Source organism: Telmatherina bonti (genome assembly GCF_933228915.1).
Source record: "Telmatherina bonti genome assembly, chromosome: 10".
Taxonomy (NCBI): Eukaryota; Metazoa; Chordata; class Actinopteri; order Atheriniformes; family Telmatherinidae; genus Telmatherina; species Telmatherina bonti.
This window is the reverse complement of record NC_136628.1, coordinates 24212513-24284601: the sequence shown is the minus strand read 5'-3', so window position 1 is coordinate 24284601 and position 72089 is coordinate 24212513. Positions and strand designations below refer to the sequence as shown.

The 72089-nt window shown below is 37.8% G+C and overlaps 4 protein-coding genes across 7 annotated transcripts in view; 2 read left to right on the top strand and 2 right to left on the bottom strand.

Moving 5' to 3' along the window:
• klhl13 (kelch-like family member 13) overlaps window positions 1-9671 on the bottom strand; it is a gene marked incomplete at its 5' end in the record, with an annotated part of 33925 nt that extends 24254 nt beyond the window's left edge. For 2 of the 4 annotated variants that reach the window (XM_079248003.1, XM_079248005.1), the window contains 2 exons: window positions 8223-8294; window positions 9600-9671. In XM_079248003.1, coding sequence (XP_079104129.1) covers window positions 8223-8275 — 53 coding nt within the window. Of the gene's footprint in view, window positions 1-3584; window positions 3683-8222; window positions 8295-9599 lie in introns of those variants that run through there. The other 2 variants (XM_079248006.1, XM_079248004.1) reach the window with 1 other exon arrangement.
• Window positions 9672-12715: 3044 nt separating this feature from the next.
• On the top strand, window positions 12716-20866 carry wdr44 (WD repeat domain 44). The gene is made up of 20 exons (XM_079247852.1): window positions 12716-13242; window positions 13842-13875; window positions 14309-14386; window positions 14893-15514; window positions 16244-16392; window positions 16524-16619; window positions 16730-16866; window positions 17078-17161; window positions 17260-17366; window positions 17569-17720; window positions 17804-17942; window positions 18045-18109; window positions 18309-18425; window positions 18505-18627; window positions 18771-18962; window positions 19048-19149; window positions 19232-19347; window positions 19553-19680; window positions 19786-19920; window positions 20005-20866. Exons 1-20 carry the CDS (start codon window positions 13166-13168, stop codon window positions 20091-20093), a joined length of 2742 nt encoding a protein of 913 aa, XP_079103978.1. The 5' UTR covers window positions 12716-13165; the 3' UTR covers window positions 20094-20866.
• A 159-nt stretch (window positions 20867-21025) lies between these two features.
• Window positions 21026-32002, bottom strand: LOC306761651 (U2 snRNP-associated SURP motif-containing protein). The gene is made up of 24 exons (XM_079247913.1): window positions 31876-32002; window positions 30692-30776; window positions 30368-30479; window positions 29839-29942; window positions 29684-29751; window positions 29464-29561; window positions 29321-29385; window positions 29080-29245; window positions 28763-28962; window positions 28140-28183; window positions 26883-26987; window positions 26555-26621; window positions 26229-26398; window positions 25978-26140; window positions 25801-25880; window positions 25629-25716; window positions 25402-25530; window positions 25073-25259; window positions 24791-24868; window positions 24654-24714; window positions 24398-24548; window positions 22205-22315; window positions 21471-21634; window positions 21026-21386 (listed from the first exon to the last, which is right to left on the bottom strand). Exons 2-24 carry the CDS (start codon window positions 30767-30769, stop codon window positions 21263-21265), a joined length of 2613 nt encoding a protein of 870 aa, XP_079104039.1. The 5' UTR covers window positions 30770-30776; window positions 31876-32002; the 3' UTR covers window positions 21026-21262.
• Window positions 32003-33927: 1925 nt separating this feature from the next.
• lrch2 (leucine-rich repeats and calponin homology (CH) domain containing 2) lies at window positions 33928-67797 on the top strand (the record flags this gene model as incomplete). Its single annotated transcript, XM_079247417.1, has 21 exons — window positions 33928-34189; window positions 49431-49575; window positions 49823-49949; window positions 50030-50135; window positions 52370-52506; window positions 52710-52840; window positions 53072-53159; window positions 54134-54230; window positions 54354-54451; window positions 54565-54632; window positions 58146-58250; window positions 58450-58518; window positions 58801-58863; window positions 61629-61677; window positions 61759-61899; window positions 63150-63200; window positions 63314-63377; window positions 64220-64332; window positions 66255-66392; window positions 67229-67306; window positions 67678-67797. Exons 1-21 carry the CDS (start codon window positions 33943-33945, stop codon window positions 67795-67797), a joined length of 2235 nt encoding a protein of 744 aa, XP_079103543.1. The 5' UTR covers window positions 33928-33942.
• Between the last annotated feature and the right edge of the window lie 4292 nt (window positions 67798-72089).

Here is a 72089-nt window from a genome sequence, read left to right as displayed (position 1 = left end):
TACATATATAATATATAGATAGATAGATATCTATATATATAATCTCTCTCTCTCTCTCTCTCTCTCTTATACATACATACATACATACATATACATACATATATATATATATACATATATATATATACATATACATATATACATATACATATATACATATATATACACACACTATTACAATTATTTTTCAAATTGCTGCTGAAATGTCACCCTTGACTGATGACAATTAACACGTGATATATCTTGTGTTGCCTTCGAGAAAAACTCCTTTGTTTTATGTATTTTTAACCATGAAAAATATCTTGTCAATTCCAGATGATGTTCAAAGTCAAAGCAAATCAAAAGCCTTCAGTCAGAGAGCCGGCTACTTTAATTTGATGTCAGCTGCCAAATCAAATAGGCTGTGATTATTCTCAAAAGGATGACTTATTTAACTTATTGAACAAATGATTCTAGGTTGTTAATAAAAGACTTTCCAAAGAAATGTATAAATATAATGAGCCATTTACCACAGAGAGTACAAAACCGATACCGCTGCAGTTGCATAGGAGAGTTCAGCAGCAGCAGGAGGATTTTACTTTCACATGAGACGTGAAGCATCTCCATCCACACCAGTCTGTTAAACAGAATTTCAAAGCCTTCTATTTACCTGCGTCTATACTGTCTCCCTAAAGAATTTAACCTAGTAACAGAGCCTTTAACTACACAGTTTCAACACTCGCTACAATAATAAAGAATATTTCTGTAGTATGTATTTCTGAGTAACCTAAACCTTGTCTTTAAATTGACATTTTCTTCACAGCCTGCTTATGGCAAAGCCTGTAATGCTAAAAAGAAAAGGTGCATACTTAACCCACAAAATTTAAGAAAAAAAAACAGCCAAAATTATTCAAAACCAAAGAACCACATCCTAGCCTTTCCTTTTCCTTGGTTTTAATTGAGATGTAGAGATTTAATAAAACGGGTACAAAAAGCAAAAACAAGGAAGAAAACAGTTTGAATGTCTTAGATAGACCTGAATTTTTTCCATTTTGCCTTCATTAAATTGTTGGCAAAGAATGTCAAAAACAAGGGGAGGGAAAAAGGGATATGACATGTGCTAAAGGTCCCTGACAGGAATCAACGAAGCATTGCTGCAGCTAAGACTACTGGCTCACCATGAAGCCACTGAGAAGTGATCGCAAAAGACAGCAGTCACATACATTAGCTGTTTGGTACTGAACTACTGCAGGATGAGAAATGAAGTTCATTTCAATTACTTTTTGTAGATAAAGGGAAAAGAAAAGGAAAAAAGGTCATTTTCATAAAGATTGTGAAGACTCCTTACATCATCCTGGCAGTGAACGCTAACTTCTCTTATCAGGTGAAAAGTCTCCACTGTAGGAAGTTTTTTTTATAAATAGATTTGGGTGATTAAAACTATATAAGGCACCTTAAGCATACAAACTTGTTATACATCATGTATGTCAATTATCCTAAAAACTCTCTCTCCTGTTTCCTGCTACTGGGAATAAATGACATTACCTTACCACCATAGCAAGTTAAAAATGTCTTAAGCCAAATGGACAGCAGGCCTATAAAGAGTGACTTCTCCCTGACCACAGACTAACCTATAATTGGGGACCCAATATCAGCCTGCTAAAAAACACAGCTTACTATTTCGGTTTTAAAATAGTAAGTGGTCTGGTGGGACAGAGAAACACTTAGATGAAAGGAGGAGTCTTGATGTATGAGAACACTTCACTTGCAAAAGTGTATTCATGATCTACTACGAAAGCACGTAACCACACTCCACAGCCTATTTAAGTACACCTGATGTACTCTCAGCCCAGCAAAATACAGGGTTGAGTTTCATTGTCCTCCAAAAGATGTACTGGCAGGTTGTTGTAAAGATTCTTTCCTTGCATTTACACAATGTCAAGTGATGAAAATAATATGAATCCTGCATATACAAGATCCTTACAGTCCCTGACAAAGTCTTCATTAATACTGTGACATTAAAAGATACCAGCACTCACAGATACTATCAACTCATGGCTGCCAAAGACATCTTTTAACGTCTTTCTGAATCCGAACGTTTGGTGCCTAAGACACCAATAGGGAGGGCCATTTGGCCAGGTGTGCGCGTCAAAACGTTCCCACGCACCATGCACCCGGCCAAATCGACCCTCCACATCTGCAGTCCCAAAACTCAACATTCAGCAATCCTGGAAGATGAGCCAAAATGTTCCAAAACAGCAAAAGCACAGAGCTCTCTGCTACAGCAATGGCTGGAAGCCAATGAGTTAAGTTAAATCATTCTAATATACTTATTCAGCATGCTTATTATTAGTTTTAAATGTATAAAAAGTGGCTCACACAAAACCTCCACCAAATCCAAACAGATAGTAGTAAAAGATTAGTAAACCACTTAGATGTCCTTAGACAAGGCCCTGAACACCAGTGAAGATTGACAATTAAGACAGTTAAGTTAGATGGCCATTGAGCCTCCCAGAGTGAATGTAAATAACTTGTCAATGTGAGACAGGATGTTTGGGCTTAACTACTTCAGGAAATAAAGTTAAAATCTATTAATTAATGACCGAACAGAGTCAACAATGATATATTCATTGTATGTTAAGCTGAAAGAATGAAAACATTTAGTCAATATATCAGTACAAGTCAAGATTCTGGTATTTTTTCTTAAATTTGTGTAAAAATATTTTCATTTTGCAGTAAAAACTGCTATATTTAGCAATAACTTGCTTTGTAAGGGTTTACATTACTCTAAATGCAACAAAATATTAGTGAAACATTTGTGTAAAATCATAAAAAAAATATATTTCAGCTTCAACTAAATAATAAATAGTAATAATAATCATAATAATAAAAAAAAATAAAAAAACAAACAAAAAAAAAAAAACAACAAAAGACAAGGTAACTGGAGAATGCACGAATCTAGTTATTAAATATCCATCCAGGTAAGTTGCTGCTAGCCTGTGAATTTGTCTGCAAGGTTAGTTAGCCGTTAGCTTCGGTTTCACTTAAAAGTGTTTTTCTTTTCCCTTTGGGTTCTCACTCACTAGTAAGCCGCTGCCTTGTTCAAAAGTCAAACAGAGCCCTACGGAAGAGGCGTACAGAGAGGATGGCGAAAGGCTGCGTGAAGCACACCCTTTCTACCCTTCCCCCTTCCTGAACAGTAGCAGATGACAATAGCTTCTAAACCAGGACACGCCAGACATCCTGACAAAGGCAGGCTCCTCCCAAGCTTTTGAATCCCTGCTCCCAAATAAACATAGTCACAGGGAAAGGGCAAGATTCGGGATGAGGTTCTTGCCACGTCCGGACTTGCTGCAAACGAGTCCTTTTGCCTTAAAAAAGGTACACTGCTATGGAGCCGCAAAATTTATGCTGAACAAGGAAAATCTCTTGACACACTACAAGGTTCAATCACATCCTGCCCAATTAGAGCTACAACAAAATATGGCAATTTTACCAGAAAAAAAAAAATAAGTGAAAAATTCTGAAACTAAAAAGCTGTCAAATCCATCTCCAAACACACTGCTATAGCTGTATAATGTGAATGCCATTTAGCTCTTACTCACATGTAGGCAGGCGAAAGGGGTGAGGACCTGGATGTCTTAAGAACTGGCACTGGGAATTTCCAGCTGACAGGAGAACCGCTTTTCCATTTCAACGGCATGTTGTTGTCACCAGAATGGTGTTACAGCAACACCAACAGCAAAAACCATTTCCATTAAGAGGTCCCCAATGCAGTCTTCCATCCCACTCTGCCCACACCATTTAAGGGGGAGGGAGAGCAGCAGTGGCACCAGCAGCTACAGAAACACACTGGTACAAGGAGCGCAAGCTACAGTCTGGGTTGTGACTTTAGCGGCAGCTCTGAGAAACCAATAGATTGCATCCACCACAACTACTTGCCGTGCTGCATTCACAGTTGTCTGGTGGTAGGAGGGGGGGAAAAAGCCCTGCCTTCTCATCACTCTTTCAGGATCTGTGAACAGTTCAGGAGCTACGCAACAGCGCCCCCTTGTAAAATAAGAGAGGATTTCAGCTCTGGGATTTCTGAGGAAAAATGTAATAAAGAAAACAACTATAACAAAATGGACAGAGTTACGTTTAAAGACTAATCTCTACAAAGCATTTAGTTTGAAAAAGAACATTCAAAAGAAAGCCATCTTGCCCCCACCCACCAAAAAAAAAGTGTTTGCAATGTAATAAGCAACTCTGCTGCTATGTAAAGGTCAATACAAAATGTTTGCAGAAACAACACATATTTAATTCATTTTCTCACTTATTATTAAAAATATATTTTCTTTGGTCTGGTGGGGGTTCTTGTTAGCCTGACAGCTAAACAGGCCTGTAACAAGAGTAAGAAAAAGAAAGCACTTTCTTTCTACCAGTAGGAATATTTTTCATGAGATTTGCAATTGACTTCTGGTGCTCCAAACTCTATTAGAGACATTTCTACAACTTCATTTGACTACACAAATGAAAATCATTAAGCAGAATAAAAAGAAGATAAAAATAAGTTTTCACGAATGATTTTGCACGTCAGAGTAAGAATCAAGGCATTAGACTGAGAACGTTGTTTGTACACTTGTGAAACAGCTGTGATGAGGATGCAAGAAAACTTCTGCGTCAAAAGAATTATCATTTCCTTTGACAGAATAATAAAACTGTTTTTTTGTTTTTGTTTTTTCCACCCACTTAATTTAATGAATAAGTCTGACTGCCAAGACAAACTGAATAATAGGAGGGTGGAGATCTTTGATCGGTTACCAACAAACCAATGGTCACTTAATGAGATGTGGAGTTCTTTTAGTGGACAGGTGAGAACTGTGCAGAAAGACAGCCATCAGTGCAGCACTCCACTAAGCTGGCCTTTATGGTCGAGTGATTAGACTAAAGGCACGTGGCAGCCCTCTGGAGGCTTGCCAAACACCACATACACTGCTCTTAGACTATGAGTAGCCAAATCCTTTGAGCTGGTATAATAAAAGCCGATTTTAAAAATGAACATCAGAGAATGTGTAAACTTTCTCTGTAGTTGCCTGTATACACATTTTCCCAGAAGGACCTTTTACACATAAAATGCAAGTGGCACCTGAGTCAAGTGCACAGGAGGCAGGACATGACAGACAATACCATAGTTCTCTGCTGATGGCTGAGGGGCATTACAGGGTGAACTATCATAATGTCCCCACCAGATAACAGGCACAGCCTGACACACAGACAGCAAGCAACAGTGACATGCTAAGGAAAACATTACACGGTCCAGCAGAAAAGAGCATGAAGCAGCAGCTGTCATCAGCGAGCTTTCTCAAGAGGATCATTTGCTATATTTATTGGTGTGTTCCTAGACATGAAGAAGGGCAGTCACCAATTACTCCAACTAGAGACATGAGTACAGCTGATCTGATCCCTTTCTTTCTCTCTTATAGCTAAGCTGCATTGTTTGATAATGTACATCAGGTCAATTTAATAAACCAATTAATACCAGTTATTATGCCAGTTATTTTAAATCATCTCAAAGACTCCCTGTGAGATTTTATATGCCAGTATATGGCAAAAACACTACTATACACACACTGATCAATGTACGAAAGAATTCAAAACAAACAGCTGAATTACTTAATTTTAGAAGTCCTCTTTTGTTATTTGGCACATCCTCAAGTTTAATTTTCCGAAAAGCTGTTGCAACTGGAAGTGAGCATAATGATACAGATGACATAAATCTAAATGTCTGCTGTCTGTAGTTCATTTATGCTTTAGTCTGACTTCCCACTATATTTTTCTTATATCCATGAGAAGCATACTGTCTTCTTCAAACCAAACCCATGCATTCGAAATCATGGCAATATCTGTAGAGCTAATGATTTATAAACACCTACCTTTTCCAAAAAATATATTTTTAAAAAAATTAGTTTTAAAATAAGTTTTGTACTAGTTGATGGCTTCATTTGGGTAAATAAATTTAAGACTGTCCAATACATGTGTAAATATGAAAAAAGAACAATTTTAGTAACCACAGTTTCTGACAAAGTTGAACATCCGTATGATCTTTTTCATATGCTTCCTTTAGTGTTATGTACAGTATTTTAGCATCACAATATCACCCTCCCATTTTAAATTGTGGCCTAAAAAGAACTTCTGCGCACTGTAGAGATACTCCTTTCGGTTACTTCAGTCAAAGCCTGGAGATTATTCTAGGATCTGTTGTTGATTCAGTAGTTGATGCTGTAGAGAGACAGTCTGCACACTAACCCAACACCTACATTCAACACTCAAAATAGTGTTCCCTAACTGCCAATCCAGCTGGAGTACTATCTCAACTTCCTCCACATTTTTTTTTTTGCTAAGCTAGTCCACAACTATTTTGTAAAATTTGCCATCATAAAATGATGTTATTAGAGATCAACTTCAATAAAACTGCTCATGAAAGTGTGAAAACTTGGTATAGCTAAATAAATAAATAATAGAGATGGCTACATAAATAAATATCAATATAAAATTTTCTAATGTACACTTTGGTTTCATAAATCATACTAGAACCTAATCTTTAAATATTCTTGAGTTCTTTACAACTGGGTGGGAAACTGGTCCTCGAATGCTGCAGACCTGCAAATATTGGGAGTTTCCCTGCTGCGACACACCTGACTCAAATCTGAGTAATCAGCAGACTTGTGTAGCGTTTGATGTAAAAGGCTGTGTTCCAATGTCCACACTAGTCCCTATATAGTCCCCTACATAGTGGTCACAGCATTTACTCAGGGTGTCTGAATCTCCAGAGAGAAAAAAGTAGTGCACTCAAAATGACCCACAATGCACAATGTGACAGCTGGGGGTCCTGCACTGCTGCTGGTATATGGGCCCTGGCCTGTCCTGCTTGGGGTGGGCTGAATCCTGGTCCTGATTTGCTCCCAAGACATTGTTTTATCACAGACGTTTCAAGTCAGATGTTTATTGTTTTTTGAATTTATAATAAGAGACAGAAACTAGGAATTAGGGAGAGTTTGTGTTTGTGTAGAATGGGGGGCTGCTCTGTATGTGGATGCATGTGTGACTGCCTGTGAGAGAGATGAGTGTTTTTTTTAGTTACGTTGTTTATTTTGGTGAGTGGACATTGTTTTATTTTGATAAGCTTGATTTTTAATTTTTTTAATTTTAATCATGTAACATACTTTGTGTTGCATTTGGAAAGAAAATCACTTTATTAATAAGTTTGATTTGATAATTCACAAAACTGGTACTTTTAACACACATCTTTTTAAGATTATGAGGCATTGTGTTGCCTTCACAAAAGCACCATACAAAACTAAGAAAGACAACCAGTTATGACTAAATATTTTAATCCTGTAGCAAATGCATATGTGAAGGACCAGTTTTATTTCTCCATATATTTATGCAATTCAACGACAGTGTTTGCTAAAATCGTGTCAGAACTCTTCAGCAAAATGGACAGCTGAGCCCAGTTATACATCAAGGCAAAACTATTAGGTCATAATACATCAAGTTCAGCCATTTATCTCCACCTGATAGGAATCCTTCTCCAAATAAAGATTTGTTTGTTTTACATCATCAACAGTGTGTCCAGCTGAATAATGCTTTCCAGTCTTTGTGTACAAATGTTTGTGGCAATAAGTCAACTGTTATGACAACATTGTTCAAACAAAAGTGTCACTCCTGGCAAATGGTGACAAATTAGCCCACATGATGTAGAGACCTTTCAAGAATGGAAGTTTCTTACTGGTGAATTACTGTAGCACAAACACTTTATTCTTTCTAAGTCACTAGGAAACACTCTAGTAAGACTCTTTGCAGAAGCTCTCAATCCCAGTCTGTATGTGGCATAACATTACTTCTGTTCTCTCACAGTGTAATCAGGGATTACCTGATTCAACACATGCAATTTCATGTGAAAGGCATGTCATTTCTGGGACTTGCAACAAGCCTGGTATACATTGCAGAATAGTTTAAGAATAGTTCACCATCAGCCCTGTTAGCACACATTAAGAAAAAAGGGAAAAAAAAGAAACCATTAAATTCTGCCTTATTTCATTTGTTAATATAATGAAGCATTGCAGAATTTTTCAATGACAGATACTGTCTGGTAAAAGTTTCTCATTTATTGACAAGTTTTATGTGACAAAGCCCAAAATGTGTTCAATTTAAGTAAATCAATACAATTATTAATAATTTACAAATAATGATATTATCACCTGTCATGTAATCCGATGGGCATCGCCTCCCCTCTGTGTGCAGGGTGCTCCATACCCTCTCCTAAACCACACCTAAAAAAATAATTCAGTATTTGAGTTAGGACTATCTTCATTCATGGATGGATAAACCTTAATCTTCACTTTTTATAGTAAAGACTAAGTTCAGCATTTGGAAGTCAGCTTTAGTTTTTAACCTTTAGTCAGAACACTTTCTGCTGTTTCCCAATGAGGTGTTATACATGACCACATCTTAATCTGTCATTTCATCATATTATGATGAATGGAAAATATATTGCTTTTTCTACAACAGATAAGCTAAACTTGTTGCAATTTTTTCATTATTCATTTTCAAAGCATTCAAACGTTTTCCGGACTGCAAAATTATTATCATTATTTTAAATAATTTGGTAAAATGTGACTATTCATTCTCAACTATGTATATAAAACTACCCCCAGACGTTGACAGAGACAAAAACAAGTGAACTGGCCCCATCCCTTGCGGATGCTTCAATTGCATCATACTTGAACTTGTTGCTTTGCAGAGAACTAGGCTAATTGGAGCTAAAAATAACGGCACTGTACGTAACTACATAGAAACAGCTTTAGTGTGTTGGAATTTCAATAAGCATTTTAAGATGAATACTGGGCAATTAGCTTTAAATGTTATTATACTTTCTGTAGTTTTCTTTATAATTTAAGTTACTTTTCTGTTTTTTAAAATCAATCTAAACTGTATTTGAGTTAAAAATAAAATCAGTAAAGGTGACCGTCTGCCTCCATTCAGGGATGTACGATGTGCTCTCGCAAATAGGAATTGGAGCTATTCAAAAACTTCTGTGTCACGTCGTTTAGTACAGGAAAAAACTGTTGGCAGCGACGACTGATTTACTTGTCTTTTGCTTTAGTTTAAAGACAGAAAAATAATGAATCTTATGACTACTGTGTTAAAAGAGGCAAGGTTGTCAACCCGCAGCCTTGCTGACTTTTTCTGCCCATGTTGACTCCACATTGTCCTTCCATTCTCCAGGGGGCTCTGGCTCTTGCTAACTAGCTAAGCTAACCTTAACGTTAACATTGGCTAGCTTAAAATAACGTTAAATAACTCGACTACATGGTTGTCACGGTGGTTACTCTTAACCACAGTCCGTCAGCTACGTTCGCGTAACCTGCAATAACATAAGCATGCGAGGTCTAACTATGAGTAAGTTGGTTTAGTTATTAGTTGGTCTGGTTGGTCGCTTTATATGCCACCACCAACAGATGCCTGTGACCAATTATCCAGGAATTTGTTTTGTCTAATACATCTGATGCAGAAATCCTGTCGTATCTACATGCCTTAAATATACTCTGTAAACTTTTTAAAAACAGATTACATACCTTTTAAAACCAAATAACGTTAACAAGCGCCCTTGTTTTCCTCCCAAGACCTCAAATCCACTTACATTACTGAAGCCGCCTTCCCTAAAATCTTGTATCCAATGAAGTCGTCGCTTATTAGGACATTGGGAGCATACAAACTTTCCATTGGCGGAAGAGTATGGCAATCTTCTATCATTGGCTCAAAACTTCCGTTACTAAATAAAGTGGTTTTTAGGAAGGGTCCGTTCAAAGCACTTGGAGACTGAACAGCATGTACTCCTTTGTTTTTATTAACTATCGCGTACGGCGATACAAACAATAATCAAATTCTAAAGCTTAATCAAAAGATAGATAGAAAAAGTACAAAATAAAACCTGTACAAAATTTAGAAACACCCAAACTAAAGCAATAAAAAAAAGAAATTGTTTTCCCACAAAAGTATAAGATAACAGTAGAGAGTAAATTAATTTAAATACTTATACGTATCTGACAACTGACTTAAGTTTTCATAGCATAAATTACAATTGCATAAAGTATGACAGGCAAAAATAGGCACTTCACAGTTATTATTGACTTGTTCCTCATATGAATATGCACTTACAGTAGTAGGGTGACTTGTAAAATTACTTACGTAAACCTCTAATACTGTGCATGTGGTTCACAAAAGCAGAAGTCTACATTTTGCAGAAAATACTGGGTGACTGAAATAGAAAGCGTGGGAGATACAGTGTGGTTTTGGTTGACTCAAATTCAGTCCATACAGCAATTATGAAAGAAAAAAGGAGATATAGAAGAAAAATTGTTTTTTCATCTTTGTATAATTTAAATTCAGATTTCAGTGTTTATAATTGGCTGGACAGAACCCAAATAATCACTTAAACAGGCACTTGGACTTTATGATCCTCTCCACCTCAATGACACATACACAAATGCATGACTCTCTTTTTGTTTGTGGAAAATTTTTGACTGGTTATTAAGACATATTGCCATCCTAAAACAACATTTTAGAAATTCTAATCCTTATCTTTACATGTTCCTCTTGCCCTTTTTAGTGCTACCAGAATGAAGACAAACAATTAAATCCAGCAAATGTAGTATTCAGTCATAAAATGGTTATGGACTTTAAAAAAAAAAACAAACAAACAAAAAAAAACATAACATAAAAATACCATAACACAAAAACCATTTCTTAAACATTTATGAAATGGTTAGTGTGCAAACTTGTCATTGCACAAACTTATATGGTAACAGAAAAAATGTCATGCAAAATGCTGCAAAAAGCTAAAGAATGTTAATGCATTTTATACTTGGGTACCTGACTTTCTTTGTCAAGTTGTCTTTTCAGCAAAGGATGAATATATTTTGTTATAAACTGTGACATATAAAATTACTCTGGCATATATAGCTTACTATATTCGTCAAATAACTACATAATTATGCATTTTGAGTGACATTGTCCTTATTTCTTGGAGCTTTCATAGATGTGTAAGGTGCCCACACCATAGACACTAATGTGACCCCATACAATTAGAGATTCAGTCTTTTAAACTGCCCAAAATAACAAGTCCATATCTTCTGTAGTCTGCAGGACACAGCATCCATGGTTTTAAAAGACAATTTCAAAGTTTGATTAACTTGAGCACATTAATTTAACTTATCATACAATTTTCCATTTCACCAGAATACTCCAAACATGCTTTGACACTCACAAGACAGCAGTGTTTCTGGATCATGTTCTTTTATGGCTTCTGCTTTTTATGGTAGAGCTTTAACTTGTCTTTGTGGATTATATGTCAAGCTGTGATCACAGTCTGTTCTGGAAGAAACTCATGCCAAATTTTAATACAGTACCGACTAAGGGCCTGAAGATCACAGGCATCAAGTTTGCCCTTCAGCCTTGTCCTGTTCCTACACACAGCTCCCAACTCTGAGGAACATTAAAGAACAGTTTTCTAAAAAAATGTTCCACAGTTTTTACAGTTTGTCATTGATAAGTGAACAACTGCAGCTTAACACCTGAGGCAAGGCAAAGTGACTTTATTTGTACAGCATATTTAACTTATAAGACAGTTCAAAGCGCTTTAAATAAAAATATTAAAAGCATTACAACGGAGTGTAGGAATCATTCAAAACAAACTTTAAAAAAGATTTTAGAAAAGAACAAAAATGAAGTATGAATAAAAGTTACAGTGTAGGGAATCTGAGAGGTCCTGCTTCCCTAAAATTCTTTTTTTATTTTCATTTCAAGTTACTGACCTGTTGCAGTTTAACCTAATTAGTTGTCAAATTCTCCTTCAGTTGTTTATTATCATTATTATTATTATATGTGCCAGTTACTTTCCAGCATTGGTTAGCCCCTGTTTTAAATTAAAAAAAAAACAAAAAAAAAAAAAACTTTCTGCTCCCATTAAATTCCAAACAATGCAATATTTTCTATAAATTGATAAAATGTCTGAGATTTAACATCTGATATATCATTCAACTGACAACAAAGTTTTGGTAAATTAAATTTCCAAATCAGAAGGTGAAGGTAAAAGTGTGTGTGTGTATGGAAAATTTGGGTAAAGAAACATTTTTTTAGTCAGGACTTCGCTGTATTCTATCACCTGCTAGAGGAATGCAATTGAAAGTGCTGGTAGTTCTGATGAGTTGGGTCAAAAGCCCTACCACCTCACCTAGTGGGCTGTCTTAATGAGCATTTGGAAGAAAGGATTTTGGAAGAAATTATTGCATTTCCCTTTGGGGATTAATAAAGTATTTTTCATTTAATTTCATTTCATTTACAGAGCTTTTAGTACCTCTTGGTGCAAATTAAAAAAACGCTCTGGTGTTAGTACTGGGTTACCAGCTTACTCCGGAAAATGTCATGTTGAGAACATGGGGTGTCAGATTGTTTTGGCAAGTCATAGCTGTTGGAAATCAATATAACAGTGCTTGTAAATGAGTATGTATACAGTAAAACATTAATAATGTTATTTAATATAAACTTTTTAATATTTCAATCGAAGATTCTCCAACTTCACCAGGATTTAATTTTGCAATACTTGCATGTTGTTCTCTAATAAGTCCAGCAGTGGACAGTATAGTATCCAAATCACATCCAGCCGTCATAACAATAAAGTAGAAGAAGAAGAAGAACAGTTGTGCCCCGCCCTTTGACTCACCCATAGCTAAAATGTGTATTTTCTGTTTCTTTTCTGCTCATAGCGCGGTTATTTGACTCCGCTAACTTTACAGCTGTACGAGAGCGTGCTATTGACAAAACGTACTTTTTGGGGTCTTATTTCTTGGTCCGAAGTTTCCTGTAAACGAGACAGATTTCAAAGAGCTAGGAGGCTAGTTAGCATTGGATGATTCCTCAGACGTACGATCCTCCGTTAGCTCTGTGGTCGGCTAGCATATCATAACGTTATGGCGTGATTAATACGAGAAAGTGATTGTTTCACGACGTTGTAATTTCCGATAAGTCAGCACGTAGCAACGCGATGGCACATATATAATACTAAAAAATCTGGAGGTTTAGCTTTTACACAGCTGTCTGGCGACTTAGTTGGACTAGCTGTTGAGCTAAAATTGACGTTAGCATGGCGTCAGATACGAGTGACACCGAAGAGTTTTATGATGCTGCAGAAGACGTGAATTTTTCTCCATCTCCAAAAGTGTAAGGAAACGTTTAAATAGCACTATACACATTGTTCTTCTTTGCCTTTTTTTTTTATTTTTTTTTATTATGTCCCACATTTCTACTCAATGGTAGCTAAAGTTAAATTAATAAAATACCTCTTTTCTATGATGCAACATCAGCTATTTCTCATACACAATACTTTATTAATAATGCTCACAATGCAATTTACTTAGAATCCATACACGGTTTTGTCATTTCCCCCACAATACTTAATGCCAAGAACTTTTTGTTGTAAGAACAGGAAGAGCCTACTTCCAACACCAGTCACATGATGTTTTTACTGACATTTAGGGCGAATATAATAAGGTGTGGGAACAGGTGTTTCTAAGCAGATCTCCAGTTGCTGGTCAAAATTGAGTTTGTTAAAATGGCATTTTAGAAAAAGAAAGAACTACCTACTGGGTTGTCATTGTGGGTGCTTGAGGTCTAAATCCGTTAGAAGAGCCCAGGAACTTACCATGAGAAGATAAAATGACATAAAAATCTAAAGAAGCAATAACATTTAGTTGTTTTTAAGATGTTGGGCTTTGTGAATGGGTTAATTTCATTTCAAACATTTCTCCGTTTCTTTTCAGGTCACCTGCAAAGTTTATCATTCCTTCACCTCAGGTGTGTTTGTTTAAACCCAAGCACTGTTGCATTGCTGCCGTAATGATTGTTCCAATTTCCGCTTGAAAGCAGAGGTCACTAAAACCAAGCATTTTAGAGGACTCCTTTAAATAATCATGTTTTATGTTTATGAAGTTTTCCCAGATATACTGATTTTAGTTGAAAAATTAAAAAAAAATCTAATTAGTGAATAAATACTAGTCATAAAAGTAGTCATCAGGATTACACCTGTGAAATCAGGGTGCTTCAAATATGAAAAGGTTAGGTTAAAATTTGGTGGACTGATGAAACTTAAATTAAATATACTTACAGACTGTTGAATGTTTTGTTAGGTGCAGATATTTTTCTTAAAGTAGCTGGTCTACATTGTTTAATGCCTGTGTATATTCATATGTACATTTATATTTAATAATTTTTGTTTAATATTTAACAGATAACAAGCAGTTCAGTAAATGATATGCAAGATGTGCCCTGTGCTGCTTCTGAGACTCAGCAAGATGATTCCCTACAGGTATAGTTCTTGTTATGTAATTTCATATCATCACAACAACTGTACATGACTCTCAATACTGACTCATTATTTTTTTAAATTTTATTTTAAATCCTTATTTTGGGGGATGGGGTGCTGCAGTCTACTGCAACAGTCTAATTTTCTTGTAAATATGAAGTTTATAATTTATGCTTGTACAATTTCCCATTGGAGTTTTGTGAAAGAATGAAAACAGTAAATTTGTAAATATTTTGCGTCATCATATTTTCACATTTTTTTGTTTGATTTTTGTAAAAGAAGAACAAAAGTATGAGTTTTAAACAGGCCAGGGGTCAAACTAAAACCTGTTTTGTGCTCTGGTTTTATTGTTTGAGTGCTTCTAGTTTTCATGTTCTCTATGAAAGACAGGAAAAATTAAAAGACCAAATGTGCCTCTTTAGGGTAAAGCTAAACACGACAATTTGCAGAGTAGTTGCTATATAGTCTATGTTGCTGTTGCATTGATTCTTATTTTCTCTTGTTCTTAGATCATCGATAGCATCATCGAAGAAAGTCAAAAGGAGATTGTTGGGGAGGTGGCTCAGTTGTTAGATCAACTACATGTAGACGACAGACCAGAGCCAGAGCCTCAACCTAAGGAAGAGAACAGTGATAAGGAAATTCCTGTGGAAAAAACAGCACCGGTTGTTGGACCTGAACTTGTTAAGAGGTCAGAGGAACAAGAGAGGAGTGTAGCAACAAATGGAGAATGCGCTTTACTTGCTCCTGAACCCTCGGGTCCCCCAGGACCATCAGTTGTGTCTGAAGAACACGCATCTGGACAACCTCCGGACATAACCAGCACCATAGGACAGAGCCAGCCCGACAGGGCGAGTGTGGTAGCAGGAGTCAAACAGGAACAGAAACCTGCAGATATCTTAGACCAGGTTCCTTTAACAGATAGGCCTGCTGTCTCGGACTCCCCTGGGCCTATGAAACCCCCACGGCAATTTACAGTAGAGCCAGATATTGTAGCCAGCACGAAGAAGCCTCCTCCCTCACGCCCGCCTCCTCCCAGTGGGGGTCCTCCACCAAGACCTCCTCCTCCGTCTTTACATACCTTACCATCCAAGAAATCACAGGAGTGTCTGAGGCCAAGTGGACTGGAAGGTAGAAAATTCACTATGTAATAAAAAGAAATCAAAATGTTTTATTTGAGATTGATTTGAGAAAAAAAAATGCAACAATCTTTAACACATTACAGAAACACATTGTTTTCACGTGTTTGACATCTCACAGAAGGAAACAGTCATTGGAGCAGTTGCAGTTTTCTGAGCAGTTGCAGTTTTGCTCTTGGTTTGATCATACAAGGGAAAGCATGAATAACTTACTTGCATGTAGTCACCCTACTAGTAATGTTTTAAATTGATGATGGTTTAAGTGATTGAAATGAACTAAGTGGGTGTGAAAATATTTTGTCACACCAACATTTATGGTTCACTGCTGTGGTTGAACATTACGCATCTTCTGTTTTAAATTAAAAGCTGTTCAAACAGGTAGATGTAGCAAATATTTTTACAAAAACAAAAAAAATCATTTTAGCAGGACACTCCTTATTTTGGATTTTACAAGCATATTGCATTAACAAATTATCTAATGCTTTTTTTTCCTCTTTATTTCACAACACAAGAGGCTGTGCACCTAGAGTGAATTAAAGGAATAACCTTAACTCTTCTCTCCAGTCATGATGGACTCATGGTTATAATGTATAGTAAAGCTGTTAGTAGTTGTTGTTTTGGGACCACTCAGTGGAAGGTGTCATGTTTTTTTTCTTTTTTTTTTTTGAGAAATTAGAGAAAGCTGACCAGTTTTTCAGATCAAGTTGTGTGTCATGTCCAGTGTCTGCAGTTGGTGCAGTCAGCTGTGATTCTCTGGAGCCTTCTGGCCTGGTGTCTCCTTGCAGCACAGTTAGGAACCTCACTAAAGAGCTCCAGCATTCCCTGGATCTGGCTAGTGCCACAAGTGGGGACAAAGTAGTGACAGCACAGGTAGGTGAGGCTGAGGGCTTCACTTTTTTTTTTTTATGCGATTAGCCAAAGATGTTAAGATATTATTAGTTGTCTAGCAGTTTCCTTAATAGTCGCATTCTTTTTTTTTTATTTTACTTTTCTTTCTTTAGGAAAATGAAGATGAACAGAACTCATCTGAGAGTGGAGGACAAACTCCAGGTCCTCAGCGTCCACGATCCAACTCTGGTAGAGAGTTAACAGATGAAGTGAGAATCCTGCTTTTATTTGGCTTGAATTGTAGCCAAGAATGAACTCTTTCCACATTTGTTTGACCACTCTGCTTTGTAACAAAAACATGTGTATAATCTTCACACAGGAAATCTTGGCTAGTGTGATGATTAAAAATTTGGACACCGGGGAAGAGATTCCTCTCATTCAGGCAGAGGAGAAACTTCCTGCTGGAATCAACCCCCTCACTCTGCACATCATGAGAAGGACCAAGGAGTACATTACGTAAGCAGAAAACAATCTCTCTTTAAAGTCAAATAATGTGCTGAACAACACCCTCATAAGTGTCCAATTCACCTGAGTATCAAGTTTTTGGAAAAAAGGTTTTGGTGTGGATTGAACTGACACGAATAAAATATCTGTTCGTGTCTTGTTTTGTAAAAACAAATGATTCATTGTATAGAGGAAACTGATGTGTTTAATTTTACCCTTCTAGGAACGATGCTGCCCAGTCAGATGACGATGACAAGTCTCAGGCTCCACTGACAGACACAGATGGAGGAAAACTGAAGCAGAAAACGTAACATTTCTGGAATTGTTTTTTTTTATATTCTTTCTGTTTTTGTCACTTGATTGAATTTAAAACGAGGATTTGTTTTTATATATATTTCTACTCAGAACTCGACTAAAAAAATTCTTGGACAAGTCTGTAAAGAAGGCCAAGCATTTTGCGGAGGAGTATGGTGAGAAGGCAGTCAATAAAGTGAAAAGTGTGCGTGATGAAGGTAAAAAAAACCCAAAACAAACAATGGTTATTTCATATTGAAGCAACTATAATTCCATGTATATAATTTCTTCTTAATGACAGAAAGACATTGAACTAGACTTCTTTGAATTTTGGCACATAGTGATGAAACTGTAATCCGCCTGCTGCTAAAGCAGAGTTCAGATAATCTTGTTTATGCTTTTTGTTTGGATTGCGCTCAGTGTTCCACACAGATCAGGATGATCCTTCATCAAGTGATGATGAGGGCATGCCATACACCAGGCCTGCCAAGTTCAAGGCAGCTCATAGCTTCAAAGGTCCCTTTGATTTTGATCAGATTAAGGTTGTACAAGACCTCAGTGGAGAGCACATGGTAAAATCATTTTAATCCATTATGACTCATTTAGATGATTATTCAGAATGGTTGTATTACAGCATCTTTGTCTTGTTCCTCAGGGTGCCGTCTGGACAATGAAGTTCTCTCACTGCGGGAGGCTGCTGGCTACTGCAGGCCAAGATAATATTGTTCGCATCTGGGTCCTAAAGACTGCCTTTGACTACTTTAATAATATGAGGTTAAAGTACAACACTGAGGGTATTATCATTAGTAACTCAGATTTTTATGCTATATCATGACATGAGAAACACTCACTATGCAACAACACGCTATTGTGTAATAATATTTTGGCTCTTCTAGGTCGAGTTTCACCTTCACCGTCTCAGGAAAGTTTATGTTCTTCTAAATCTGACACTGACGCTGGGGTAAGAGGACAAATTATATTTCATATTAATCACATTTCATTTGCGATTTCCATGGTCGTACCATGAAAAAGAGAGCTTAAAGATATAAGAATTGCATGGTTTTAATTGGATATTTTAGCTCTTAATAATGGGAATATTGGAACGTTGTATAACACAGTAGCTTGACTCTTTTATTAAATCATTGTACTGGTATTTTTAGACAAGCTGTATTCCTGAGGACCCAGATACCGAAGACAGAAATGCCCCTTTCCGTCAAGTCCCCTTCTGCAAATACAAGGGCCACACAGCAGATCTGTTAGACCTGTCCTGGTCCAAGGTGATTGTCTCACTACTCTCTCTCCATACACTCCAGACTTATTACAACCCACGCCTGCCTTTTTTTTGTGCCTGCCTAGAACTTCTTCCTGCTTTCATCGTCCATGGATAAAACGGTTCGATTATGGCACATATCCAGGAGAGAGTGCCTCTGCTGCTTTCAGCACATTGATTTTGTCACAGCCATTGCTTTCCACCCCAGAGTAAGTTGAGTCAACTTGCATGACTTTTCTAAGCACAAATCACTCATCTATTCATTCTGGCTCCTGTCTGTGGGCTTGTTATTCTTTTGGTTTGTTGTTGTTAAATAAAAACTGTATATAAATCTCTCCTTGTTGTTGGGTAGGATGACAGATACTTTTTAAGTGGCTCTCTGGATGGAAAACTTCGTCTTTGGAACATTCCAGACAAGAAGGTGGCGCTGTGGAATGAGGTGGACGGTCAAACTCGACTCATCACTGCTGCCAACTTCTGCCAAAATGGGAAGTATGCGGTCATTGGCACCTACGATGGCCGTTGCATCTTCTATGACACAGAGGTATCTTCGCTCTACTTTATCCTGCTGAGACTCCGCTTTATCACAAGAATTGAAAACTGACCGTTGCTTTTGTGTCGTTCATCAGCGCCTGAAATACCACACTCAAATTCATGTGAGGTCTACCAGAGGAAGGAACAAAGTTGGGCGCAAAATCACTGGTATTGAGCCTCTGCCGGGGGAGAATAAGGTAACTACTTAACTCTACTAATATTTCTACAGATTATTTGATGTTTTTGCAATAAACTGTCAAATCTAACCTGCCTCTACAGATCTTGGTGACCTCAAATGATTCCCGCATTCGTCTTTATGACCTGAGGGACTTGTCTTTGTCCATGAAATACAAGGGTTACGTCAACAGCAGCAGCCAGATTAAGGCCAGCTTCAGGTGAGAATGGTTTCTTATCAAATTTAGCATTTCAAGCTAAGTATAAATTATTTTTCTCTGGCAGGGAAAAGTAAATGTATGAGATGCAATGTCATAAATTGAAGAAGTAAACTTTTATGGTTACAGTTGTCCAGTAAACACTCGTTTTTTTCAGTGTTGCCCAGTGTTTTCTCCATTTTACTGATTCATTTGCTACTTCCCGCAGCCATGATTACTCCTTCATAGTTAGTGGCTCAGAAGATAAGTATGTGTACATCTGGAGCACTTACCATGACCTGAGCAAATTCACATCTGTCCGGCGGGACCGCAATGACTTCTGGGAAGGGATTAAAGGTAACAGTGCTGTGTTCAGTGATAAGCAGCATTCAATGCAGTAACCGGTTTGCTCCATTTGCTTCCTCAGATTGCATGATTACTAAAGCATTATTTCTTCTGCAGCACACAACGCAGTGGTGACCTCGGCCGTATTTGCACCCCATCCGGCCCTCATCGTTCCACAAGAACCTGGAGCAGAAAAACCAGAAGCTGACCGTAAGAGCCTGGACTCCACGGAGTCGGAGACGATACCATCAGGTATGTGCATGTGCTGCCAGTCAGATTTTGTGGTATGGTGACCCTTTTCAGAGGTGCAAAGTTGCATTGTTTGTTTCTTTGCAGGAGCCCTGAAAACAGACCACACTGAAGTTCTTCTTTCTGCTGACTTTACTGGAGCCATCAAAGTTTTCATCAATGTCAAAAAGTACTGATCGACTCAGACGTCCTCAACTCTTCACAAGCCTGTCAGATATTAGTCCTGATGATGGCCGACAACCGTCAGGAGTATTTTTAGATTATCCCCAAATACCTAATGGTTATTTCTTTGAGGCAAAACTGCAGATTAGGGAACAGATGTGAGAGACTACAAAATGGACAAGATGTGATTCCTTGTCCCATTTCTATTTTTTAAACTTTCATACCAGGTAACTGAATGGTTTGGCATTTACTAAATCCAGAAATGCCAAATAAGTGGTGTGAGCAGTTATTCTGTTCAGATGTGTGTAATTTTATATCTGTATGGTCAAGACTGAGTATTCAGTAGCTAAAAGGATGTTTGCACCAGTATGGGCACCTTAACTTGTTTCTTTGGCTCTTGTATTTCAGAAAATCAGTTCTCATTAGAAACAAGACATTCTATTGTCTAAAGTTTTTGTTTTAAGACTCATCACAATTTGTTTCTGTCTGGGTGGATTGAAATCTCATTTACAAATGACTTTTGCCTCAAATCTTTCTTTCTTATCCATCTGTAGCCTTTCTCTAAATAATACCACACATTTCAGCAAACAACAGCTAAACCACAATACAGATCAGTGTACAGTCTAATTATGGCTGGGTGTCTTAATTTCCCAGAAATACTGGCTTAAAAGTACTTTTGATACATTTTTGTTCAACTAAAGCACATTTCACCACAATAGTACTGTAAATTAACTGTAATGTTGCACACTTACTGCTTTTGTAAACTAAAAACTATGCTTTATTCCTTTCCTCAATAAAAGTGTTCTTAAACTACAAATGTTCACGCTGTTCAACCCTGGAAATTTATACTATTGCCAACACTTCAACAGAACAAATACCTGTCCTATTAATTTACTCATATTATAAACACAAAGATTTACCACCAACAGGTGATTTATTTAGTGTCAGAAACTTGCAGCAACATTTCTGGAAATCAATTTAAAAACATGAAAACAAAAATATATATAATTAGTTACAGCGTTCAAACTTCATAATAGAAAAGGATGTTAAATCTTGCATGGATAGTTCACGTTGGGACCAAGAGAACAGCCGTTTATCTGCTTTTAAGGAGCGCTGCAGGTCATAAATTGGACACCAGCAGGCCAACGCAGCACAATAATGGATGACAATGTTCAGAGTTCAGTTAGTGTTTGCTCTTCTTTGATTTCTTGTGTGAGCGATGAGGTGACCGTGACCTGGATTTGCTGGTCTTCCGATTTGGGGATGGTGATCGGGAACGCTTGGACCGCTTTGGAGACCTTGTCCTCCTAAACAGACAGGAAATAGAATGACTACAAGAATATTAAGCACAATGAATAATTTCCTTCAACCAAAGCATTTGTTGCACTTGCTTTGAAGGGGAGATGCTCCTTGATTTTCGTGACTGGTCATCGGGATTACTGCTCCGTCTTCTGTCCCCCTCATTTCTTTTGCTTCTTTCTTTATTTTTCTTGTCATCCTTTGGCCTGTCTTTGGACTTGGATCTCTCACTCTTTTCTTCATCTTTTTGAAACTCCTATAAAAAAAATCTGGTAAATACACTTCATTTCTTTGTTTTTTTTTTTTGGACTGCCTTGTATAAAAAAAGAAAGAAAAAAAACCAAAACTGTATGTAAACAGCACTTGTTTGTAGTTTCTTTGCAAGAGGTTCTACTTGGTTAACATCACACCAAGTAAAGACATCCTGAAGTTATTCATAACCTCCCGGAACCGTGAATATACATAATTCCAGTTAATTTACCGTAGTAAAAACTTCGTATTTTGCTCTAAACTCCACTGAAAACTGAGGGGGAAAAAAAACAACTAATGATAAATATGTTTGAGAAGGCACAAATTATATTGGGGGATAAAAAAAAACAAACAAAAAAACTGTAGTTAAACTTTTCTTCCCTATAGATTGCACACATTCAAATAAATCTAATCTCACACTGGCCTGCGGCCCCCTCAGCTTTATTAAATATATCTGACGTAATTGACAAACATTAACCGGAGCATTTCTGAAACTTTACCTGTGTTTGTAAAACAAAGCTTTAAATGATTGCACAAATAAAAAAGCTTCACTCACAGAAATGGTCCATCAACCCACCTTCTGCAGCAGTTTGTTTCTGTAATGCTCCACTTGTTCTTGTATGCTCATTCCCGACTTCCTCTGCCTTTTGCCAGACTCCAGCTCATCTTGGATCTTCATAACCTTTACCTGTGTCATGCACATCACATCAGTTCTAAACATTCACTGATATACTCACATTTATTTTGATAATTTAACAATGATAATTGAGACCCTCTAAGTTTTTAAAAGTCAAATTTCTACATGCCCTTTATGCATGAAATACAGAATATTACCTCTGCTAATAAATAAATTAGTTAAGAAAAAACTGGAATCACCACTACTGGATTTAGTTTTTCCATTTTATATACATGTACATTCACATGTAAACATACCCTCTCTCTCTCCATCCATGATAAAAAGCTACTTGAACAAGTCTAAATATGTAAATTAGTCTAAACAAAAAAAAACCGAAAAAAAAACCAAAACATGTTTACACCTTAATGAGCTGTTGTACCTGAACGATTGACAGGAATATGGCCACACTAAGAGGGCTGATAGTTGAAAAAGAATTGCATGTCAAAGTGTCAGGACAGAAAACTGAAACCAGTATGTCTTGGGGGGGGGGGGGGGGGGGGGGGGGGAGAAACAAAGCCCAATATCAGTAACGGGAGAAAATGAGGAGAAACAGAAGCCAATCTTTGTGACTGATGTGTGATGAATCAGCAGAAGGAAATGGAATGGAATATTTGGTAGGGCTGCTCAATTATGGCAAAAATTATAATCACGATTATTTTGACTGAAATTAAGATCTTGATTATTTAACACGATAATCCTTTTATCTTTAACAACATGAATTTTTTTTAACATTAAACTGTGACTTTTAAAAAAAGGTCTTTGGATTCCATATATTTTAGAAGACAAACAATTAGCATGAAGCTTTGTCTTGACAAAGTGCAAATACTGATGTAAACTGAATAGATAAATATAAGTAAAGATTAAATAACGCTGTGCGTCGTGATTTCGACTCGGCGTCGGGCATTATTACCGTCTAACACACGGTTACGAGTTTAATCCGCTTACACCATGGTCCCACACAGTAAATATTTCATAGCAAATTTGTATTTTTTCCTACAACATTTGCTGAAGTATAGGAACTATTTCATGTTGGCCTGGATGTACGTTTTATGCCAAACAACCGCTGTCAAGCTACCGCGCGTTTCTCTGATTAACCTGTTAAAAGACAGCTGATCTGAACCAGCTGATTAACACGTTGCTATGGTGACGCCACATAACGGAGGGATATTACAGTGATTTAACTCGCCGAACTACATGTGCATTTATACAAAAAAGATGCAGCCAGTTCTCACTGACAATGGTATAAACTATGTTTAGGTGAACTTCCACAACCTACTGCAGTTATTCTACATTGACCTGCAGCCGGAGCCGACTGAGACTGGCCGCCTGGGAGGGCTTTAGGACGGGATGGACTCCCGCTGCTCGTTCCTTACAGTAACTGCAGAACAATATGTGCCTTCAAATCAGTCACCAAAACACCAGAAAAGTCTCGAATAACTCCAGTAAAAGTTGCTAGCTTTGTCACTAGTCACTTTTAACAAAAAAAAGTCGCCAAGTTGGCAACAGTGGCTGAATGAAACCAAAGCGGCTGTGGGAGGAGTTTACAGCACAGCGCTGCAATGCCAGAGACGCTCAATTAACAACTGAAGACAGCAAGAGAGGAAACTGCTAAGAGAAAAATAATCGCACCCTTTTATTTTTATGATCGTTGAAAAGTCAGATCGTAACTGAGATAAAAATCCGATTAATCGCCAAGCCCTAATATTTGGTGACCATTAAAGTCACATTTCAGGATGTTAATGCTTTCTACTACTGAGTAAAGGGCCAAATAACATATTTTAAGAAAAGTCACCAACTCATGAGCAGGAAACTGTTTTAATCACAACTTGTGAAAACTGGTGGTTAATAAATTTTTTTCCCCCCTGAATTGAACCCTTTTCTAACATTTAAAAACATTTGCTGTCATTTATGTTAAAAACAACAACAAATGCAGCCTAATGAACATAGGGCGAGGAACGAGTTAAATTATTTCTCCTGTTGTACTCTGTAATCTGGGCTTAATATTTATTTGGATATTGAAGTTTGACTTTAAAAGAGAGGATGAACTGGCCAGCAGGAAAGGCGTCGTGTTTCTGTCAAAACAAAAACCCTTACCTCCAGCTCCCTCAACCTCTTCCTTTTACTCTCGGACATTTGAAAACTTCTGAGCGAACTTTGGAAAACTGCACTGTCGTAGTTTGGCGAGCTGCAAGAACCAGCGCTACTGTCACTCTCTGAGCCCTCATCTTCATCCTGCGAGTTGCAGCTGTTGTTAAGAGAAAAAGATGTCAGGATTCATACGGTTTCATTAAATACTTCCTTTTTTGTTCATTGTTAAAAATGCATAAAAATGCAACTACTTGGGCCTTACCTAACGTTAACTTCTTCGCCGTCTTGCTTCCCTGCATTGGCCCTCTTGGACTCGGTTTTTGCTGGAGAGACAGGAAAATAATCAGCAGGATCTTCTGGGGTCATGCTGATGATTAACTGCATCTTTACATGTCTTACCTTGAGAAAATGTCTCAGTAGCACTGGTCATCTCCCATTTAGACAAAGGCATTCTGGGTAGAGGTGCACTGCTCTCAACTGATGTGACACAAATACACTTTGTTAGGACAAAAACACATCACTTAAATCAATCTAGAGTTACATAAAGATTGCTGTATGACTCCATTATTCTCTGCATGAAGAGATAGGATTTGCAGTTTTCTTATGATCCACTGAGAGGAAATTAAACTATGGACTCAGGTCAGAAAGAGAACTTTGATACTGTATGTGATGTAGACCTACAGGGCATCCCATCTATGTCATCTGCAGCAACACCTAGGGGCACTCCATCTATGTCATCGACAGGGACTCCATCCAGGGGGTCCCAACCCATTGGGCAGCCATCTATGTCATCCACAGTTTTGTCCAAAGGTAAACCATATAACAATCGGCTGTCCAGTGGCGCACCATCAAGCTCACAGGATGTTTCCTACAAAGAGGAAGACAAATCCACGTCCATTAAGGGATATCTAGTTCCATTATCCAGTTGTATTTTCAGTCACAGGCTGTTAATATTGTTCAAATGGCATTACGAAAAGACAGCACTGCCTGTAATGAGGAGATAAGCTCACCTCTGCGGTTTCTGTTACCTCCTCCCCTACTTTGGCAAAGCCCAGAAAGATATTTTGAAGGTGGATTAGATAAGGCTCAGGATATATGGCCCAGTCTTCCCATGCTCTAAAACAATTCATGACCTTTTGCTGCAGAGATAGGAGGCAACAACAACAAAAAAGTTATTTTTCTTTGTTCAGTTTTGTGCGAGTGTCCTTGTGTGGAGCCCAATAATTTATACGATTACCTTAAACTGTTCCGCCTGCAGCCTTGCTTGTATGTTTTTATGTGCTGCATTAAGGTCACCGAATATCTGTGGTAACTTTGTTTCAAAACTGAAAAGACAGAAATATTCAAAGACTGAAGGAGAAGAAATAAAGACGTTAGTGCAGAAGATGCTTCCACAGGAAGTTTCTTACTATTTACGATAATAGGATGCACCAGCTACTTTGGCAGATGAGTTGTGTAAGATATCTGACACAAGATACAATCTGGAAATCTGCCAAAGAGAAGACAAAGAAAACCAGCTATGATGTCAGCATGCGTTAAATAAAATTAAACTATTTCATAGCGAGATATAAATAAAGCAAACTAGCCTTCATCTGAAGAGGTGTTTGAAGCAAGGAAAAAGAGTCGCCGATGTGTCCCACGACTTCCTCTGCTGCATCTGCTCGGTCGAGACAGAACAGCATGGCATTGGCTATGTCATCTCTGCTTGGAGTGAGCTCTTTCAGAAGCGTCTCCAGCTTCTGTTTGTGCCTGAGTGGTGTTTAAAAAGGAAGAAATTTAGATCAAATAATGGAACAAGGAAAAAAAAAAAGGCTCAGTATCAGCTGGACAGACTTACTCAGTTCTCAGTTGTCCCTTTTTCACCTCCTCCTCAATGACAATGTCTTCCTCTACCATGATGCTTTCTTCACTTCGCTCAGGGAAGCTGCTTAAAATGGGTGGTCGCCATAATGAGCCTCCGCGGAACATTCGAAAATCTGTCGTTCTCCACTTTGTTGGAGTCTCTCCCTGTGGGAAATATAAAGATGGGCATATTAAAGGATTTCAGACTGGACAACCTATTTATTATTAACCCGATGAGATCAACGAGTCAAAGATTTGTATCAAAGAATTTCATGTCCCAGCTTTTAGAAAAAAAAAAAAAACTTTGCTGCAAAAACATACCTGGAGGATAGTGAAGAGTTTCCAGCGATAGTACACGTGATCTTGACTTTTGTTGTCAAAAAGGAACCTAAAAAAAAAGAGGAAGAATATGTAACCTATGTGCCTCTTTCCTCAGTTTATTGGCCAACCTATGACCATGTAAATCGGGGTGACTTGATTTGGTCCTATGATGGCTTCAGTCCTCTACTAACACTCAAATAACAAATCATGCAGAAATTCTTAGACTGTTGGATCTATTTAATTTAAGTCAGATGTGTTGAAGCCAGTACACATTAACAACCTGCAGGGCTGCAGCCTACATAGATACCCTGATATAAATAATACTCACCTAAAATCTGGATTGCTTTTCTCTTTGTTCATTATGATGGCTTCAAACATTGGACCTTCACGCACCACAAACTCTACCATTCTGTGAATACGGAATAATAGATTCCTGTAAAGAAAAACAGGCGGATCAGACTGGACTTCATGCCTTAACCCTCTGTGCACTCATCTACTGTCAGTAATAATATGAGATCTCTAGTGCCTCTTCAGGATGAACTAGTGGCCCATGAAAACTGTTGGCTGACTGTCAGATTGTATTTAGCCGACCATAACAAAATCATTCCACGTCAAAACATACAGTTGAAAAACTCCAAATTCAATTAGATGACAGTACCTGAAACATTGCTGTGTGAAACACTGAAGTTAATGCTTTCTACATGCTACAATCTGCTGACATATTTCAATATTCCTTACACCCTCACCATATATGGGGTGAAATAAAAACCCCAATATCTATTCATGCCTCAATCCGAAGTATATGATTAAACTATTTGACTTTCAATTTTGAAGAAATTCAAGATGCCAAACTATAGATGATGCAAAAATTTCCAATAAGAATGATGAAGTCCATCTACACTATTCAGATACGCCTCCTGACAAAACCACGATACTTCCTGCAGTTATAGTGAAAGAGACTAAAAATCCTTAGTTTTGGACAAAAATTAGAAAACAATTTTGCCACTCATAAGTCACCTTCATGACATTTCAGTAAGAGAATACCCAGAGTATTTTCTGTGGATTAGATCTTTGGAGCCTGAAATCAGACTGAACTCAAACATCTACGTGCTGTAAGCTTGTGCAACACTGCGTCAGATGTACATCTAAAGTTGTTCAAAAATTTCACAAAACTCGCAACTCTGACCTGAGACTTTGAAATCATTCCCGACGTCTCCCGATTGCGGTTATTATTAAATCTATCTGCCTTCTAGCTGTATCTGTCTGCAGTGTCTCAGGCAACCCACGAGAAGCCCAGAGTTCAAAGAAGTCTGAGCCATATGTTAATGGCTCCGACAGTCTTTCACAAAACCTAATAATTTCTAATCATAGCATTGCGTGAAACATGATCAATACTGAGAAACATTTCTAAACGTTCACTAACTTTGAAATACAATGTGTATGTGTGTGTGTTTCAAGTGCATTAACAGCTCTTAAACCTGCCTCAAAGAATATGCTTGGATACAAGATGAGTGCACCTCAGCCTCTGTCCTATAACACTTGTGTTATGACAGCTGGTCAGTCATAGTAAGAAGAGAGTGTGTACCTTTCGCTTGGGATAACCACTTTGACTACGGCTTCGGACAGAGTCTGTTTGTGAAGTCAAACCAAATAGTGAAAATATTAAAAAGTGAGAACTCGTACAAATGAAACACTGCAGGATACATACAGCATAGAAATGACGTAGTTAGTGAACTGGGGAGGGTAACACAGCTTACATTTGCCCCCCCACCAAAAAAAAAACAAAAAACAAAAAGTCTTTACACAGCTAAAGTAATAAATAAGGAGAAAAATCGTCAAGAACTAAAAGATTTCTAGAAAATATTTCTATAAAATAACAACACAACAACAACCCATATGGCAGTGCGAGGGCAGATGATCAAACAGGCATCGTCAAACTGATTCCCAGTTTGGTATAATCAGGGTTTAATGACACGTCTGCATTAATGAATTTTGAATCAGTTTCATGCTTAAGTTTTAGATAAATCCTGCACATTAGCAAAATTATGCAAATTAAGCTTGTGTATTTCTCTAAGGTGGCATTAGCTCTTGTAAGAGCAAAATTTCAAAGTGCTTAAAAGCTCATATCAGTTTATTTTCACATTCTTGCTCACAAGCGTCTCTCTATAAATACAGTTTAACACCCATTACTTGGACATGTGACTTCACCTTGTCAAGTTCGGTTTTGGACATGCCCAGTGGCTTGGTGAAGTCGTTGCGAAATCGATCCCTCGGCTGGGCATTGAAAGGAAGACCAGATGGAGGTGGCGGTGTGGCTCTCACCCCAACCGGTGTGTAGAGAGGCTGAGGTGGAATGCGGGCTGGTTTGCCCCATCCCAGCTTCATTTCAAAGCCCATAACCACTTTCCCTACAATACAAAACATGTTTCTGCGCTCAGATTAACTTTGGGATATGAACCTCCAGTTAAAGCACTGCCATGATGTTTACAAGATGAGTTTCAACTATGTTTAAAAGTCAGCTTTACCATCAAGAGCAGCCATGGCTTTCTCTGCATCCTTCCTTGTCATAAATGCCACAAATGCTCTGTTTGAAGGTCTGCCGCGCTCCTCGCCTGTTCTCGGCCACATAATTTTAACACTGGCCAGGGGACCGTATTTACTAAACTCTCTGCAGAGCATCTCTTCATTCATCTGGAGAAATTAAAACAGATGTGAGAGATGTAAACCTGTCACACATGATGCAACAGTCAGTGCACTCTTGTATACCTTTTGGCTGATGCAGTTAATGTAGAGGTTGGTGGTGATTGGTGCATTCAGGTCGTCGTACAACACTGCACGGTGAAACAGAATTCAGGTTAGCATGAATCCACTTAAGAAAATCAGTGCTGATGCAGAAGTTGAGTTCTAACTTGATCGTCCGGATAATGGCAAGTCCACATCTCCTCCTCCTTCTCCACCAGGATCATTTTTCTTCCTTTTATGTCTCTCCTCACGCTCTTCTTGTATTCTACATTTATTTGCACACAGACACACACAAAAAAAAAGCAGGCTCATGTTGAGGGAGGGAGGGGCGACACACTGACATATTACTAAAACATGATACTGGACATGTTTTCAAAACAGACTTACAGCTTAAGTTCTTCTTTGAACAGTTCGAGATTACTCTTCTTCTTGTCATCTACCTTTTTTTTAAATGCCTGTTTCACAAAAGGGAAAATTCTTGAGCAAAATAGAGATGTGGTGAACTGAAAACACAACACTAAACAGACGGAGTAATAACTTACTGCCTTTTTGCTTTCAGCAGATGGTGAAACATGATGAGACACAGTAGCAAACTTTGTAGTGGGTCGGTACAGTTTGGTTTTCTTGACATCAGCTGCATCTTCCTCTGCAAATAGCATATAACCACCCCTAATTCATTATAACACATTTAGCTAGCAGGTAGGTGCGTTTCACAAACATGTATGAACCTGTAGAATAGGATGAACAGACTAATCACAGTTCCAAAAACAACACTAGCCAGCTGGTTGTGTCTCAGTCTTTCTACCTGGATTCCTATATTTAATTTTTTTCTTTTTTATTACTCTGACAGTGGATGTTTGCTGAACAAAAGTTAGAAGAAATAGGTCCTTACCTTAACATTCCTAGAACAGGTAACTTATAACTTTACATCACATGCAGAAAAGGTAAGATAATGCATCTTCATTCAATCTCAGTTAATTTTTCACAATGTATGCATTGTTTAACACACATTTACAAGCTCTTTTTCATCTGACGTCCCTGTTCAAAGATCCTAAAATCCTTCTTGCTCACCTTCAGTGGCATTCACAATTCCTCCATGGACAAAGGTCTTCACTCTGCCTTTTTCACTGGTGTCAAAAGATGCCAGAAATTCTTCAAAAATCTCTGCTGCCTTTTCTTCTTCCTAGAGTGTCATGTAAATATAAGAGCTATCAGTATCTTCAAGAATGCTTTTTAAAGTATCATTTATATAAGAACCAGTGTTTAGTTAAATGCATTTATGTTATTGTATGGGGATAAACATGTCCCATTATTTTTACAAAGAAATACTGAACAATAGAATCCAGAAAGTGCTTATCCAGTATTAAAGCAACAAGAAAAAAAAACCCTTCATACCTTTTTCTTTCGCTTTTCTATATCTTTTTTTGAGAGCGTTTTCAGTGGTGTAGCCGGTTTTCCCTTTCGATCTGCCATTCTCAAACTGCAAAAAATAAATAGGAAGATAAATAAAAGACTTTTCTTTTGGTAGTAAGAGGTAAGTAACATAGAACATATTACTTAGCAGAAAATCTGGAGATTAAATGTATTTGAGCAACAGGTTTTTTCTTGATTGAAATTACATAAACAAGCTGTAAAACACACACAAAAAAAGATTAAAACTGTTATTATTATTAAACTAAAAGTGCCATGTCCAAAATCAGTCTCTCTCTTTCTCAAATCAAATCTAGTGATATCATTTACAAAGATCATTGAAAAGGGGGGCATTATTAACATTTAGAGGGAACAAAGCAGTCAGAGAAAAACCTGGCTTTTGTTAGCAATCGTGGCTCCTACAACACAATGTCCAGAAACATTCAGCCGATGTCGTTAATGAATAATTAGCATCATAAAAATATCCACATATTGGAGCAGCCCAATTAACCTTTTTAAGCTACATAAGAGTATCCTACTTAAATAGAATATCAAATACACGTTATATAATGGTAAACAACAAGAGTAATCCAGATAAATAAATAAGAATTTGGCATATTTAATGTCAAAACAAAATCTAGACTCTAATGGTCATTCTCCATTCACTGCTAGCTGCAGAAACTCTGCCGAGGATGCAATAACTCTCAAGAGAGCTGCTTAAAACGACTTATATCACAGCCAATTCAGCTTAGTCACATCACTACAAAATATTCTACGGTCCATTGCAAAACCCAGGTGGTTTTAGTCCACCTGAACCACAAATGTTTTTTAGCAGGCCTAGACTGAAATGTTAGCCATCACTTAGCTAACGTTAGCTAGCATCAATATTTAGCTTAGCCACATCTCGCTGGAATCATATAAAAAGTTAGCTAACCTCGGCATTTACACGAATAATGCTGCATGCAGCAAGCATGCCTCCATCATTTGTGACTTTGATACTGCAGTTACTTTGCATATACATGTGCATAATTATTGTTAAAATCTCCTACCTCTAGATTTTCAACAAATACTCTCTTAGCTAGCCGAGGGAACTGTGACTATAACGCCACAATACACGCTTGACCACGCAGGAAATTATTAAACAACACTGCATGCACGCCATTCCATACCTTGAGCAAAACCGTATGTCTTATGTTATTGCTTCACCATTTTTGTAGCGACGGACAAATCTTTTTTTCTGTCACAACGAACTAAACAGGATGCGATAAGATTTCCGATTGGTGCACCTCAGTGAGGACAGGACGCCTGCTCAGTCTGCACGTCATTTAATGAGCCTGTCTCCACTTAACGTTCATATTTATGAGCTATACATTCATTCTCCTTAAAGGATGGAAATAATGTTGTTTTGTGAATTCAAACCGCTTATATGGCAACAACAGCTCCCTCTTTCCTCCCATGTTTTTGTTGTTGATTTGTGTGGCAGCAGAGCTTTCTTAAATGAATCACTTCTGACCTTCCCTAAAGGTTTTTTTTTTTTTTTTTTTTTGACAGGAAGATTTTTTTACCCAGCACTGAAGTTTATCTCCCCCTTCAAAAATGTTACACCACTTTTAATTAAATAAGGGGGAACAGGAAAGTAAAGGGAAATAAATAGTTTTGAACACTATACAAATCTGCATGGATACAGATCTGCACACAGAACATTGAACTATTTGCAGTGAGTTTACTTACATATTATTTTTCAGGATTTAAGTTAAAGACCATGAAGACTCTATGCTTGGAGCTGATCTGGAGCTAACTGAATGCTGCACACGCTACTGAACACAATGGACTATAATGGACACACCATCACAACAATAGTGTGTTCAGTCAGAGGCTTCTTCAGGTAGCTGCAAGATGAAAAATACATGAAGGACCATTCCTTCCAACAACCTAAAACCTAAAACAATGTTCTAATTTCATGGAATATTTTTCTTTTCTTTTCATTCGATTTGATTAGATAAAAGACATCCATTAAATGTTATTAATTGCTTGAGTGATGATGTACAAACAAGATTGTGTCTATTACACAAAGGAGAGACAGTTAGACACCACAATAATGATTCAGCTGTGCACTCAACACCGTTTATTGTTTATTTGTTTGTTTATTGCCAGTGGTTGGATCTATTGAGAGAAAATTGATCAACAGATATATGACATTTTTTTTACTCACGTGGGAGTCACACACACAACCTTCATACCATGAAAAAAAAACCTAGTAAAAGACATTGTTGCCAGTACAAGCTTTACAGCGAAATAAACAGAATTAAAAACGAGGACAGTGATGATGTAGATTGCTTTTATCCTCATATACAAAGACAACAATACAAAAGACACTGACATAATTTACAAAAACAATACCCTAAGTGAAATACATTTTTTAAAGATCTTTTACCTAAAGCTTTCTGAATGGAAGTAGGGTTTATTTAGAGAAGCGCAGGAATGATATGTATTGTGCTGCTTAATGAGAATAAATAGTCAAACTACATTTGGGTTCACTCAACACAACTTTAGGTGTGTTTGTTTCAATCAAAGACCAAACATGAGGACATCTAAGACAGAGACGTGTTTGGACTGATCAGAGAGGGGGCACTCATAAGTAAATGAAATGGCACCAGGCATAATTTCCTTAGTTTGAGGGAAATTGCCTCTAAAGATTCAGTGCTCCTGAAGCTGTGTTCTTCCCAGAAATAGCCTGGTACTTGATAATAACCAGCAAATATGGATGGAGTCTTAAAAAAAAGAAAAAGGAAAAAGTGTGTAGTCTGTCTGATGTATTGAGGCTACTGGTATCCAGAAGGATTGCCCACATGATTCTCACTATTGTTCAAATATCTCTTACAACTTTTCCTTCTTCTTTTTTCACTTGTAACTTAACAATGACTCATTGCTTTTTTCCACAATGCACTGATTGCTATTGGAACCATTTGAGAGATTAATATCAGGTTTCCTTTTCAGACTCGATGTTCTCTTTCCTCTGCAGTAATAGGTGGTTACTATCAGGTAAAATAAAGGGGTGTAAACGCCTAAAATGGCTACCATACCCTCCTCATCATCACCATCAATGCCAGCGGCAGCACCACATCCCTAGCCCAACCCCTAGCGTCCGTCCCGGGAATGCACCCTGTATGCGCATGGGCGGAGAAACTGCCGCTGTGCGCTGTTATCATTCTTAGTGTAATTTCTTTTTTACGAAAATGGCGACGGGTCAGGGAGGTGTGGGAGCTGTCAGCGCTCTACAAAGCCATCACTACCCAAGCGGACCTCACTGGAGCCCCGGCATCAGCCAGTACCAGCACCAGCAGCAGCAGCAGCACCTTACGGCCCGCAGCCTGGACCGGGCTTTGGAAGATGCCGTGTGCTCCGGTATCCTCAACCTGAGCGGCAGGAAGCTGAGAGAGTACCCGGGGATGAGCTACGATCTGACCGATACCACACAAGCAGGTGGGTTGCATGTGTGAGAGAGATCCCACAGAAATGTGTCCACTCAGGAAGAAGACACTGGTACACGCTGCATGCTCGCATTGTGCAGGACTCTGTGTTGGCTTTGTGGAGAGGGGCGCAGCAACGTGTGTGACTGTATTTAATGGGATGAAGGCACCGGGCTGACTTCTGCAAATGCATCATATTCTGGTTTTAATTATAGTCCACCGTGACTCATATTTCATACCACTTTATCGCACAAGGGGGCTCGACTGCTGTTGTGTGGCTGTGTTGGTCGACGCCAGTAGCTTCCAGTCGCCCCTCTGGAGACGCATGAAAGAGACGGCAGGCGCACCCAAGCAGGCGCTGTGCAGAGGTTTGCACAGCGAGCTGCACATGATTTGGCACCTGACTTACTGAAGTACAATATGAATGAACCCAAATGAGCAAATGACGGTTTTCTGAATATATTTATGGTGATTATAGAATAATTATGCACACGTTTCCCCCCCCCCATTGCTCTTATTTTCATCAGACAAAAGATGCAGAGGTGCTTGCAGCCTCACCCCCTGACTGGGTGTATATGCTCATGTAGTTTATAATCCATCAGAGTTCTCTGATTTGGTTTAATGTGCAGGATGATTGGTGCTTAGCTGGATTTTAGACTTGTATTTTAATGGATTTTGTTCAAAGGGTGACTTTAGTTTGCAGTCAGGTCAGTCAGTAGGTCAGTCACGTCTGATGAAGGCTGACTTATTGGGACCAAGCCATACATACTAAGTTTTATATAACAGTATGATGTAGCTAAGGGCTAATTTCATACATTAACAGACAGTACCGATAAAAGAAATTTGTCACTGAAACCTTGTGCAGGAAAGCATATACAGATGTGAATAAAAAAATGTGATTTAAAAAAATGTCCTTTTTTGTTACTCAAGATAAAAAAAGAAAGAAAGAAGTGAAACTGGTTCATTATTTATCACTCTTAGTCATCTCAGTCATTATCGTAAACATCTAGAGGATGCTGAATCCCAGAGTAATAGTTGCTTCCTCTGATGTGTCCACATGCCATATGGCAGCATTTTATCATGATGGTTCTATTCAGAGCCTTTAACTGAACAGTGGTCGTGCTGGCAGGTGACATCAGGAATAATGCAAAACTCTTTCTATAAGCTCATAAATGTGTGTAAAATAAACAATGATCACTTTGGCCTAAGACTCTGGAGATAAAATATATTTTGTCCATAGCAGTTCATAGAGTTAATTCAATGTGGACAAGCCCATTCTAAAAAAGTTGGATGCTGTGTAGAATGTAAATGAATACAAAATACAACTGTTTGCAAATCCTATAAACCAACATTTCACTCTCAGTAACAAGCCTTTCTGATGTTTAAAGTTAGACATTCAAAATTTGATGTGATTTGAAGTGATTATTTTGAACATGACCAATGTACAAATACGTCTTTTTCTACTACTACTACCAATTATAATAACTGATATTATTATTACACTAATAAAAGGAAAACAAAATACATACTCCACACAAATATATATTCAAAAAGGAGTGAGAAGAAGTAAAACTTGTAATCTCCAACCCCCCTCTCTGTGATGAAATATAATAAAATAATACAAAAACTAATTTCTAGATTCTAATGTCTGTTAACATTTTACATATAAATACATATACCTATAAACATGCACATACTCCTATATACACACACACATATTAATCTGTATATACATACATACACACATAATTGCATATATAAACTCACATATCCATGTACACATGTATAAACTCCCAACATACCCATACATACCTATGCTTACTGTAAGCATACACCCTCCCATACAGTATGTACATGCACCACATACAAAAGAAAAGTAAAAGTAACTTGTATAAATGAAGGAAGTAAAACAAAACTCATATAACACTTAATGTAACCCATCAACTCCTTCATCCCTGTATCTCATGAAAATTGTATCTTTATACTTCCTTTAAACTGTTTTATGCTTGGACAGCGTTTCAACTGCATTGAAGTTTAGCTCATGTTCAATTTGATGATAGTATCACATCTCAAAAATTTTGAAACAGGTGTAACCAGAGGCTGCAAAAGTAACTAACACTAATAAAAAAAAACAACTGGAGGAGCATTTGAAATCTAATTAGGTCAACTGGCAACACGTCTGTAAAATGGCTGGGTATGAAAGGAGAATTTCACATGCCGCATGTGAACATGATCCAGAAATGCTACTGTCCTCTCTGCTTCTAAACTCATTTAAAATGGACTGAGGCAAAATGGAAAATTGTTTTGTGGTCAGATTAATTAAAAATCAAAGTTAATTTAGGAACCCACGTACACTGTGCCCCAAAGCAAGGTAGATATATTTGTATAGAACAGTTCATGTATGAAACAACTCACAGTGTTTTACATAAAAACGTTAAAAGCATTGCAGACTCACATTATTAGATAAAACGTTCGGGATTAGTCACAACTACCTCAGTGATTTTAGAGGGAGCATGCTGAACAATAGGGAACCAAAAATGGAGCCTTGGGGAACTCTGCAGATCACCTTTAGTAAATGCCAAAAATTTATAAAGCTGTTGATAAACAGCTTTTTAAATATAGATTTTTTTTACTTAAAAATGAGAGGATTAAGATGGACTTGTAGTTGTTTCTTATTGATGTGTCCAGCTGTTCTTTTTCAGCAGTGTGTGATTACGGCACTTTTTAGAATCTGTGGGGAACAGTCTGGCAAAAAGGATGTGTTGATAATTTGCCGAAACTGACTACACACTGATGAAAACACTTTTTAAAGAAGGTTGTAGGGAGAATGCTGAGACCATAATGTTGACTAACTCTAACAATTTCCACCAAAGTTTTCAGGAGGAGAATTGGGACTTCTGTATTTTATTTTTTTAAGAGGACAGAGAGCATCCTGTTTGTCATGAACAGACTGTTAAAAGCTTGCATCTGTGATGGTATGTGGTTCCTTTAGTGCATAGCCTTGAAAAGTTTACACATCTGTGATTGCTCTATCAATCCAGAAGAGTACATGGAGGTTTGAGAGCAATGTCTGCTCCCATATTGATAACACCGGTTTCAGGGAAGGTCTTGTGTATTTCAACAATACAATGTGAGACAATTTACTGCCTCCATCCCAACAGCATGGCGTTGCAGGAAGAGTCTAATGAATTCATCAATAAAACAATTGGGCACATCATTAAATTAAAAACAAAAATTGTGAAGTAACTTGATTCCTGCACCAGGCAAGAATGAGACCACATTCCTCTCTGGAGGTCCAACAACTAGTGTCCCCATTTTCCAGATGTTTACACACAGCTGTTGAAAGAAGAGGGGGTGCTACACAATGGCAAACATCAAAATGTTCCAACTTTTTTTTAAGATGTGTTGCTGCCATCAGACTCTGAGTGATTTTAATGTAAAAGAAATGTCTCAGTTTCAGTGTACGATATGTTTTCTTTACATTCTGTTGGGAATCAGATGTGAGTCTTACGGAGTTCTATATCCTTATTTCAGTTTTTAATTTAAACATTTCCCCAACTTCTTTAAATTTAAAGCTGTATTTCTTGCTCATAATAACAAATTCCTTAATTCTATTCATATTTTTATGTGAGTATGAATTTGTTGTGTCAAATCGAATGTTTGGGCTTGCATGTTTATAAAAGCTTTTGTTAACTTTACACACTTATTGTATATTATTGTGAACCTTGAAGTCCTGAAGGCCTGAATATTTTGTATAAACTCCTTATTGGTAAGGGAAAGTCATTTCAGCAGAAGGTTAGGACTATGTTGTGGTAATAAACCACTTTTCATCTAATATAAACCTCTCTGTATGTCTGTCAAGGTTGTTTTCCGTTTTCTTAAGCCCATGTTCCACAATCATCACAACGATAAAAGAAACCCATCCATCAAAACTGATCCATGGCTTTGGTTGCAGCTAATCCTGTTGCAGAAAATTTTTCTACATTTTCACTTTCTTTTCACATCTGCACTGTAGCAGGTTAATTTAAGGGTGTGCCGGGAGGAAGTCTCACCTTCAAATGTGCAAAGAGAGATCAACCCTTTACAGCACCATCTGTTACTTCAGCCACAATCTCAGTTGTGCAAAGAAGCTAAGCTTCAGAACACCATAAGACTTTAGATTTACATTTACCCTTTTTTAATATACCAAAAACATTTAAAGTTAACAAGTTCATTCATATAAACTGGACAATTTGTTTTTTTATTTATGCTGAACTGCACTTTTCTTGGGTTTTTTGGTAAGTTAAACTGGAATGACTCCTCTCAATTCATCTCATTAAAAAAAAATCAAGACTTAAAATAGCTTGTATCAACAGCACTTTTCATTCAGATGAACTTTGCTCTGAAATCTGATAATTAATGTTGTTGGAAAAAGAAGAAATAGCTGAGCCCTGTAACATCAGCTTTTACCTCATGCACTATAACAGCCACAAGTCTGTTGAATCCATCCCATCATGAGTTAGTTGTTGTTTTAATTGCAGCAAATTCTATAGCTGGTTTTAGGAAACACAGAGCATTTTTTAATGAGTCTAATGAGCACTTTGGCGACATTCTGTTTTTAAAAATGTGCTTTAGAAATAAAGTGGATTGGATTGGAGTATCTTCCATATAAATATGATCAGCAGATTAGTGGAAGCAGGGTGGTCTGCTCACACAAAGGTGTCTGTTTGAATTCTGCTGCTCACAGTTTGTCTCCAGTCACTTTGTTTTCCTATGAGAAAATGCAGGAGCCCTGTGACGCAACTCTGACCTTGTGCACTAGAGCAGTGCTGCAACCTGGACATGCCCCTGCCTGCCCTTACGCAGCCCCTGAGGGTACACACATATCAATGTTGGGTACGTGTTGTACGCAGCTTTACAGAGAAGTGTAAAGAAGTTGCTGCACTGAATGTTAAGATTTTCAGGATTTTAAAAGAACACCTCGGTTCATTTTACAGTATATCCAAAGATATGGATATTGCAAGAAAATTGTGATTTGGTTTATTTTGCCTTCATGCGAATGTGCCAAAACTGAGATCTGTGCAGAATGTGGCACCATATCTTCTGTGAAGGGTATAATATAATATCTGACATCTAAATAACACTGAGGATGAAAGAAATGTCATTAAACAGATAAGAAAAATGAGGAAGTGGAAGGGGAGTTTGGCACCCAGACCAAGCCTTTACAGTTTACTGCTCAGACTTCTTGTTGTTGAAACAGGTGGGAAAACGTACATCAGGTGTTATGTTTTGTGACTGGAGCAAAGTAAATCTCACACTGTGTTGTTGCCACATTGCTTGAAAGTTTAACACTTGACGGACAGTCTCCTTACGAGGGCAAGAATCAAGAATCTGACATTCTTGGATGTAATAATCACCCTGTGTAAATACTGCGAGTGCCTTTGTTAATTAAAAAGCAAGCGCGATGAAGGCGGACTCATTTCACAAGGTTGCCAGAAACCCGACAGGAAAAACACAGCAATGTGCTTGTATTTTCCATTTAAGATAAAGAGTAAATTTAAGAAATAGAGTGTATTTGGATAAACCATATCCTTGTTTTGAGTAATTTGTGCATATTTTTGACTAAAGTAGGCTTCTGTAGTTTTATCTTCAGAAAGCCTGTTCTCTGCTCATGTTTTGTCTCTGCTCATAGGACAGAATAGTAGACACTTCTTGAAGGGTAAAGGTCTCGCCAAGTACATCTTACAAGCAAGCTATTATTTAAGTTTTACCTTCCTTCTTTACTTGGTTATTTGAAGTCAACCATAGCTGTATATCTTAAAAAAAAGAAAACACATTTTATTGTAACATGTTTTCATCCTAAGAGTTCCTTGACATGCGCCTCTGCATGCTGAGACAAGCTGAATGCATACTGTAAAAACAGAAGAGCTTGATCAAATTAATGATACTGTTTAACATTTACACAATCATACACTATTTCTTTATCATAATATGGTTTATTTAAAATTCAAAATCTTTCTGATCATGCTCTTTTGGCCAACAAAAACCTCATACAGAGACTGGAAGATCAAGCTCATAAAAGAAAAAGGGAGTCTATGCCTCAAACTCCCCCTCAAGGGCATATCCACAGGTTTAAATAAGTTTTGTCATGGTGTTAAGGTGTTTGGCCCACATGCATTAAAAGCAAATCCTGGAGAGTTAGAAAAGGTTTTATTGAGGGATGAGGAGTGTGGTTTCCAGGAAATCCAGAAGCTTGTTTCAATGGAATGACAGATATATGAGTGGAGGTATGATGGAGGAGAAATCTGGGAAAATTATAAATTTCCTACTTGTTGGTGGATGTAGAGAATCAGGATGATGTCAGGAGATCTGGGTGGAATAGTGCTGATGGTTTGAATCAGTAATGGTTCCCTGTTGGAGGGCAGTCACACTGCACAGTGTAGTAGTTTCTAGATCCAGAGAGCTGCTAATGGTGAAGATCTCCAGGTGGGTGATACAGTGGAGATGATGACCGCTGGTGAAATACATGGAGTGCAGGAGAATTCACAAGGGAAGTTTCTGGAAAACACACAGATTCTGAAAATTTGCACAAATGATCTCAAGGTTATCTTGAAGAGACCACTGGAGGGCTTGGGTTTACCACAGGGTTCAATGCTCAAGCGACAAAGGACTGGCAGTCAGCTCCAGACATAGTGCCGGGGGAAGATCTCTAATCCTTCACAGGTGTACAGGACAGCACACCTGGGGGAAATCACCTCCAGAAAAAGATCTTCTGGCACCCTTTGGTGGAACCTGAAAAAGCACCACTCCGAAAGAAATAACCTAGATCCCTGACACCATACCCTCCTCAACGACCCCCACCGGGGAGTCCAGAGGAGCACGAAGGCCGAGAAGCCACAAAATCAGCAATCAAAGAAGGGTCAATGATGAAAGAGCGGGGCACCCAAGAACAGTCCTCGGGACCAAAGCCGGACAGCAAAACAAGGGTTCCTCTCCACATCCTGGGCAGGAGGTAGGGAACTGGAAGGAAAGCACAGGGGCTCTCGTGAGCGGGCTTAATCTGGGACACATGGGAGGTGGGATGAATGTACATGTGAGCAGGGAGGCAAAGATGGACAGAAGAGGGGCTAATGACAGGATTTCTTAGGGACCAATAAATCAAGGAGAGAGTTTCTGGGACATGGACTTCAAGGGAATGTCACGGGACGACAACCACACCTTCTGGCCAGGAGCACACCGAGGAGCAGGTTCTTCTTGCGATCATCAAAGCATTTGTTCTGAGCCAAGGTGCAGTTGAGAGCGGCAAAGGTGTTGGTCCAGATGTGCCTGCAGCGGCGAATGTGATGATGAGCCGAGGTAACAGAGATATCCTCATCAGCAAGGAAAAGGGAAGGCTGATAACCCAGGGAAACCTTAAAAGCGGACAGGCCCGTGGCAGAGGAAACATGCGAGTTGTGAGCGTATTTGATCAGTGGCAGATGTTGACTCCAGGATGATGGATCAGTGGATGTAACACAGCGGAGGGTAGCTTCCAATTCCTGATTCATCCTTTCCATTTGGCCGTCGGACTGAGGATGATACACAGATGTGAGACAGAGTTTGGCATCTAATACAGAACAAAAATGTTTCCAAACCTAGGAAACAAACTGGGGACCACAGTCCAAAAGGATCTCCAGATGGATGCCATGTAAACAGAATACATGCTTAATGAGAAGTTGAGCTGTTTGAAGAGAAGCAGTTTCTTTCGGGGCATGAGATGGCAAGCCAAAAAAAAAAAAGGTCAGCAGTAAAAACAGTGGTCATGCCTTTTGAGATGGGGAGTCCAGTTACAAAGTCTATGGCAATGTGAGACCAGGATTTTGAGGGTGTCGCTAAAGATTGAAGCAAGCCAGCAGGAGGTTTATTTCCAGTCTTGTTTTCGGCACAAATGGGACAGGCTAGGATATAGTAATGGACATCCTTTTGAATGCTGGACCACCAAAGTCTGTGATTGATGAGTGAAACAGTGCAACTGCCTTCAGGATGACATGAGAATTTGGCAGTGTGAAACCAGTAAATGAGGCGGGATCTTACAGCAGTGGGGACAGATGCAATTAGCAGGACTGGTGCTAGGGTCTGGCTCCAACTGTTGAGCCTTAATGACAACATCTTCAATTTCCCATGTGTGTGTTCCAATGATGCGACCGGGAGGAATGTCATATGGGCAAAATTGATGGGACAGGGCATGCGGCTTTGTGATCTTAGATGTGAGACGGTTAGAAATAACAAGGTTAAACAAGGGACCAATGGGACTGACGAGGATTTAGCTGCTTGGCAGATTGGAAGTAAGACAAATTCTTATGGTTGGGCCATACCAACACAGAATGCTTGGCACCCTCCAGCCAATGACGCCACTCCTCCAGGGCCAACTTAATGGCAAGGAGTTCCCGATCACCCACATCATAATTCCTTTCTGTGGAAGATAACCGATGGGATAAGAATGCACATGGTTGAAGCTTAGAGTCAGAGTCTGAACGCTGAGAGAGGACAGCTGTACTTTTGGATGAAATGCAGATAAAAAAAGTTACCAAAGCTGAGAAATCTCTGTAACTGTTGTCTTGTCTGCATTGGCCAATCTCTGACTGCCTTGATCTTTTTTCGGATCCATGCGAACCTGCCCACCCTCAAAAATGTATCCAAGAAACTGCAATGAGGACTGATGGAACTCGCACTTCTCCGCCTTCACATAGAACGGATTTTCTCGGAGACATTGCAGGACTTGACGAACATGTCTTTTATGTTCATGGAGTGAAATAGATGAGGATGTCATCAATGGTGCCACTGGGGAAGACCTCCAGGTGGATGATATGGTGGAGAGGACGACCGCTGGTGAAATACATGGAGTGCAGGAGAATTCACAAGGGAAGTTTCTGGAAAACACACAGATCCTGAAAATTTGCACAAATGATCTCAAGGTTATCTTGAAGAGACCACTGGAGGGCTTGGGTTTACCACAGGGTTCAATGCTCAAACGACAAAGGACTGGCAGCCAGCTCCAGACATAGTGCCGGGGGAAGATCACTAATCCTTCACAGGTGTACAGGACAGCACACCTGGGGGAAATCACCTCCAGAAAAAGATCTTCTGGCACCCTTTGGTGGAACCTGAAAAAACACCACTCCCAAAGAAATAACCCAGATCCTTGACAAGTTTACCCAGTTTTTTTTTAGGTTAATTTTCTTTTGGCACCAGCAGACCATATAGAGCGTGACCCTGGCCACATGACTCATAAACCACCTTCAACATGGTACTGCAAACACAGAGGGACTGAGACCTGTGGAGGAAGAAGATCCACCTCCTCTCATGCCTCTAGTAAGTTCTCATGTTGTCACAAATAAAACACTCCAAGACAAGATGATAAGAGTCATTGTTTGGAATTCTTCCTGGAGATTTAGATGCAACATGGTGCATAACTTGAGTAGCTTGAGTCTATATTTGCAAACACTTTTATTAGAATCTTCTAAGATTAATATATAGAAAAAGCTCAAAAATAGCCGTTGGCAAAACATTAAATCAAATATTTAAGATGTGTTGGCCTCATTTGCCATAGGGTTAGTTTTTATGACAGATTTTCTTTATCAGTGATATGAATACTGCTGGCTTAAGACTAAAAACAGAAGCAGCTGCATTTCTCATGTTACAGCTGGAATTCATCCTGAACAATGGCTAAAACACAAAGCATAAAAGTCATGATGATATAAAATATATAGCAGAAGTTACGTGATCATTGGTTAGACAAAATGCTGAACGTTTTGCATGAATATTTCAAAGATAAGTCAAGATAATCTAAAATCATAGATTACATCAGGTAGCACATTGATTTTAATTTAATGAAATGAAAATATGTTAAATTGCTTATGACATAACAGAAGTTACCACTTAAGTATTCTTCAAAGTGCAACTTCATAGAAGTTTATAACATCATACATGTTGATATAAACAGAACACAATGGTTCCTAACTGTCACAAACCACCATTTTATTCAAAATACTCTATTGACAACATATCTAGTTGTTAAATTGAGAAATTTGGCTAATTTATGTAAATTGCAGACCCAGATCTCTAAAAAGTTGAAAAATGGCCATGTTAACTTTTTTTTTTTTTTTTTTAACCAGTATTCTGTAAAGGAAGTCAGCCTTGGGAACTCAACACACCAGTTGTTGGGTTGTTGGACTGTAGGAAGGGTTTTTGTCCTAGTCCTGTTTGCAGACAGGTCAGTCCATCACTCAGACTCTACTATAAAGCCATGCTTCTGCTATTAATGCAAAATGTGATTTAGCATTGAATTACTGAAATATGTAAGCTGGCCCTGATAAAGACCTAATCTGGATGGGAACAAGATGTTTGTCTAACGGTACTTTTTAGCATTGATGGTGCCTTTCTTGATGTGCAAGTTTCCTGTTGCACAAGCACTGCTGAAGTCCCTTATCAGAGATTCGGGCTTCTGTAATGTGTTCATAGACGATTCCTGGAACAGTTCTTGAGCTCATGCAGTAATTTCAAGCATAGACTTGTGCTTGTTTTAAGTAGGCATTCATATTGATTTTCAGCCCTATCCCTTTCATACAGAGATGTCTCCAGACTCTCTGAATCCTTTGATGATATTATGAGCTGAAGATAATGAATTATTTAAAATCTTTGCTATGTTATGTCAGGGAAAATTATAAACTTCTTCAAAATTTGTGCTTTTTTAAATTTTTTTATCAGATAGCTGAATCTCTATTTTCCTTTACTTGTATTACACTGTGCTATTTTTCTATGTAATTGTGTCTGTCCTGTTGACATTTAACCTTATTTTTTACGTTTTGCTCCTCCAGTTGCGTCTTTATAGTGCCACATCACATTTCTAACTTATATTTTCATAAAATAATAAGATGTGTTACTTTCAGTGTTCAGTATTTTTTTCCAAGCTCTATTGTGAACTGAGTTTTGGTCTACATACAAGATAAACAAATCATTGCACTCTGTTTTTATTAACATTTTACAAAAAGTATCTTATTGGGGTTGTAAATTGGTTGTAAGAAATATAAAATGTATACAGCCATATATGTCTGTAGAAGTAAAATTACGATTCGATATATGGTACACATTACATGGATGTGTGCCATATATGGCACACATCCATGTAAACTATTTATTATGTCAATAGTAATTTATATAAATAATAGTAAAATATATGCAGAAATATCTATAATTCATATAATCAGTGCTGTGTCCATATTTATATAATTCTGAAATTTTGTTCAGATAGCTTTTGTGTATCAAGTGTCCAACCACAGACCCTGTTACAGTATATGATTTGACTTTATGTGGTGGAACACAAATTAACCCCTCTGATGCATGAATTATTAAAAAAGAATGCCACTTTTTCTCACAAGCCATATTTTACTTCTACAGACATGTACATACTGTACAGACACATTCTTTTTGCCTTTAGTACAATTTTTAATTTAGTTCATTTATTTTATCTATTGTATAGAAATATTTATGAAATAATGAATTCTCATATTTATACAATATAGATATTCTATTAAAGTTGACTAGTATTATTTCCTTGTCCTGTTTATCACTGAGGTAAAGTTGGTAATTACATGTACCTGTATATGTAAAAATTTATACTATATTAGGTTATTCTTTAGTGAGTGGCAGTGTGTTGGGTGATTCTCCTAATGTGTGGCAAATTGCACATATACAATAATCACTTATGAATTTACTATAAAACAGCCTTTAAATAGGTGTCCATTATAGTGGGCACGATGCATAAAATGGTTAAAAGTGCACTTTTTAAAAAATTTTAATATAGGAGGAAAGCTTAAGAACTAAATAAAATGCTTTATGTTCATTAGTACTTTATGTCTGCTTTGATTAAATCTGTCTGCTTCTAGCTGTACAGAGTCAATGAGTGCACCACTGTTAAAGCATTAGCGAGACATTTTAAAGAACATATCTGATTATGGAAGTATAGTTTCTTGGACCGAACTGACTCCAGACTGTAATTGCAAATTGCAGAGCAAATACAGCTGATCGACAGACTGGCTAATTCTCAAGCGAAACATCGCACACAAAATTTTGCCACTGATTTGTGGAGCTTCACTTCAGACCACACCTGGAACATGCCTGGCAGACATCATGGTCATTTCTGCTGCAGGCTGCTCAGAATCATCCGATATTAGCTCCCAGTAGAGAGGAAACTCAGTCTGTTATTTGCTACTTAGCAGGATATGTATGAGTGTGGATTTTGCTGTCACAGGAAGATCAAACAATAACTGTATTAAAAAAACAATGAATTTATTTGCCTAGAGCAGTGAAACCTTGATGGAGTGCTCTTCTGCTTAGCAGGCCTCGTCCTGTGGGAGCTCTCGGCAACCAGCAGGTGGATTGAAGACCCGCTGTGGCCTGCAGATGGTGCACGGTCTGGAGGGGAGGAGGGAGAAGGGGATGGAGATGGACAGGCATACAAAGACTACATCTAACCCCCTCCTCTCCATTTCTCTATCATTGATCCTGATGATACTGCTACATAAGAATCCCCAGTTGTGGAGTGGGAGGAATGGATGGAGGGAATTGGGGGAACTGTCTGTGTACAGCTGGGTTACACCATCAAGATCCAAGCCTCAGGGACAAGCAGAATTAACTCTTAATGGAGAGCCTCTAAACCCTGTGACCTCAGCTTTGGTCTTTCCCCATGTGCTAATTTCCTTTTCCCTTAACCTATCAACTTATCATCCCTTTGTGCTACTGACTGTCTCCGTTTTTACATCTCACTTCTGTTTACTGACCGCTGTCAAACCTCCAGTTACAGCTTTGGAGAGGGCATGTCAGGGATGTTGTTGGTCATTTATTGCTTTTAAAAATAAGAGCTTATTTAATATAGCTCTTGTGTAGTTTTTCTCATATGGCGATAACTTTTAACTTCAGGGAGTGTTAAAAATGCATCCAAATTAAAAAAGAATAAAAATGAGCTGAGATATATATATATATATATATATATATATATATATATATATATATATATATATATACATATATATATATATATATATATATATATATATATATATACATATATATATATATATATATATATATATATACATATATATACACATATATATATATATACATATATATATATATATATATATATATATATAAAAAATCTATTTTGTTCCGTCCATACAAACCGGTAACTCTGCACAGCAGGTCAGTGACTGGTCGCTTTCAATGAAGCCTATAGAGCCTAATAAAGAGGTAGTGACATGTAATTGCTTCTATTAAGGGGGATGAAGGTGCAGCAGTATTTGCTTTTTCATCTGAAAGGATGGGGCACTTTGGGGAGGTGAGATGGAATAATTGAAAGCTCACTGTTTATCTTGGTCTGTGCAGCTTCACACCAAGGCCTCTAATTATCCCATCAGCCAGAGATAATGCAGAAAACAGGTCTGTTCATACACACAGACACACACAGTTCCAGAATTAAATCAATATGTTACTGAAGGTCAGTACAAGGTGGCCTTTACATTTCTTGTCAGGTTTACACAGGTCTGCTTTGGTTGTCTGTTTGGAAATGAGATGCTCTTGTCAGGATTTGTTGAACTGAAAACAAGGAAGCAGTGGGAAGATGGTATGAACATGTGTGTGTACTGACACGCTGGTTCTTAGAAATGTTTTGAGAGAGTGATTCAGTAACCCAGAAAAATGGTGTGTTGTAATTCAAGCTGAAGAAAACTTAGGTCTCTAACAAAGAAAACCCCAAATAAACAGACAAACAGAAAAACCTCCAAAGCCCTAGACCTAGATCAACATTAAGATGGTCTAGACTTAAATTTCAGGCAAGAAAAGGTTCTAAATTAAACATAGGAAGATACATGCTGAATGGGGTCAGAGACTTTAGTAATAATCTAAATCATCAGTATCTGCTGAAGCGAGCTTCTTTACTTTGATCTTTTGGTTTAGAGAGCCAGAATACTGAATATTTTATAATATGAAGCAGATGCAAATGTAAAGCTGCACTTGGATCCACTGACTGCAGGAGAGGTTAGATTAATATTCTTGTTACTAAATAGGCATAGAGACACCCATTTGGAATGATTGAGGAAAAGGCTTCAGGTGATGCATTTGCACTGATTTTCTGCACTTTCACACATTTTGTCTTGAAGAGGTTAACCAGCACAGCACATTTTTCATGCACAATCATTCAGATTAATTCAATCAGATTCTTGTCTCTTTGGCCAGATCTGGAACACAACAGAGAAAATATTCCTTGTACAAGACTTTGTGGAGAATAAGGGGATGCCATCACCCCTGCTAAGCCTCTATCCATGTGTGTATTGGCTTACATTTGGGGCTATTGAATCCAGTGTTTTGGGGTTCATTTCCAGTTGGATTAATGAACAAATGAATGAATGAACAAATGAATGAATGAATGAATGAATGAATACTGATTACATACCTTAAACATCAGCAATGCAGCACCGTCTTAACTTTGGCATTAGCCTTTAGCTGGAGCTGTATAGTTAATATAAATGACTTCACTGAATAATTTGAATAGCAGTACTCCCTTGGTAATATGTTGAAGATAAAAACGTTCTTTGTACCATCAACATCATACATGCCTACAAAATATGCATCCACATAGTGTCATGATAACATGCTAACATTAACTTTCAACTTATTAAACCTGGTTGTTGAGCTTCACAGAACTGATGAGTGTTCTCGATACAGAATCTATAAATGTGGATTCCCTATTACAAGCACTGCATTAGGCTACTGTATCAAGTTACTTTTTAAGAATTTATAGCTACAATTTGTTTATGCACTTCATATGCAAGTAGCTGAAAAAATATAATGCTCAGAAAGATAAAAAGAAATATAGGAGGATTTTTAACAAAACAAATAATATTGTATGGTTTCTACTTCTACTCATCCTCACAAATCTAAATCCATCAATGTGCCACTCCCAGGTCGATGCTGAAAATCCTGAACCACTGAAATGCCAGTAGCAATTAGATGTTCAGAGGAAGACTCTGGTGTAATTTTAGACCATTATTCGATGGAAAGACATGTTACCCACTTCTCTGTCAGGGGAATGTATTGATCAGTCTTTTAAATCCACAACCTCTTGTGCTAAAAGCAAACACAATGGGACAGATAGAGACCTTAACATGATTATTACCAGTAAGTCACCTTTGTTTGTTTAGACACATTTCATCATTTTCTTTTTCTCCTCCTTGCAGATCTATCCAAGAATCGTCTCACAGAAATCCCCCCTGAAGTGTGTCTGTTTGCCCCCCTCGAGTCACTCAACCTCTACCACAACTGCATCAAATGCATCCCAGAAGCCATTATAAATCTACAGATGCTGACCTATCTTGATATCAGGTGACATATTTTGAAGTCCTTTTGGCTTATCTACCCTATTTTTATTTTATACATTCAGCTCAAGTAAAGGTTCCTGTGTTTTCAGGGGTGTAACTCTGAAGAGGTGCTTGTTCCCCTTTCAGTGCACTAACAGCACATAAAAAGAAAACACATGAAAGAGACACATTTCCTCTCTCGCTGAAACTCAATTCCTAATCCCACTGTATGCTGTTTTAAATGTAGGTCAATGTTTTATCTTCCTCCGCAGTCGAAATCTCCTGACAGTTTTGCCAAAATACCTGTTTAACCTCCCCCTCAAAGTTCTGCTTGTGAGCAACAACAAACTTGTGGCCATCCCTGAAGAGATTGGCAAGGCCAAAGAGCTGATGGAACTGGTAAGCACTGAGCATGCAAAAGCATGTATGACCATTTGCCTATTTGCTGCCAGGATAATACTATTGTCTTCCCACTGCAGGATGTGAGTTGCAATGAGATCCAGGTCCTGCCGTCCCAGGTAGGGAGGCTCCAGGCCTTACGAGAGCTTAACATCAGGAAGAATTGTCTTCACATGCTGCCTGAGGGTTAGTCTCGTTACAGCGATGCTTTTGTTTTTTCTTTTACTTTGTTCTCTAATGATATCCCAGCATTCATGACACATGCCAGTCACAGTCAAAAACACTCTTCTCTTTTTGCTTCTCTGGGCTTAATCTTTTTTTTTTTTTTTTTCTGTCTTGTTATTCTTATTTGTATCCATAACTTCCATATGCTATTTATTTTTTTTGTGAATACGATGATACAAGATCACATGTATAAACTAGAAAAGCACTCTGAGAGCACAGATCTACTCCAAGCAGGTCACATACATATTTCTAACCTTTATTATAGTTCTACATTCATTGTATATGATAATCTAGTAGATTTCTAGATACACCTATAATAAATCCACAGTGTTTTGGTGATATTGTGGTGTTTGTTGCATGTTTATGTCTTAATTTGATCTCCTACAGTGATAGATAAAATTCCAAAGATCCCCTATTTTTTCCTGTTTTGGATCATAGTTTCCAGAATTTTGCCAGAATCCAGATCTAACCTTGATATCTTGTAAAACCTGTTTGAAATTTTTCTTGTGTTTTGTGGCCAACCATCCAAAATATTGACTGTGAGGTTAAATGTATACAATGAAAATGGCCCTACTAAACAATGACAAAGAATCCTTAAAAAAAAAAAAAGTCCTGAAGTGATCTGGATCACTCCCAAAATATATACATTCATTATCCTAACCGCTTAGTCTGATGAAGGATCACAGGGAAGCTGGAGCCTATCCCAGCAGTCTTTGGGCAGAAGGCAGGGTACACCCTGGACAGCTCGCCAGTCCATTGCAGGGCCACACAGAGACAAACCACACTCACACTCACTCCTAGGGGCAATTTAGAGTAACCATTTAATCTAACATGCATGTCTTTGGACAGTGGGAGGAAGCTGAAGCACCTGGAGAGAACAGACACATACATGGGGGAGAACATTTAAACTCTACACAGAAAGGCCACTGTCCAAGCCAGCAGTCTTCTTGCTGTGAGGCCACAGTGCTAACCACCATGCCACCGTGCAGCCCACTCCCAAAATTGACTGAAAAAAAATAGTTTAAAAACCTGTCCTGTAGTCTTTGCTTATAGTTGCTAATAAACAGACAGAGAGATAAATACCAGTGAAAACATAACCTCCGCCACCTCCTTGGCGAGGTAATTAGCAGAGCTGCAAGCTGAGTTTGAGTGCCAAAGCCATTCAGTTTTTTTTACAGGCTACTTTATGTTTAAAAAGCATCCCTAAACTGATGTGTCTTCTCATTTTATTCATATTTTTAATCAGAAGATTGAATAATTTCACACAATTATATGTGTAAATGAATTAGATCGGGGTTCCATGATGGCCCAGCACTGTGGCCTCACAGCAAGAAGGTCACTGGTTTCAGCCATGGCCAGGTTTGAGATTTGAACAGTGGCCTTTCTGTGTGGAGTTTGCATGTTCTCCCTGTGTATGTGTGGGTTCTCTCTGGGTAGTCCAGCTTCCTCTCACCGTCCAAAGACATGCATGTTAGGGTAATTGGAAATGAAATTGTCCCTGGGAGTGAGTCTGAGAGTGAATGATTGTTTGTCTCTCTGTGTTGGCCCTGCAATGTTCTGATGAACTGTCCAGGGTGTATCCTGTCTCTTGCCCAATGATTGCTGTGTTAGGCTCCGGCTTCCCCACAACCCTTAATTTGCCTGAATGATTAAGAAAATGAATGAATGAATTAGACCTGAGTAAGAGGTTATAGATAAAAAGAATAAAAAAGAAAATGGACTACACAAATAGTTTTAAAATGATCTTAGATGCCGTGGAATAGCATGGTGGGAACTTTGGGATCTAAAGTTCTGGTCCCAACTATGTTTTTTTCAAGTCCTTCAAACTGGATACTGACTGCATGATTAACTGCTTCAGTGCTTTTTTAATTTATTACGGCCTGGAACATATGCATTCTTTTGTCTTTATAGCCCAAAGTAATGCACATGCCTCAATATTTTAAGAACATACCGGCTTATGAATAAGAAGAAATAAATCAACCAAAGGGCAAAGCCAATTATTCACAAAACAAACAGAAGATTTGACTTCTCAAATATCTTTCTATCGTGATTCTACTTTTCCCATAGATAAAAACATGTTGATGCTTTTAAGTTTTCCAACATCTTTTGATTTTATAAGGCTGCTTAAAATAACATAAGTGCATGTCAGAGCAACAGAAGTTGTTTCTTTATATTCTTCTCATTTTCACTTCCAGAGCTGGCTGACCTGCCCCTCATCCGTCTTGACTTCTCCTGCAATAAAATCACAGAGATTCCTCCAGCTTACAGAAAACTCAGACAGCTGCAAACCATCATCCTAGACAACAATCCTATGCAGTCCCCACCTGCACAGGTAGGCATCTTTAATATACATTTTTTAAATTTTGCTTTCCTCAATGCCTTTTGTGGACCTTATTTATGTGCTTTAAATTTGCAGCCTCACATTTAATGAAGCTACTGCACTTGCACCATCTAGTGGATAAAAGGATGTAACTTTCTCTGTGGAAGTTTAATCTTGGACACTTTAGATACCTTTTACACTTTTTTTTGTTTCAGATATGTTTGAAGGGAAAAGTGCATATATTCAAGTACCTGAACATCCAAGCTTGCCGAATGGACAAGAAACCAGACACCTTAGATCTTCCCTCTCTCAGCAAACGTTGCCTACCGCAGCCGCTCACAGACAGGTAAGGAAGGACATATTGATCAAGTTTAGTTATGACATCATGACATAAAGCATAACTTCTCCGCTTATCACTTGTACTCGCTTATATATTATCTTATCACTTATATATATCACTTATATATTATATGATAAGTAGCCTCTTTGTATTTAGAATATTTTTTTCATGTTACACATTTAAATATTTTTCATTTTATTCAATATGTAATACACAATTTCTTTTACATGACACCAGCATGGAAGATTTTTATCCCAGTAAGAACCATGGGCCCGACTCTGGAATTGGTAGTGACAACGGCGACAAGAGGCTGTCTACAACAGAGGTCAGGGCTCAAGCACACTTCTCTCAAAGAGTTAACAGCTCTTAGAGGATGACTATGTTTGAAATGGATATTTACAATATATTCCTCCCAGTGTTTAACTGGAGCTGCTTGTCAGTTAGGTCTGCTCAGTTCAGACAGACAATAGTAACCTGCAAGGCAACTCTTCTGTGACAGACAGGTTAGTAAGGGGAAATTCTGGCTCAGAGCTACAGTCACGACATCTCTGTGGGTTGAATTTTATAGACTGTGGTTAAAAAAAAAAAACTTGGTTGGGGATCACAAGTGAAACGACATGAAAAAACACCTTGTAAATAGTGTGGTAATTTTGCATGGAGTGAATAGTACCTGGGGTCGGGATATACCTGCTAGTAACTGTATTGTGTGTATGTGTGCGTGGGTATGTGTTTGAGCATGTGTTGAATCCAGGCTGGTGGGTGACTGACAGACTAAATGGGTCTTGTACAGCAGCAGAGGTCATAATGACAATATACTGCCTCAAACCAGTTGTGCATGTCAAACAATTCTGCATGTACCTACAATATATCTAATTACTCGTGCTTCAGTGGAAACAACTTTGAAGACTTGCACCAGTTTTTGATAAAATAAGTCAGGTTCAGCAGAATCTCTGAGTAGACACTTAGAGCAGAAATGTGACTCTTAAAACATAATTGCTTGAAAGAAAACATTGATGTCTGGTGACTGATAGCTGAAAGTATTTCTACATTACTGTCAGCTCAGATGCTTTGTCTGGTTTTCTTTTCCCTTTTGTGAGCGTGTATTTAAAATGTGAGTCTGTGTGTGGTCCGAGAAACAAGCAGCAACTACAAGGCAATTTGGACTATTTTTTACAAACTGTTTAATAGTTTTATGTATGTCTGTGCCCAGACTTGGATCATTTGCAGGCACCGTTACTGTGTGTGGTTGACATCATGATGGAGGCTTTCAATTCTTGTGACATTTTGCCTCTCCTGCAGCCTTCAGATGACGACACCGTCAGCCTCCACTCACAAGTTTCAGAGACAGCTCGTGCTGATGCCCTATCCTTTCTCTCCAAAATGGACTCTTGCAAAGGTTACCGCCAATAAGTATCAAATATTCCCTTTGAACGCAATAAAAGAGACACGGGGATGTTGAATGAAGTGCCTAAAATGTGACAGTTCAGTGATGAACGCGGATGCTTCCTCCCTCTATCAGATCAGGATCTCTATGACTTTATAGAGCCCAACCCCAACGAGGATCCTGCTCTGTCAGAGTGTGATGGACAGCAAAGCAGTCATGTGTCCTGTATAAAGGTATCTGTCTGTAAAATGAGAAGCTATGACAAGTGTGGAAAAGAAAATATATAAAAAGCATAATCTGGAGGAAAAGGTTGGTCCTTACATGGTGTGTGTCTGTGTGTTTTTAGGAACTGGAGAAAGTTCTTAGCATGTCTCAACAATGCAAAGATAAAGACTGCTGGAAGGAGGAGTCAGGGTGAGTTAATTTCAGTGAAATAGCAGATAAAATTACTTCATGGTGGAACATCTTGGGTTTGACACTAATTATCGGTTAATTGCAGGTGTTATAAAGTGCATACAAAAAATCTTTGCAAAAAGATTAGCAAGAAAAACCGCTAAAAAGTCCTTGATTCTACATTTCAGTGAGCCACTTGGCAGGGCTGCAGTGTGTCATGGACAAGCCAAACAGTTGTCAAGAATTTTAACAACAGCTTTGTGTAAAGCTTGAACGGAGACACTGTGCAGCTGCTGTGCTGTGTTGTAACATTTGATGATTGACGACTCTTCACAGATATAACTCAGCTTTGTTATTTTTAAACAATTTTCATTTCAACTGTTTATACAAGCTTGTTTCCAAAAAAAATATGCTGTTTTTATGTAAAATACATGGAAACCTAATAAGGCATCTCATAAGATGTTACAGTGTTACATAATTCAACACTTGCCATATAAATTTACAAAGACTATTATCGCCTATGATACACGATGAAAATAAATGTTATGTAAAGAATGAGTCAATATCTTTGTGCAAGTCCTTGCATGGACTCAGATGTTCCAAAGTTTCTAGTCAGTAAACATTATTTAAAGGATTAAACATTCAGAAAAACTTTAACGTTCCCTGGAAAAGAGATCATTTCAGATGAACTGAGTTAAACAAATGTTTTGGAATGACATGCACCAGAGGTGGGCAAATCAGGTTCTTAAGATCCGCCGCAGTCCTGTAAGTCATTGGGAGAAACACACCTGACTCAAATCAACAGGTAATTAGCTAAATTAAATCTCTGCACAAATCTGCTAATTAAGTCTGATAGATGTCAGGTGTGTTGCAGCAGGGAAAGTGCTGGGCTTGGCCCCCTAGTTCCAGTGAATCAAACTCTGAATGCTTCAGTATACTAAGAAATTTTGGACAACTCCATGTTCCTAAATTTATGGCAACAGTTTGAGGATGATTCCTTCATGTTCCAACATGACTGCAGACCAAGCAACGTCCGTATAGACGTGGATGAGTGAGTTTGGTGTCTAAGAACTTTACTGGCATTCACAAGGTCCTGGCTTCAACAAGATAGAACACTGTTGGGACTGTAAGCAGGCCTTCTTGTTCAACATCCGTGTCTGACTTCACAAACGTGCTTGGAAGAATGGTCAAAACTTTCCATAAACACACTCCTAAACCTTGTGGAACTGTTATAACTTCAAAGGGTGGACCAACATCATATATATCATATTATATTGACCCTATGGATGGAGAATGGGATGTCACTTAAATTGATGTGGACCTAAAGGCAGAGGAGCGAATACTTGTGGCAATATGTTTTACCTATTTAAAGCAACACTTCTAAGCTTTGACAGATTTTCACACTTTGGCGCCCCCTGATGGTGGTGAATTTCTCATCTTTCTTGCAGCCTGTCTCTTCTCTGAGCTTTCTCTTTTCAGTAAAAGTCGGTCCCACGCTTATTTTTGTCATATCTTTTGTTCTATTACTTTCTGTCTTTCTTGTCCTTTGATAATGTCCGTTTGTGTTTCTTTTCTTTTCTGAATCAACCATAGTGTCAGTTCAAAACAACCAGTGTGTTGATACCTAGTTCCTGGTGTATGATGTGGTGTTATGAAGCAAAAAATAGCTGTCACATGATGCTCTGGGCTGGAAAAAAATGCAGTTTCCTTATTTTGGTTTGGCAACGTTTTTAAAAATATATTTCGATATGACAATAATATATTTTGCACTGATTACAGCTACACTTGTATTAGCGGTGGGATGCTAAATTGGCTTCCTGCAGTCCAGCTTTTCTACCCTCTTCAAACATTAGGAACACATTACGAAACCAAAACCAACAAATGACCTTAGCTGTTGAGTAACTACAAATAAAAATAAAGAACTTTTTGTGCTTTTAAAACTACTGTTCTTGGCCTCAGTTTCTGAAAACTGAGGATGCCACTCGGAGATGAACATGACTGTCATGATTGTTTTTTTTTTAAAAAACAATTAAAAGTGCAAATATTTTATATCATCTTTATATGATTTATTTAGGCTGCACGGTGGCGCAGTGGTTAGCACTGTGGCCTCACAGCAAGAAGGTCACTGGTTCAATCCTTGTCTGGTTTGGTCAGTGGCCTTTCTGTGTGGAGTTTGCATGTTCTCCCCATGTATGCATGGGTTCTCTCCAGGTACTCTGGCTTCCTCCCACCTTCCAAAACACATGCATGATAGGTTAATTGGTCACTCTAAATTGCCCCTAGGAGTGAGTGTGAGCGTGAGTGGTTGTTTGTCTCTCTGTGTGTTGCCCTGCAATGGACTGGCAAGCTGTCCAGGGTGTACCCTGCCTGTCGGCCAAAGCTGGCTGGGATGGGCTCCAGCTTCCCCACGACCCTGAATTGGAATAAGCGGTTTGGAAAATGAATGAATGATTTATTTATTCCACTACCCTTCTGACTTCTTCTTCTTTTCATTCATTCATTCATTCATTCATTTTCTATACCACTACTTTTTCCGAATCTGGGTTGCAGGGAAGCTGAAGCCTATCCCAGGAATTAGCAGGCGAGAGGCAGAGTACACCCGGAACTGATCACCATTCCCTCATAGCTTCTTATTCTTCTTTTCATTTATGTATTTCACATACTAAATGAACTATACTTACAGGCACACTTATCACACGACACATTTGTTAACTCAAAACTCAGTCCACTATGTTCAGTGTTACTTCGCATGTCTTTCACAGACACAGATGCTGTGCTGCTACATTACTGCAGTGTTTTTTTTTACATTTAGTGATTTGTCTTTTGTTATTATTTAAAGCATAATTATGATGTTTCTAGATCATACATTTCTATAAATTCCCCAATAAATAAACTGTAGATGCAGGATGAAAACACATAATAATGTCAAGCATATTATTAAAAAAATCCTGACAGCTTAATTACTTGAGCAAACATGAATGTGCAAGTTCCTTTCATGTCGTCACTTTTATATGCATTGGATGTGTCAGCATGATTCTTTGGTTGACTGATCTGTGAACTTCAGGTTTGTTTCCATTCTTGGAACCTGTATAGAAGAGCTGTATCCATACTGTACCCTAAAAAAATAATATTTTATAATTGAGTATGTTTCGCAATGTGATGGACTGACAACCTGTTCAGTGAAACCTGCCTCTTGCCCATAATTGCTGAGATAGCCTCCGGCTTTGTTGCTAAATTAAACAAAGCTGTATAGAAAATGGACGAAGGAATGAATGTTTTGCAAACTGGTGGAATATTGTGTGGATTGATTCTACAGTAAATCAATTGCATATGGTAAAAACTGTGTGGTCCTAAATTGAAATGACATGTTTTTGTTTAATGCATTGTTAAATCAAAGAATCTTTCATGTTTTAAAAGCTATCTTAGGACTATAAAATATTATATTGGGCGTTAAGTTTAAGCCAGCAACATCATGGTGGTTGCAGTATTTTGGTTAGATTCCTACATTTAAATGTAATCCGTAACTTTCCCCAGTTCTGATAAGGAGCAGCTGGTGGAAGAAGAAGATGATGAGCTGAAAGAAGAGCTGGATCTGAGGAAGATTGCTGTCCAGCTTTTGCAGCAGGAACAGCACAGCAGGTGTGACAACTTGCAGATCTGCATTTGTTGCACTTCTTAAATCCACTTTTTTACTCTTTTATCTTTCTTTTATCTTTATCTTACAATCTTTTCCAGCATTCCTTTACTCTCTTTCCAGTTTTTGTCCTTCACTCATCATCTCTTGTCCTTTGATTTTTCCCCCTCACTTTGCTTATGCTGCTTTATGTGCGCCTTCCAGACGACGATCCCTAATTTGCAGAGCAGAAAGTCTCATTCACAGACGAAGGGTGACTGGTCGGGCACACAGGTAAATGTATGCCTTTTTTTCTCTCCAGCCGTTTACATTTTGTGTGTCGCATACGGTGAAAAGCTGCTGTCATGCTGGTACAGCCAGCGTGCTTTGTAGAGCGCTAAGATGCATAAGTAATTATATCAAAGCAATCTTATATAAGTATGAGGAAAGTATACTTATTTGTTACTTAAATATATGAAAATATTTCCACACCCTGTCAATGCCTATTTCTGCTTTATTTGTTTGTGTTTGTACAGTAGAATAACTTGGGCATATTTGTTCTTACTTTTTCTGCAGATTCCTGAGTCACTCTGGAAGCTGCGGCAGTAAACCGAGGCTCCCACCTCAGGCTGCTCGTAGGTAAGTGCAATAGCACAGTGAAAAGGAGGTCATATCCTTAGCAAATGCTACTTGTTAAAGCCAGAAGCACCAAATTTTTGGGTTGTAAATTAATGTTTTTAAAAAAGTTTGGTTTGTAGCTGTCAATGTGAAAAAAAATCTGCCTGGGAAAATCAAGTTTGCACATGTATAAAACAATCTGTGTGAATCTTAAAAACGGTTAGTATTTGTAAAAGAAAAAAAAAAGGGGTTTTGTGAACAATTGCTCACAGATGCTAAAGAATAACTGTGCAAAACTCTGAAGTTGCAGTTGTTATTTCTGACCCTGTTTACACTTTCAGCACTTTGGCTAGTGACAAATATCATAAAAGTGTGTGGGTTATAATTTATGTAGTAAAAAATAAAGTAACCAATTAAACCGGAGTTCACAAAAAAGTTGCACTTTTCCCCTTAACCCTTTATTGGGCACTCATTGAAATACTTGGAAATTTGAATTTCCAGTCAAAAGTCATGTAAAAGTTATACATGTAGGAGTAAATGGGCAGTTTAATTTTTATTATTTTTTTTATCATTTTGATGCTGAAGACCAAGCTTCATGAAGTAGCTGGAATGTGGCCGAGCTTTCAGGATTGTTGTGATGAACTCAGTGTGGTTCTATGATTTCATGAACTAGCATGTGGAGGCATTTTGTATGTTCATCCAATGAATTGTACAATTATGCCCAGTCAAAGCTTAAGGCATGTGTTTAGAAAAAAATTAAATATCAAACATTAACCTTTTTTTTTTTATTTTTATTTTTTTTTTTTTTAGTAAATAGCTCCTTCAGTATGAAATGTCAATTTATCACATTCACTGAGTTATTTTCTTTCTTTATTTTCTTTCTTTCTTCACATTTTCGAGAGTTTTAAAGCTGAAAAAGTAAAAACATAAAGCAATATTTGTGTATCATGTTTGCTCTTTTTTGTCGGCTATTTATTTATAGCATCACTTTTGAGGATGGAGGAGGGAAAGTTTGAATTTTTTTTTCTATTTAACATGTGTCACTCAAATCATCCAGATTGATAAGTCATGCAGAAAAAACCCCACTTCACATTCAACAAATAGAACATTCATTTGTTTAAAAAAAAAAAAAAAAAAAAAAAAAAAAAAAAAATATATATATATATATATATATATATATATATATATATATATATATATATATATATATATATATATATATATAAAATTTTTTTTTAAAGAAATTCACATTTGCTCTACATGATGAAGACTGGAGTTTATGATAGAACAAGGAAAAAGAAAATTTAATGATTCAGTGACCAAAAATAGTCTTAAGCATAAATGTATGATAGCAACATCAAACATCAAGCCTGATATTAGGAACTGCAATTTATTTATTTTATTTATTTATTGCTGCAATTGATGGGTTAATGGGGAGCCTTTTGTGGGATTTACCTGTATGAGTTTGTTTAGATTTATGAATGATTAGGTATGTGCTTTTAATTTGGTTAGGTTATATGTTTGGGGATGCGAAAGCTTGTTTTTAATTTGATGTTGAATTTATTTAAACTTGATATTTAACAATTTTATCTAAAGCACTTTGCACTGCTCTTTAGTATGAAAAGTCCTGTATGAATAGATTTTGATTTGATTTTATATGCTCTTTTTTTTGTTTCAAAGAGGGCCTGGGAGTTAGATGTTTACTTTTTTGCCACAATTTCATAAATTATAACCAATTTCAGCTGGAGAAGTCACTCCATCATCCACCTTTTTATTAACTCCCCTTAAAGAGCCTGCAGATGTGCTGGGGACGATGAAGCCCCATCTTCTCTTTGATTGTACAGACTTGGGATTCACATGTTGCATCGACCCTTCATTGGATTAAGCGGTTAGGATAATAAATGAATGACTGAATGTTGCCATCCAATCAGTTAGATGTATTGAGACAAGGTTTTTTCAACACATGCACAGATTTGAATTTCTCTAGCAGATTTTTTTTTAATGAGTTGCCAAAATTTGATTTACATCTGCAGTCTGAAATTATTTGCAAACACTCATTGACAGCCATACAATTATGACTCAATTTTGAGTCCATAAAATTCAACAACTGATTTGACTGATAACACAGCAGTTGGCATTGGCAAAAGAGAGAGCAATAACTCATGTGGCTTTAGCAATAGCTAATGCCTTTAAAGCAGTTACTCATCATGTGATCTGTTACCTGGGCAGGATTTCAACATGGTGAGGCTAAAATCTAATATGTCTGGCAAGTGAGCCTGTTGTTGATATAAAATATTACCAGGCAAAGCAAAAGGTAATTTTTTTCCTTTCTAGTTTGTTTAGGTTGCATACATGTCAGAAAAGCAAGAGAAATTTCTCAAATTTTGTAGTAGAGTTGCTTTCTCTGCAGGTCATGTGGATCAGAGTTTATACATAAATAATAAGAGCGAGGACGCCCATTTTACCACTTTCTGACTGCACTTCACTCTCTGCTCCTGAGAGATCCTGGGTCTTGTGTGCTGTGAATGGTTCCCCTTCTCTTACCAAACATGGGCAGAAGAATTGCATTTGACATCTTTTCAATGTAGTGTCAGATTGTGCTGAACAATCACAACTGAAATCATTAATTGATCAGCTATGGTATAATTTACAGCCCTAAAAAAAGGATAAATTGGGTGTTTAGATGTGGCATGTGGTGCAAGTCACATATTGTTTTCCAGATGATCTGATTTGCCATAATACATCACTCAATTGACATTTGATTTTGCTTTTGTATTTTCTTTCAGCGCTTCTCTAGATGAAGGAAGTAGTGGAGCATCAGTGCTGAGTGGGCAGGTAAAAGCCTTTCAAACTAATGTGAAAATTTATCTTTGGAAAAATGCAAAGAGCTATATTTGTAAATTTTTGCCTCTGCAGCCGTCTTCCTCCTGCTCATTTGACAGCAGCTTGAAGACAGATCAGTCAGATTCAGAACCAAAGTGGCCTGAAGTCCGACCTGTACTCAATCAGAACGAAGACCGCAGGCGGAACAAGTACCTGAGAAAAGATTACCTAAAGGTATTGCCATTAATCACAAAACCCATACCTTTAGTTTCACTTTTATACACAAGATTTTGAGATATGCATCTATAAATTGGTATTACTGCTCCATCTTATGTCTGTCCAATAGAAAAGTTTCAGGTAATCTGTATGTACCAGATGTACCACAATTTGATGTAGGGCTTTTGTCTTTTTTTTAAACAAGGAATCTATAGTTACTGCAGTATTAATATCTTAAGTTGGGCTCAAACAACACCAGAATAGTTATAGTCAGTACTACAGAAGTGTAGCGTTGTCACCTTAATAATAAAAAAAAAAAGAAAAAAAATTAGTACCTTATCACATAATGTGATAAGTTTAATTGTAAGAACATGAAACACAAAGTACAGAATGCAGATGCGACCTAAAAATATTGGTGCACAATATCAACATTTCAGTTGTTTTTGTCAAGTCTCAATTCTTCTACTCTGATTTATTGTTGTACGCACTGGAATGTAGGACAGATATGAGCAACACATGTCACCTGCTTGCGTGCAGAGAGATGATGCATGCATGTGTCTGGGTGTGTGCGTTGCTTTTGGTTTACAAACCAATCATTACGCCCATGGCCTTGCTGTCTTCTGAACATGAAAATTAAAATGATAAAGGTTATATGCACCATGAGGACTGAGAGAATTAAGATGCCGACAGGAAGACGTAGTCCTGTCTGGTTTATCATAGTGTTTCCCAAGTTTCCTCATCACAGTCTTTCTGAAGAAGTACAACTTGATGCTATTTACCAAATTAGGCATTTCTTTGATCTGCTGCATGCACAGTTTCTTCATTCCAAGATGAACATGCTTTATAGTCCACATTTTCACTACAGAACATATCACATTATAATAAGTTTCACGTTTTTACAATAAACTATCTGTTATGACATGTTAAAGTCCCATTTTATTTTATTAGGGTGATGGCGTTAAGGTTCCTTGCTGTACAGTACTACAGGTGAAGAAAGAACTCGTTTTAGTGATTTGCGTGATCAGTGATTTGCGTTAGTGATAAGCATCCAATTACATCATTCCTGAGACAGCCGAGGTTTTCCAAAGTGATAAGAAGAATTAGAAGAATTACAAAAAAGCCAAATTGCTAATTTCACGTCTTTGCAAGTTTGCATTTTCCAAGAAATTCTAATTCCAAGTAGACTTAATGAAAAAACAAAATCAACACCAAAGCTTGATTAAGATTGTTTTTTTATTTATTTATTTATTTTTTTATATTCCTTACAGTACAAGTGTCAAAGTGCTCGTAAAAACTTGAGTGGGAATGATGACTGTGAGGTTAGTATGACAAGCATCGCATTTGGACAATAATCCATTTCTTCAAATTGATAGTGTCTTTACAGTGCAGTTATTTTGCTGTTCTCTGAATATACTGGGTGTTTTGTTCTCAGGAGGGTTTGCGCAACAGTGATTTCAGCACCACGTTGACAGTGTTTGGTCTAAAGCCAAGATCAGGTAAAATTGTTGTTTGACAGTAGTGTCTGTACATTTTTTGGCAGTTAGATCTGCTTGGGGTTTATAAATAGATCTTCCTTGGGGTTAATAATGCTTAAGAGAGCCATGTTTGAGAAAAAGAAAACCATGGTACTATCTGTGTGTGGATATGCCTTCATGGGTTTAGATCTCTAGAAATAGCAATAAAAGAAACTACAGAGAAGAGGTGCATTTATGTTTTGTAACATTATGCCTCAATGCTGTGGTGAGCTGTTCAAGTGAAGGCTAACACCTGCACAGTGGGAATACTCAGATGTGCCAGTTTTTATTACGTGGAGCCTTTGTGCGCTTTCACTGGAAGAGGGGAAGATTTTCTTTGGAACTGTTCTGCTTTCTTCCTGATGAGCTCTTGTGGACACGCATCAGTTCATTTCTTTCTTTTTTTTTTTTTTTTTTTTAACTGTGAAAATAAATCAAGGACATCTGTTTTTTTTGTCATTGACTCATACCTTTCTAACATGGGAGTACACCACATGTTCAAGAACAATTTAGTTTTCACTGATGTCACAAAATTCTGCCACAGAATGATTTTGAATGGATTTAATTGAGCAGCAATCTATATGACAAGGTCTTGATTGCACAGATAATATTTAATTTTTCTTGCTCGAGGATTGTCCCAACCCACATTACAACCCAACCTACATTATTTGCCTGACTTGCGTTTCGGCCATCAGACTGAAACAAAGCAGACCTCACACGTCCTGGGGATGACCTGAGTCGTTTGTCATAGCTACTACTATTGTTTAGTTTTCATGTTTGACTGTGTTTTTGTCTGGAACTCAGAAACTCACATATAATTTCAGCATTCACCAGAGCAAGCCATCAAGAGTTCAGCTCCACAGACCCCAGTTTCACAATGAGGAGGAAGATGGAGCATTTGAGGGAGGAAATGGAACAGATTGGATTGTTACGACAGGTCAGACACCTCACAGATTGCCCAAAGTTTACAAGTCCTACCAAATGCTAAACCTGCCAGAGCCTGTGTTTGTTCCCATGTTTTCCTTTGATTAAACTACTGACATTACAGACAGATCATTGTGTGCTATAAGGGAGTGTGCTCCCTTATAACAAAGGCACTTACCACAACTGCACTTACTTTTTATAAATGAGTCATTGTAGCTCAGCCAGCCTGTTTTGATTAACTTGATTTTTTTTATCATGCCTATGTACAATAGTGTGTACCTGCCATGTTGTTTCAAAACAGATTTTAATTCTGCAAGTCTCAATTGCTTTCTGAATATGATGCCCCATTGCTGCTGCTCTTTAAAAATACATACTTTAGACATCAGAGATAACGTCTGTCACAGAAATAGCAAAGCAATGCTTTTAAAAGTTGATACAAATCCAAAATTGTAATAATCTTTACAGGAGGTAGATAGTTTTCTTTTTAGCATAAGTTGTCATGATGATCCAATCACATTGGAAGAGAGTTCCCTTTCTTTGACCGAAAGCAGTCAATACAACCATAGGATTTTCCATGAAGTCATTACTCTTCCTTTAGGGGAAATACCTGTAGTGGGTGGAAAACCTTTTAACAAAAAAGAAAATAAAATAAAAATAAATACATGACTAAGTGCAAGATTGAGAATAAAAGCTGAAGACAAATGATGGCATGGTAACAAGTAAAGCAAAAAAAAACAACAGTTGTGTGACTTTATGGGAAATGCCAATAAGAAACAAAAAAGAAAAACAAAAAGAGAAATATGTTTTACTTTTATTTCACTGAAGATTATTTAATGACTTTTCTGGCCAACTCTATATACATTCATTTATACATTTAATTCATGCAAAACATTCCAAAACACTTGCAAGGATGAACATTTGACCACTTTGTGATTTTGCGGGCTTTGAATGATGAGTTTTAGATGCAGAGATGTTGATTGATTTACTGTATTTAGAAAATTGAAACTGGTCACATTGTTGCAGTTAGGCAGACATTTAACACTGAGGTGCACAGAAAGGATGTATGGAAGTTAATAAGTACTAAGACAAGCTACTTTCAAAATTCAATTAAGTTCAATTTAATTCAGCTTTATTTGTAGAGCTCCACTTAACAACAATGTCATCTCAGGGCCCTTTACAGACACGTCAGTTCAAGCCTATTCATAATAAATAACCTAGTTAATGAAAACCAACCGTTGCATCAAATCTTGACTTCAATCCAATCCCCCATTCTGAGCATGCACAAGGCGAGTGTCATCTCCAAAACTTCAAGGTTTCACTGAGTAATGATTCTCAACAAACATACCATATTTTGCACAACTTAATGCTGCTAGTTAAGTAAAATAAATTTCAAAAACCTATGGTGTCACTCGTAGCTACTTTTGCTAAGTGAGAGCAACAAAACATGCAAAACTTTCCAGATTTATGTACCAATCTGTTAAAGATTTATCACAGTCTGTTATCTGGAATCTGGAATATCCCACCTGAGGCAACAATGCATCATTTGCTACCTCCATTTCCTTCTCCACACTCGGAGAATCATTATAACAGACACTGTCATCAGATGAACTCACCAATGTTTGGTCTCTGTTAGCGCCCTCATCTACAAGATTAAACATGTTGCCTCTGGGGTGTGACGCGATCCTCAGATCAGAAAGCAACAACCACTGAGATAAGCTGCATCTTGTTGTACCTGGTTTATGACATTTTTTACTGTGACAATGACTAACTTTACCGTAACTGGACACACCCGACTCCCTCCTTGTGGATGTGCAAAGGGCACTTTAAAATTCAGATTGTGATCCAATCAGTATTCAGACAAACAACATCATATACTCTCCTGTTTGTTTTGTCAGTGGACAGAAGTCATGGGGGCTATTGTTATTGTTTGTGCAGAACATCGAATCCAGACTGAAGGTGCTACTTCCAGATGACGTTGGAGCTGCTCTGATGGACGGGGTTGTCCTTTGCCATTTAGCCAATCACATTTGCCCACGATCTGTTGCCAGCATTCATGTACCATCGCCTGCAGTGGTGAGCAAGCTGAAACTTAGACCTTCATTTTAAGTGTTTACATGGGCCAGTTTAAATCAGATCAATAGTCAAATCTGAGTAATCTAAACACCTTTATCCGATTAGGCCGTTTTTTGTTAAGCTCCATGGACTGACTGTCACAGTGCATGTGAAACTGGAACTAGAAGCAGAAGCTTAAGGCAGACAGAAGTTGTGTAATTTTATTAAAATTCATACTGAATATGATTGAAATCCTGGAGTTCAAACAATAAGCCAATGCTGGCATGCATGGCAGGTATAGGCAAGAAACGATGGCCGCAATACAACACAGAGATAAGTGTGTGGATAAATGAGCAACCTGACTTGAATGGACTCAAACTGGTTTGTCTGGATACAGACTGTTGTGGATGAGGGCAAGTCTGGTACACCCTCATGGATTCACACACAGCCAGGGGAAACAGATAACACACATGCAGGACAAGGAAGAAGGGACCAACAGCTTCTGCAGAAGGAGAAACAGAAGCCAATAAATTGTTTCATCCTGATTAGTAATTAAATCCCAATTGTCCCTGCAACAAAACCAGCTTTAGGAAAACATCCAGTTCATGTACAGAAAAATGTTTAAAACAATTTATCAGGGCTTTGGGCTGAAAGACTTTAAGGCACGTAAACACAGCTTATCAGATCCCTTTTTATTAATGTTCCTTTCAGCACATTTTGTCTTTCGTCGGATTAATTTCAGTCCGATTTAAGAAATGCTTGTCTATGTAAGCATGTCTATAGATCTTTGTCGTATGTAAAATTCAAGATTTTATTGAAACTGGATGAGCTAACATGATTGGTGTTGTGGGTTCCAGCCAAAGCTAAGTATGGCAAAATGCCGCAGGAATGTTGAGAACTTCTTGGATGCCTGTAAGAAGCTTGGCGTTCCACAGGTAAGCTAGACATAGTTGCATGTCTCTACTGCTATATTTTTTGATTTGCTATCTTTCATTTTAAGATTAAGAAGGGATATCTGTCATACTTGTCATCCATTAAATTCTGAAAAACATTGTGGCACTGACTGTTCATCAACGGTACTGCAAGTTGTGTCATGCATTCACTTGAGCATTTAGTAACTTTATATACCAGAGCATCTTACCCATGAAGGCTTTTTCCTTTAGCTAAGAAAAAATGACAGTAAATCCTTTAAGGGCAATTTGCTTGACAAATTAAGCAGGTATGAAGCATCTGAACACCTCTACAAAGCCACACCTGCCTGTTTTGTTGAGTGATTCAGATGAAATTTGTCTTTCTCTTAATACAGGACAAGTTGTGTTTGCCGCAACATATCCTAGAGGAGCGTGGGCTGGTGAAGGTGGGTGTGACTGTCCAGGCTCTGTTGGAGCTGCCTTTGTCTAAGTCTGCGCATTTGTCATCCATTTGACACAAGCCTGAACGTTGTATCTGACCTGCGGTTTTCAAGCACGCTTCCCCTTCCGGCCCTAAACCTGTACCACGTTGCCAGGGACTGAAGACCCCCCATCCTGGGGTGAGGACCCAGTGACTTGTGGCTATTTAAGGAGTTTACTTCTGCCTGACTGAAACAGGAGATGAGATACTGCGACAGTAACATGACTCCTTTAATGATGTCAGTCAGCAGCCAATTTAGGCCCATCATCGTAATCGTAATCATCATGTAATTGTATCCTGTTCTTTGTTACTGGGATGTTTGTGTTTGGACTTGTAATGTGACAGCGCGTTTTCAGAGCTGCACCGCTAAAGTCAGTTGAAAAGACAAATGAATGAAAAATAACAAGTCAAATCTGTCATCTGTAATAAAGGAATCTGCTGATAGCATGCAGTGGCCAGCTGATAGCTGGCAGTGAGGAGGAAACCACCACATTACTCATACCTTCACTGAGGAGGACTACGCTGACGTACACCTCTGCTTTATTCTTATTGCATATATTAAGTTTTGTTTTTTTTTGTTTATTTCTTGATCTTAAATTTTTTTTTCCTTTTTTCTTTTGAATTTAATAAGAGGTGCACATCTGTTACCTTGTGCTGCATTTGAGCATATCTACTATTGAAGAAGCAGTGCGAAGTAGCATCGGATTAGTTGCTTTCTGCTAGAAATTTTACCCGTTTTGATGAAATTCTGGCAACATTTCACCATCTTTAAACTTATGTACAACTCGTGGGGGAATATGTATTTAAGATTTTGTTTGTTTTTATATCTCTCATTCATAATCTTGCATTCACCAGGGGGGGAGGGATATTTGACCACTGTGATTTCACATGCTTGGCTGTTTTAAAAAAAGCACAGCGTTCTGTTTTGTAGCAAATGTACATACATTTCTTTTGTTAAGTCTAAAAATGTTCAACTTTCTTCCTAGACCTAGCCAGTTATCACTTACCATTTATGTGGAATTCACAGTCTCATTTTCTTGTGTTTACAGGAAATATATTGTGTATGCTTTTGAGAGAAGGTGTCTGAGTGGGACTTTGCATCAGTAAAGGGTTCATCACGACTTAAGCACTCCTCAAAATGCTTCACATTCACCAGTCTTATTTTTCAAACACATCCTGCTGTGCATACACTATAAACATTTAATTATTTCAGTAAAAATCTACTGTTTTGTGTTTATACTGCATTCACAACCCTGTTTCCAATAAAGTTGGGGTTCTGTGTAAAATCTGAATAAAAACAGGAGACGATGATTTGCAAGTCTCACATATTTCTGTTTTATTCACAAATGAGCACATAACTCGAGTCTTAAACCGTCTAGGAACTAGGAGGAGCGCTGGTCCTTCTGAAAAGGACTGCTGTCCCATTGTTGTCTGACAAAAAGATTCTAGCTGTTTCCACTTCCACACTCACTAATACAAGTCTATACCATCAGAAATGCAGGTTCTTGATGTCAGCATTGATAAAAAGTTCATTGGTAGCTCTCCTCTTTAGTCTGGAGGATACGGTGTCCATGATTCCCCAAAATTGACCCTGAGATGACTTTGAATAATTGTTGTTTCAGATGATACAGTTTGAATTATGGCCTATGGACCTTTGCTACATCTTATCCACCCTTTGTCTGACTCCTGTCTCATCAAACTACTTTTAAATAGATATAATCGCCAAAATATTTTGATGAAATAGTGGAGTTTCCTCCATTCCATATTTGATATGTCTTCAATCTCATATTGTGAATAAGACACAGACCATAACAATGTAGCAAAGTATTTCCCCTCTTAATTAATTTTATTATTATTGTTATTTTTACAATTTACACAGCATCCCAACTTTAAAAAAAAAAAAAAAAAAAAATTGGAATTGTATGTTTATTAGTTGCTGCTGTTGGTTGTGTCCTCACACCCCACCTATCTGATCAGGTGCAGCTAAGCTTTTAACTTTTATGTTTTCCATATGTTCCTGGCACTGTTGCTGCACTATGGATGTTTTAAAATAGCCGAACTGTTATTGTGGCTCAAAACTTGATGTATTGCAGCTTGAGAAAACACTGGCAAAATTAGAGAATGCTTGCCACAGTAAAACAACACAGATAAATCATAAAACAAAGAAACCAAATCCAAATACAACAAGCTGCTGTAAATAGTACAGCAGAAATGTTGTTGGGGAGAACAAAGCCATAATAGACAGCTGTGAAACACTAGGCTTAACTGTTTGTTAGAGTAGATAATCAATCAGAATATGTCCATGTTTGGACTTCCTCATCCTCTCTAATGGAAATCTGTCTTCAATGTCTACAGACATAAATCACTATGGCAACAACCAAAATGTCAACAATATGTTGGAATATCAGCCATTTTACATTTCTTCTGAGACGGCAGTTTTCCCACAAGCAGATGTGATGCATTAGTGATTATAAATTCCACTTTCCACAATGCAAATAATGGAAATCACAGCTGAAAATGAAGTTTAGAAATAAAAGTGTGCTATAATTAAATGTTTCTCAACCCTGCTCTTCAGGATCCTCTGCCCTGCATGTTTTAGATGTTTCTATATTTTAATATACCTGGTGGAAATGAAATAAATTTGTTGACACAGCTCTTTATTCTGATTTAATGTGTTGAAGCAGGAAAACATCTAAAACATGCAGAGCAATGGGTCCTGAAGACCCAAATTAAACATAATTTAACATTAGTTAATAATATGACCATGCTGAGCAAAAGCTTTCTTTATTTGATTGTTGATTTGATAAGCATTATGAATATCTGTCCATGGACATTAATATCAGACAAAATATGAAACAGCCCTAATTTATAAATAAAGAACACAGCACAGTGTGGTTTCTTTGTGTTGAGAGAGCTGAGTGTGGAATAAAGCTGAAAAATGTCCTGCAGCATTTTTAAGATGGCTAGACATGCATCTTTAGAAGTCAACTCCCAGTATGCACTCATTTTAAATTGTTCAAAAACTTGTAGGTGTAGAAATCCTGATTGTGCATAAATGCTTATGGGCAGTTAGTTGCAGCAGCTGAAAACATCCAAGGACATTAGAACATAAGTTTGCAAGTTATGCACCATGATTATCAACAAAAGTGCCTTAAAGGAAGGGAATAGTTTCTTCTTCATTCCTTTTGATTTATTCACTTTCCTGTTATGTTTTTAATGCATTTTTACAGTGTTGAACCAAGTGGTAAAGATTTGAATTCAAGTGGAGAGGGCTGTCATTGCTTGAGGCTATACAGTTTAAGGCTACATAGAAAGGGAATGCAAGGTAATGCTCTGTAATTCCACTTAATGTGCTGTTTATATAAAATTAGATGCCTTCTGGCTGATTGGCCTTTGACAAAACTGACTTTGTGGCATTGTGTTCCAAAGAAGAAATACCACAGTGATAAGACAAAATGCAAAACCTCCACTTTATCAGATCTTGAACATATGCTCAGGTCAAAAACTTTCTTGCCGAAAATTCCTAAGAATTTCTATTAAATTAGTTAATAATCAGATGCCACCTCCTAAGCTATGCTGCACACAACTGTTTATGCAATTTAAAGTTAGAACCGTTTCTTATTCAATGAACAAGCAGCTCTTGAGGTTAAGAGTACCATAAGTGATATTCTGGTAGCACATTGCCTCTTTGTTGCGATGAGAAGTAGACCTGATATCTGAACCTACCTCAGGTTAGCACTGTTCAACTTTTGGGGTTAATTTCAGATAGTACGCTTGAAAAAAAACAAAACAATGGTGAATGCTTGAAAAGAATCTGCAATAAATTTTGAAACAAGGTGTGGCGTCATGAGGGCAATGCTTTGTGGCTCAGTCATTAAATGATACTGTTGCAGTTTTCTTTGCGATCAAAGATAAAGTTTAAGAAAGAATCCAATCACAGAGAAATAGAATTAACTCTCATTAGATAAGAAGAAGCAGAACAATCTGAAGTACAAATTATGAGAAAGCCACTATGGATGTGCACCTACATGTAACTTTTTTAGAAAAAGGAAGTCTTCTTGTGAAGTGTAGTGACTCTACCTTCAATTTTGGGTTTGCATTCACACCAGTGCACAAACTCAGTGTTCTTTGTCCTTTTGGCAGTTGCACCTAATTAGAATTTTATTATATATAGCTGTTGAATTTAATGAAGGGTGGTGACTACTTTCTGATGTGTAACATCTTGTCTGGAGTCAGGCATTTCTACTGAACAATGTCTTCTATGATTTTCTCCTTCCTCATTAAAGGGCTCACTTGCTCACACATACAAGCCAGAGTCCAATGAAG

What these genes read in the sequence shown, in the direction of transcription:
- LOC306761651 (XM_079247913.1), bottom strand. Translation starts at nt 30,769, where the DNA reads ATGGCAGATCGAAAGGGAAAACCGGCTACACCACTGAAAACGCTCTCA. An exon ending in TAGAAAAGCGAAAGAAAAAG is followed by an intron (nt 30,480 to 30,691) that starts GTATGAAGGGTT and finishes ATGACACTCTAG; the next exon opens with GAAGAAGAAAAGGCAGCAGA. An exon ending in CCAAAACCGAACTTGACAAG is followed by an intron (nt 28,184 to 28,762) that starts GTGAAGTCACAT and finishes CTTCACAAACAG; the next exon opens with ACTCTGTCCGAAGCCGTAGT.
- wdr44 (XM_079247852.1), top strand. Translation starts at nt 13,166, where the DNA reads ATGGCGTCAGATACGAGTGACACCGAAGAGTTTTATGATGCTGCAGAA. An exon ending in AATCTGACACTGACGCTGGG is followed by an intron (nt 18,110 to 18,308) that starts GTAAGAGGACAA and finishes TGGTATTTTTAG; the next exon opens with ACAAGCTGTATTCCTGAGGA. An exon ending in CTCTGCCGGGGGAGAATAAG is followed by an intron (nt 19,150 to 19,231) that starts GTAACTACTTAA and finishes CTGCCTCTACAG; the next exon opens with ATCTTGGTGACCTCAAATGA.